Raw genomic sequence first — 72089 nt, forward strand, 5'->3', positions numbered from 1 at the left:
TCCATTTACTTGTACCAGGCTCCTAATTATCATTTATCCTATTCGGCCTCTCTTGGTCAACTCTTGTTCTTTTCCGATCCCGACGGGTTATCTTCCCGAGGCCTAGGGAATCTTTCATTTTCACGCCGTTCGTGCCCCTTGTTTTTCTTTGGCTGATATCTTCATTTTTCGAAGTGTCAGACCCCATCCATTTTTCCCTCTGCTCCCTCTGATTAGTGTTAGTAGAGTATGGTTGCCAAGTTGCACTTCCACTTAAAACAATAATCACCACCATCACCACCACCACCACCACCACCCGTAATCTTCCGTTTTGAGATATTGGGTGGTAAGTTCACATGTTCAGAACACGTGGTATCTTACGACTCTTTTCCAATGCAGGTATTATTAGCGTGCCTAGAATTTATTAAAGCACGCACACGCTGCTTGCACATCTTTTAAAAAGCTTTTCGTGCTCGTGGCATGATTTAATAAACACAATCAAATACAATGAGAAGTTATTAAAAAAGAGCAAGCAAATACAAGTAAACAGACTTTTTGAGCAAGGATTACGATTGTCTATTGTTTCCAAGGAGAGTATTGAACAGTTGCAGATGATGTTTCCGAAGTAAGTTTGCTTGAAGAAATTTCTCAGAAACTCTAATTTTGTAACTAATACTGAAGAGTCCCTTTGCCAAGTGGACGTGCCAAAATGAACACGTTGGCATTACTTATTTTACTGCATTTAGGATGCGATTTGGATTAGAAACTTCAAAAAAGTATTGGCAATTATTTGTAATAATGAACAAAAAATAAATCGGAAAATGTAATTTTCGGGCAATTTCGTTTACGTGCCCGCACAATACTCCCCACTTTAACAATAAGTAATGGTTGTATATTACGGCACCAATCTTGACGAGTGATTACCTCTGCATCTGAACGTTAAATTCATGTGTAAATCAGTGGTAAAGTGTCGATCAGTGGTAAAGTGTCGACCACTGTATCCAAAGGTCGCACAGCTTCAACCTAGCAGAATGTCGTGTTTTTTAAGAATGGAAAATAAACGCTTTGCAGACGACACTTCAACTTTTATTACGGTAACATGCTACTTTGTCGACATTTCTTCATCCACTACAATTTCGTCAAAATATTATAGAGACTACAATATATTAGTCCACTATTTTGTAAGTCCACATTTGATTCTTCAACATATTGTACTCCACAAAATATCTTGAGGATCTAGAATAAATTTTTGCAAATCTCCCGGAAGAGAGTTACAATGATTTTTTGGACATATAACACATGTGTAAGCTGTCACCAAGTTCGTGAAGGAAGACGCTGAATGCTGCCTCACTTCGAACCTAAATTGCGGAAGGCCAGTGCTAAACAAATTACAAGGAACAGAATGAAACGGCGTATGACCTTTACTGCCGGGAGTGTCCGAGGATATGTTCGGTTCGCCAGGTGCAGGTATTTCGATTTGACTCCCTTAGGTGACCTGCGCGTCATGATGAGGATGGAATGATGATGAAGAAGACACATGCACCCATCCCCCGTGCCAGAGAAATTAACCAATGATGGATAAAATTGCAGACCAAGCCGGGAATCGAACGCGGGACCCCTGTGACTAAAGGCCAGCACGCTGTAACCGTCCAGGCTTCTCCAGCCCTACTAATTTAATATAATATCATTTTACGCGATATCATTTGATATCAAGTTTTTCCGCCATCGGCAATTATTTGTAATAACATATTTATTCAACGTCAATCATTTGTAATCAAGGCATTTTGGAATCATATTGTATATATGATAACATAGTTTTATTATTTAAATTATTATATTATGTAGGATAAGAATTCATTATGTTGTAAATACGGTCAATATGTTGAGACATAGTTGTTTTCATTTCATCTCATGTTTGTGTATACGGAGGGTTATTCTTGAAGCTTGGGATTTTGCGTGAGTCATGGGTTTATTTTATGACCAAGGCTAGTAAACAGCGACCCGTGCGCGAGGCTTGTAAGCTGGTCAGCTATATCATCGCCACGCCTTCTGGACTTGTCGAGGAAGAAGAGAGAGGGAGTTGATGCTTCGATCTATCGAATCAGATACTTCGTTGTATATGAGTTTTGAGATTGAACTGTTACCAAGAGTGGGGGTGAGCCCGGATATATACTGATTCTCAAAACGAGAACAGGACCTTACGACCTTACAACCTTACAACTACGGGAACTCCATCACTACTACTTCGACTATGAACATCTATTTTGAACGACGTGATTTTATTTTTGAAACAGTGTGTGGTCGCTCCGCGGCATAGTTACTTTTGTACAATGTGTTGTCGCTTCGGTTATGTTCTCGGATCTACGTGAAACGAAACAAGCTTATGGCTTGTGTGATATTCAGTAAATATTGTGGACGAAGAACTATGTTTAGTTCAAGTTTACGGAATTTTGGTACAAGTCTGTACCGTATAAATTGTATAGATCAGTTGGATTGATTTTTCTACTAATATGGAAAAATTCATATCTCTGAATTTTCTCCGCATACGATCAACGCTGATCAGTTTTTACAAGTATAGGGCCAATGTCTAATTTAAAGACTAGGCAAGTAGGGAGTGTTAGTCCAGATAGCCCGTACCATATCAGAGAAGGAAGGAAGGATGTCCATGGAGCAAATTCTACATCGAGAAGGAGAGAACGAGTAACCACGGAAACCAGATGACTTCAACGGAAGCTGCAATTGGTGAGCTTCAATGAGATAAAGCAAGCAATAGTAAATTCAGTAAATTATAAATTCCTCCACGCTTTAAGGAAACTTTTCCGATTCATCTCATTTTTTTGGTATAATAAATTCATTTGTATTGTATATTGCGTTAATTTTCTTTCTTAAGCGATACTTAATGGTTAATTATTTAAAATCCTACCCCTGTGATTTAAGTATAAGTCTCTATGCTAGTAAATATAAATTTTGGTGCACAGTTTTATTTAAAACTGTAACCATGGAGCCCAAACATTACATAGAGAAATGGGGAACCATGGAATGTTAATTGTTTCTATTTGCGTGGCAATTTGCGGGCAAGCCACAAATAGTTTATTTAATATTCATGTGTCCCAAGATAATAACTTTCATCTCCCCATGTGTTATGACGAGAGGGAACAGTTACAACGCTAACCATTTAGCTATGGAGGTGGACACAGAAAACAAATATAGTTGTAGACGGTTGGCACTCGAAAATTCAGGATTAATAAATTGCCATCATTCGTCACTGTGGATATCTTTAGACTGCGTACAAAAGGATCAGCGTCAGAACGAAATCCTAATAATTCAGAGCATGAAGTTGAAAGAAGCATATAAGAGGAAGCTACTAGATATTATCATTCAAAATCAAGTTGGATGAATTGTTTCAAATTATACCAGTTATAGAAACAACAATGGAATGCACCAGTATTTTTTGGCAATACGTTATAAATTAAATACAGTGAAAAAAGTGATCTATATGAAGAAAATAATCATCAATAAAGTGGCATGTAATAGCTTCAGTGGTGCAGGAGCATATATAAATCTATACTTGGGGAAGTAGTATTCTGCTTATATAAGCTTGTATATGAATAATACATAAATGGGTTGCAAAAATAATTTCAAAATTGTCCTGTATATTCTATATACCATGGTAAAGAAAATGAACACAGAGTGGTGGGCAGTAACTAAGTGGGTACGAGCATAATGGACATGCAAACGTCGGAAGAAACGTCAATAGACACGATAGTGATGGACCACTGAACATGAAGACGATGGAGGGAAAACGTGAGAACAAGAACCTCATATGGAACAAACTGTGATACGGACATTATAGTAATTAGACATATCATTTCCTAATTGTAAAAAAAAACATTCTGTACCATGACGTAGTACGACGGCATGTAGAAGACACCAGGTGATGCATTCGGTATTTACCCGGCACTTTTAATTAGAGCTAATCATTAGCTCACTGAAAAGAATTACATTTTATCTTCCATCTGCTAGATTGAAACGTTGAAATTTATACGCATGCACCCTAAATTGCATCAAATCATAATGGCTGCACACGGCAACTGCAGCAACACGATCGTAGCTATTTGTTCAGAGGGGGTTAATATTTTACTAAGCTGCATGATGAACAATGTTTAAGACAAAAAATGATGCAGTGAGGAAGGTTGCTTGTTTCTTGGATTAGAACAACATTCCAAACAGCATTCCAAACAACATGAAACATCTGCTGTAGAAATGTCAACTTCCTAATCCCCGCTCCAGATATTTACCGAAAAGCTCCTTGTATACAATATGATGAATGGCTCTACTTTCTGCCTCGTGCTTATAATGAGAAATGACAAGTTTGTAGGTCCATTAGCCGTGAAAGGTTTGTTGTTTATTAGTGAATGGCTAGTTGAAATAAGTATTAGAACATACTTGATGCACCGGTATGGTGCGAACGGAATGCATACCGGTAATGCAAGATTAGGATTTATCAGTGTTCGAATACATCGAATTAGGTCTGATGATGATGATGATGATGGTGCTTGTTGTTTAAAGGGGCCTAACATCTAGGTCATCGTCCCCTAATGGCACGAAATGAGACGAAATGTAAGGATAAAAACCCATAAACCTCTACAGACCAGAATTCAAAACGTGAGGATGGATATGAAGTTTAAAAAATCTGTGGATCCGACCCGTAATGCCCCCACTAGCGTTAAACAATAGTATTACTGACCAAGGGACTGCTTCTAAAGCACAATACTCAATCGATGATGCTTGTAGTCTAAACGGGTCCAAAATCCAGGTAATCGGCCCCTCATAATGGTACTTATCGCTAGGAAAGTAGATCCATGGTATTTGTCATGTTGCGGTACTAAACAAAAGTAACCTAGGCTCGCGGCATTCCACACATTATGGTACTACACCCAGGTAATGTAATGCGCACATGTAACACAGACCTACGGTGTTTCGCACATTGTGTCGCTATTTACAGGCAATGCAAAGCTATACAAGCAACGCAAACTTATGGTGTTCTTCACATAAGTGGACAAATCACAGCGACTCGCACTATCCCGTCGTGTTCGTCACATAGTGGTTACTAATCATAGGCAGGGCAGGGCAGAACCATGGTGTAGCTAACCTATGGTGTCGCTCTTATAGTGGTACGAATCACAGGTACTATAAAATGCATCCTGAACACACAATGTCGCTACTAATCACAAACCTGTTGTGTACCCAGCAAAGTGGCACTATGTGCAAGTAAATGCGACCCATGGTGTTCCCTGTATGGTGGTACTAATTACAAGTACCGTAGTATCATGGTTCTAACCTGATATCCCAAGGTCGCCCCTTTTAGTCGCCTCTTACAACAGGCAAGGTATACCATGGGTGTATTCTTCATCTGCGTCCCCCACCCACAGGGGGTTGTGTGTTTGGTCCGCAAGAGGTATTTTATATCTCTCAAGTCCGCCAACAAGCCGGTTAGGACCCCTCTATCCGCCACCTCTCCCCCTGCTACGCCAGCTTAGTAGGTTCGTGGCGAATTAGGTTTAGTCAACACTAGTACCTTAAAGGACGTCACATATGGAGCCAGAAAATTTGAAGTCGATATTCATAATCGTCGGTACCTTATTTTGTACAGTTCATATGCACTGCTCTTTGTAGAAAGTGAAACACCAAGACCGAGAGCTGTGATCACTATCCAATTTATTCAACATATTAGGGACATGGTAAGACACAAATGATTACAATTACAGAACTGTACATGCACGCTGACCGTGGAAATTCAGTACGGCGTATCGCCACCACGCGCTGCAATCAGAGCCGCTAGACGTCGTAGCATAGAATCAAAGAGCGCCTGAATATGCTGCTGGGGAATACTCTGCCACGCGGTTTGTAGGCGCGTCCATAAATCATCAACAGTGGCTGCAGGAGGACCTGAACGAACAAGGTGACGGCCGACCATATCCCAGACATGTTCAATGGGTGATATACCCGGCGAATGGGCAGGCCAGGGAAGCAGTGGTATCCGTCGTTCTTCGAAGAAGGTTTGCACATTCCTCGCCACGTGCGGCCGGGCATTGTCCTGCTGGAATATGGCGTGTGGAACAGCCTGCAGGAGGGGCAGTGTCTCGGGCTGTAAACCCTCCCTGATGTAGCGGTAGCTGTTCAGATTGCCCTCAAGACGTAGGAGGCGAGATCGCATGCTATAGGCAATTGCGCCCCAAACCATCACACTTGGCGTTTGCCCGATGGCGTTCACCACGGCGGCGTCTAACGCGTATGCGGCCATCACAGTAGGAAAAGTTGAAGCGCGACTCGTCCGAAAACACTACATTTTGCCACTCAGCACGCCAGTGTCGGTGTTCACGTGCCCATTGCAGTCTACGGCGTTGGTGGTTGCTGGTCAATGGAAGCCGGCGCAATGGCATGCATGCCACCAGTCCGGCCCTCAGAAGACGGCTTCGAACCGTCGATGCAGACATCTCCACACCCGTTGCAGTGCTCCAACGTCGAGCCAACACCATGGACGAAGCTGTTCTGTCCGTTACAGCCATGTGGATAAGATGGCGGTCATCTCGCGCTGTGGTCACATTGTGTCGTCCAGTACCCTGTCGGCGCTGTGTACTGCCCTCTACTCTCTGCTGGTTCCACATACGCTTCACTGTTGAAGCAGCGTACCCTGTACGAGCAGCAATGTTACGGAACGAAAGACCCGTCTCCCAGAGCCCTTTCATTCTGCCCCGTTCGAACGCACTCCAATGCTTATATTCTCTCCTGTAATGTCGGCGAGGCATAGTGGCACTTAGGTCCACTTCGTATGACGGCTCCGCACTGACCGCGTGTTGCATAACACTGTCCTGGCCGGCCACACACAGAAGGGCACTGCTGGGTCTACGTGCGCGCCATCTCTCTGCAATTTAAAACACTTACTATGGTTCCACTGTTCTACACGTCCTCTGATTTTGGCGTGTTTCAGACCATTGCTTCTGAGTGTTTCACTTTCTACAAATAGCAGTGTATAATAAATGTTGCCATTGATGCTTTCACAGCCCATACTTATAGACATGATACTGTATAGGCTTTTCGGCTTATGCAGTGTCAAGAAAATAAGGTGACATTATTTACGTCGAGATTTCGTCTGATGACACAGAGCACAGTTCTCTGCGAAACGTAAAGAATTTCACCTTATTTTCTTGACACGGCATAAGTCCAAAAGCCTATACAGTATCATGTCTATATAAATGTATTTCCATACATCGTGGGTTTGCTTGCATTACGTGCCAGTGTCGCTGTCTGCTTCACACAGTTTATCTCTACCTAGTGCACTATTTTCTCCTTTCGCAACTAATGGATGTATTTGTATTCCATTAGGTATTGAATCCCGCTTGCTGTACGTAGTTTGAACTAGTAACTGAGCAAACAAACAGCGGACGAATCAATAGTAAGAAGTACAACAAGAGTTATATTTAAACAAACGTGCTCTGCAAACAACAGACCAGTAAATGGTAACATAAAGCTGATTACATATTCCATGTGATGAATAATCAGGGCTATTGTGAGCTCTTTCATCTACATTCATGTGTTACAGAGGCTATACTATATTCTGACCTCTACTATGTGAAATATTTTATCATACTTTTCCTTGTCACGATGGTGGCCGCAGTTAGAATTCTAGCCAAAAAGAGTGAACCTTTTAAATGGACATGCATTACAGTGGGGTTCGTATTACATGTAGATTTTAAGGTCACATGGCCATGATCACACCACCATTGGCTGCGTAAAACCATAATCGAAATTTCATCTGATACGAACGAAACAAACAAACAAACTGATTTCTACAAGACTGAGATAACATATCTAAGAGCTAAGACACGGAAATATCAGCTGCGGCTAACTATTCTTCCTAAACAAATCACATAATGTATTTTTGATATTAGTTTGAAAAACTTTAGAGCAGCAAATTCCTATAGTGCATTTCTCTGATTCCACAATGAAATTAGAATCTTTACTGGAATTCAAAAGGGCTCTTAGACTGTGACGCCGTCTCTCAGGCCGGAATGTTACGGTAAAGGAGATGTGTGGAGGTGAGGGGGTTTGCGGTCGTGGCCTGTACTAGGAACTGTCCCGGTATTCGGCTTAGTGCAGGAGAATGGAAACCCACGGAAAACCATTCTCAGGATAGCCGACGGTGGGGATAAAGCCCTCTCCGTCTTCCGAATACATAGGCTAGAGCTACGGTAGGACCGTGGTCACCCCACCTCTCCTCGGTTGGCCGGTCGGAGTGCAGAGCTGTCGGACCACGGACCAGCCGTGGCCACTTCTGTGCCGAGACCCACTCTGCATCCACCGACCCTCTTCCCTCCTCCTCCTACTACTAAAACGTTTTCATTCTTCCCCTGAAGGGCGAGGCGGGCCTCCTAGACGGTGATGCCGTCTCTCAGGCCAGGAGATTTGTTACGGTGACGGAGATGGGTGGAGAAGGTGAGAGGGTTGGTGGTCGTGACCTATACTAGGAACTGTCTCGGCATTCGCCTTGTTGCAGGAGAGTGGAAATCCACGGAAAACCATTCTCAGGACAGCCGACGGTAGAGCCGTGGCCACCCCTCCTCTGCTCGATTGGTCGGTTGGAGTGCAGAGCCGTCGGACCAGCCGAAGCCCACTCTGCTACCGCCGACTGACCCCTCCAAAAAAGTTTCCTTACAAGTATCAAATCAGTAGGATAAGAAACGAGAAATATGTAAGAAACACCTATTCAGAAACTAGTTAGGCGGGGTTTCGAGGAATCAACGAAGGATTTGGAAAATGAAATAGAATTCAAGAGAAAAAAACGAATCTAATTGTACATACAGATTTTACGACTGAATAATACAGCAAGTAGGTTTTCAATTATTAAGTCACAGCATGTGACTAGCACACTCTACAGGTGTGCTGGCAATAGTCCCAGACCTTTGACAAAGAATCCGGCCAATAGAGGAGAAATAGCAAGGCCACCGTTGCGAATCTGGTAGAGCATCGGCAGCTAATTCTGAAGACTGTGAATTTGCTTCCCAATTGTGTTTTGTCCATTTCTTATCTCTTTGTTCTACTTCTCAGTGGCGTGCACTGTACTATATATATTCGACACGATCTAATGGTAGGAAGACTGTCTGGTGTAAGAGACCTAATACTTATTTGCAAACAATATTCCACATTGCAGCGCGCGATCAATGAAGGGTCTCCAGCTAATTTATGGAGAGGAATGGGAGAGAATACCAATTTCCCATCTCCTGTGCACTCTATTAAATGAATATTACACCGTAGAGTGGTTGTCAGCTATGCTATTACAGAATAAGATGAACCGATGGTGAAGTTAGTGAACTGAGACATGTTTCAAAATAGATTTTAAATATCAAGATTGGCCTTCTGTAGAATCACACTACACACAGCCTGAAAATGAGAGATTTTTATATACAGGCGAGACGAGAAGAATAGTTGCACAGCGCAGGTTCGTTATTAAAATACCTAAAACAGAAATACATCTATGCCCTGTAAATTTGAAAGTACTGTACAAAGCTACAAAATTCATGTGACTGCTCTTAAATTAGGAGAACATACAGGTAGGAATCTCCCACGAGTCCTTTCTTTTGCTGAGACGAATTTGCAAAGACAGTGTTGAAAATGGAGCAACAACATGACTCTGCAAATATCTTAAATTGCGATTTGTCTCGTGCTGTGATCAAGACTATCAAATCAATCGAGTTTGTAATTTTACACCTTGCTTTGAATGGTCTCTTACAAGAGAAAGAAGACCAAACTTAGCCCAAATGTCACCGAAGTTAAATGAAACACGACATGGACATTTTGCAGGTGAGATCCGCTGGTGTATTCTAAGAAGGTAGGCAGCGATGTTGGATTAATAATCATCGCAACTGTAAGACGTTCGTGCACGTATACGTGCAATATAACTTTCAAGTTTTCTTTCTAGTCTGTCGAAACACGAAATGTAACATTTGGAACACTACAATATTCCTGCAAAAAAGAAGCTGTTAGTAACAGAAGGAGACATGTTTCGTTCTACAAGAACATCCTCAGATTCTATCAAATCTCTTTTAATAATGCGTATATATGTACAATATTCTTTACATTGCGATTGTGAATTGGTGATATTATGAACTATATGAATACCTGAATGAATGAAAAAGTCCGTTATAGTTCTCCGAAGGCTGAAAGTCGATTATATTGAATTTGAACAAGTTTTCTGTGCTTATCTGAAAACCGGCTTAGCCTAACATCCGTCCGTTACCTTCAGCGATACCACCTGGACTGATTTCAGTTCACTGGCCTCAACTGTGGATTTCTAATGCAGGTGGCGGGGGGGGGGGGCAGAGGGGGTAACGCGGAGTGGGGGCAACTTTGTTCAGTGGACACAGAGATATAAGTGATACGTGGCTATAGAATTTCGTACAGATAGATGAAAAAATGTATGAATTGTTGTTTTACCGAAATATACATTAATTTAGTAACACGGAGGGGGTGGGGGTGGTATTTGTCAAATATGTGTGATATTTGAGGTTGGTTTGATTGCATTTTTTACTGTATTTATTTCTATTCCCAACGTTATGTGAGCAATTTCTTCACATCTTCTATTTTCTCTTCATTTATCTTTCTTTAACAGGTCTGTTAGCTGCAGAGAGTACCCTTTGTCCCCGTTTTCCAAATGTTGCAAATGATGTAGAAGGATCATCCAATTAATAATGAAACTTTGTTTTAAATTTTACATCCTGATCACTGACTCCATTCAATTTTGACTTTTTCAACATTGTCCTTTCTACTCACTGATACCATGTAAACTGTCATTGGTGGACATTATAAGTTCAGATTCAGTCACCCGCGTGAACAATAAGGATTTATTTTAACCGCTCACTTTCAAGATATAATTTTAACGTTACAATAAACAGATGGATAAAATCGGAATGCGGGAACATGTGGAGCACGAAAGATACTCCCTGAAACTGCATCAAACTCAAATATATCCAGAGGCGGACATTATATGTTTCGATTAGTCGCTCTTCAAATGCACTAGAGGTTCGTACCCCACTGTCAGCAGCCCTGAAGATGGTTTTCCGTGGTTTGCCATTTTCACACAAGGCAAATGCTAGGGCTGTATCTTAATTAAGGCCACGTCCGCTTCCTTCCCACTCCTAGGCCTTTCCTGTCCCATTGACGTCATAAGACCTATCTGTGTCGGTGCGACGTAAAGCAAATAGCAAAAGAAAAAATGTACTAGAACAGATAAAATCATGAGCAAATCAGAAGGAAATTAAATTTATTTTCAAGGAATGTAAAGACAGAATGTCACATCATCAACAGATGCAGGAAACAAAATAAAAAATAAAATACAACTTTCAGCATTGGGAGAAGGAAGACTTTGGTCCACCGTCAAAGAGATGGGACCGTTCAAAATGAAGAGCTTTGATGACGTTATATTTCAATATGCTTGCCTTATTCTCTCACATCGTTGGCATATGATTCTGTTGGGGGTTGTTCTTGTTTCCACGAAGATCATGAAGACTTATTATCTCTAACTAATGTGCTTTAGTTTCCCTTTGCCGTCATTTATTACGTTTTATTGATATATACCTTTTATGGTACTTACTATAAGCAAAATTTTAAGTTATTACTTGCTTGTTGTTTGATGGATCGCCTTCAATCATCCATTATGAAGTTGCCTTTAATGCTGCCGTTCTGTCCTGCTGCTTACACTTGTCTGTCTCGCCCGTTTGTTCGGCAAATATGTCTTCTCCTGCTTTGATTTTCTGAAATTTCTTATTGGTTGACTCTAACCACGTCACATCGTAACGTCAACGGCAACTTCGTTTACTATTGGTACTGGATAGGCCGTGTATCTTTCCGCCTTTCCTATTTAATAATATTTAATATTTTCTTTACTTGTTGATGCCTATTTATCTAAATCTTAAACAAATATTATCTTAAGGCCTACGTTTATATTTCTCTTGATATTTAAGTCCATTCTTACTTCTCCTGGGTTTTCAGTCACCATTAAGCACTATTTTAATACGTTTTTCGCCCTGCCTCCTTCTAATAAAAGGAGCTGACTTCCTGTAGAAACTTCGTCGGTAGATGCAGAGTGGGTCGGCCCACAAGTGGCCACGGCTGGTCCGTGGTCCAAGAGCTGTACACTCTGACCGGCCGACTGAGCAGAGGAGGGGTGTCCACGGCCCTATCGTGGCTCTATGCCTCTGCATTCGGGAGACGGGACAGGGCTGGACCTCACGGCTGGCCCCAACCGTCGGCTGTCCTTAGAATGGTTTTCCGTGGTTTTCCACTCTCTTGCACTAATGCTAATGACGGGACATTTCCTAGTATAAGCCACAGCCGCCAACTCTCTCACCTTCTCCGAGCATCTCCTTCGCCGTAACAAATCTCCCGACCTGAGAGACGGCGTCACCGTCTAAGGGGCCCGACTCCCCCTTCAGAGGAGGAATGAAAACATTCTAGTAGTAGTAGTATAGAAACTTCTGTCAAGCACCTGTCAAGGACCTGAGAGGGACTGAAGAGGGACTGTGGAGGCTACATAAACCACACTTCGCCGCAATCATTATTCAGCGCTTACCTGTACTCTGCAACTCGACTAACGCATTTTACCTTTCGACCGGTTCAAGGCCATGACACCACAGCGGATCTTCTAGACTGGGATCTTTGTTCCTGTCCCAGCCATGAGCAGATAAGGCGAACATAATATTCAAGAAAAGGATTGATCTGTCAAGGACTGAATAAGAAGAAACGGGTTTGATAAGTATTAATTACTCTTCAGAGACTTTCCTTTTAAAAGCCAAACTACTGCTACCAGTTGTATAACTATAAAGTTTTTAACGCCTTACTTACTTATCATTCGGGTTAAGGATTTTTTTTCTCTTCAAGCTATTGTGGCACTTGCCCTATTCCTTCCCTTGTTGGGAAACTTAGAAGGCTTCGCCTTTTCAATTTTGTCAAGTATTTTTCAAGCAACCTGGAGTTGCACTGATTGTCTTTGCAACTTGAAAGTTGCCTTATAACATAAGACTTCGGACTTTTCTTTTGTTACTCCTTATTCTCAACTCATGGCTTTTCTTATTGTTTATCAATTAGCAACATAGTGTTGCCTTTTAATGTCAGACTTCCGTCCTTTCCTTTGTAACTATTTATTGCCTACGTATTGTTCGCTGTCGGGTACAGCATGGTTTCTGTTAAATTTGGATTCATTAATGTGCAACATAGTGTTGCTTTAGAAGCCCGCCTGGTGGCCATGATCGTTAAGGCGTTGACACCGAGGTTAGCCGTTTCGAGTCCCGTTGAACAAAAAATTTGTCACCATCACAATATTGGCCAGCAGGGTAGGGGAGGTGGTGGTATACAATTTCTAATCCCTAGATTGCGTGCCAAAAGCCTGGATTAAATTCCAAAAACCTATCCGCAGTGCTCATATGGAATGAGGGCATATGACGCTGTTGATGGTGATTCGTCCGTCAGACAGAGACGTTAAGCCTTGAGCAGACCGCTTGGTGCTATTCGAGAGGAGCAGGCTATGTGCCGACACAGGGTTTCAACCTCTCCCTTCCCAATATCATATATATTCGCCATTCATTTAATTTCATTAACTCCTCTGATGAGGTTGACGTCAGGAAGAGCATCCGGTCATAAAAACACGCCACGACAGATTCATCTCACCTCATATCCGACCCCGTAGAGAAACGGTACAAGGGTTGGACAACGGGACAAGTGTAGGACAAATAGTGTTGCTTTAGAATTCCAGACTTCGGTCTTTTCCCTTGCAACTACTTATTGCCATCTTTCAGCCTTCACTTAATGTACATTTAATCTTCAACTAAATGTTGTTTCACAGTTTCAGACTCCGGTCTTATATTTCTTGTTATTTAATCGCTTTACTGTGGCTCTTGTTCAAGTTCCAGAGTATAAGCAATGGTTGAATTCCCAGTTTTTTCTGGCTAATGAACAATAGAGTTCTTCTTAAAAGACGTCTGTGTTAACAAAATATTAATAAATTATCTACCTCTGTGGTTCCAACCTTCCTAATTTTGCCATCCGTTACATCGTTACTAAACAATGGTCGTCCATTGTATTCCCGAAGGGTTTCTGGGTGTTCCTAAACCCCTTCAGTCGTGATTCATCCATTGAAAAGGGGCGTTAATCCTTGAGCAGGCCCCTTGGTGCTACTAGACAGGAGTTGCCTATGTGCCGGCACTGGGATTCACCTTCTCCCTACTATCATATATCACGTCATTCATCTCGTTTTATTAACTCCTCTGATGAAGTTGACGTCAGGAAAGACATCCGGTTGTTAAAACTCACTTCGAAGTTTCATCTCACATCATACTCGAGCCCGTAGAACAGCCCTGTCCAATGCGGCGCCCTTCGCAATTAATTTTCAAATTAAATTTTACTTAACATTTGAAAACAATACCTTTGCATTTCAATAATTCTTACTTTTCTCTTAAAAATACCGTCCTCAAAGTCAGGAAATTTGTTATATCCGTACCTCCAAATACAAAAAGAGCTCTGAGTAAGCCATAAATGTGATCTAGGCCTAACTGACTCGTGTCCGCAAATTAGTGAAGAGATAGAAGAAAGGTTCAGAAAGAGAGCTATTCGACATGTAAGTAGTTGCGACAAAGGGAAATCCTCCACAAACCTCTCACTGTGGTGGATCTAGCGCCAGATGTAAGGCCCTCTCTACTCACGGAGCCAAACATAGCCGCATATTTATTCTGCCAAACAGAACCGCTTTCTTATGATTCACTTGCTTGCAATGCCATAAACTACCTACCATGACAGAGTTTCACCAGGACGACAATGGGACACCTAGTTTGCCCACAAAGTAACTTTAATCCCAACAAAGCTGTATCGTAAACAATGAACAAACGATTTATGAAAGTCTTGCAGTTGGAATGTTCCCAGTTCCTAGCTTTCAGGCGAACATTCACTATTACTTGTGAGGAGCTTATGCAGGGCTTATGGAATACGTTTTGAGTGCCTTGTGTTGTGATACGTTGTACATTCAACATGTTTCGTGTGCTTTTCTTCATTAATATTTAAACTTTAAATTATCCAGTTTATAATCAGTTATATTTCATTAAACATAACTCTTCGTAACATGGCTAAAAGGCAAAGAAATTATAACTTTAACAGTGAATGGTAGAATCAGTATTGCTTTATTGAAAACAAAGGAAAGTATGTGTGTTTATTGTGTAATGCTAGCGTGTCTGTTCCTAAAAGAAGTAATGTACAGCGACATTTTTTGACTAATTACAAAAAATTTCACAGTGAATTTCCTGTTAATTCTGAACTAAGAAAACACAAAGTGAAAGACCTAAAATCTAAATTAGCATTGCAACAATGTGCGTTTAAGAAGCCAGTTCAGCAAACGCGTAACGTGACAATAGCTTCTTACAAAGTTTGTTACGTCCTAGCTAAAAGGAAAAAAGCTTTCATTGATGGGGAAGTAGTGAAAGAAGCTATGCTAAATGCCGCTGAATCTCTGTTCGAATCTCACAAAGATAAATCTGAATTGATATCTTCAATCAAAGGACTTCAGTTGTCTCACCAAACTGTTGCTAGGCGGGTTGAACAGATTTCTAATAATATGGAATCTCAATTACATCAGGATTTGAAATCGTGTGAACATTTTTCACTCCAGTTTGATGAAAGTGCTGATATGTCTGACACTGCTGAGTTGTGTTTATTTGCTAGAATGGTTTTTAATGATTTTACAGTAAAGGAAGGATTTGTCAAACTATTGCCACTTCATGGACGTAATAGGGGAGAAGACATATTTAATGCTTTCGTTAAATTCACCAAAGAGAGTAACTTATCACTGTCAAAGCTTGTCGCTATAACAACAGATGGGGCACCGTCTATGACTGGTAGAAATAATGGATTGCTTTCTCTTTGCGCTAAGGATGAATCATTTCCAAAATTTCTTTCTTATCATTGTATTATTCACCAATAAGCTTTATGCGCAAGGGTTTTAAAGTTTGATCATGTCATGAAAATTGTAACTCATGTCGTGAATTATAAAAGATCGTCATCTACTCGTCATCGATTGTTCAGAAATATTTTTAGTATGTCAGATTCGGAGTATGGTGACGTCATCCTTCATGCAGTCGTAAGGTGGCTTAATAGGGGGAAAACACTCGAACGGTTTCGCTGCCTGTTGCATGAGATACGAGACTTTATGAAATCATCTCCTGGGAAATATTATCACGAACTTGATGATATATCTTAGCTAACCGAACTAACATTCTTGGCAGACATCACCTCAAAATTAAATGAGTTAAATCTCGAATTGCAAGGAAAAGATCATAATATTTCAGGTATGATAATTATTGTCAATGCATTTGAAAAGAAACCTAAGTTATGGATTGTCCATTTAAATAGAAATTCCCTTTCACATTTTCCAAATTTGAAATCTATGGCAGATACAGTAAACGGCGGCAAGCGTGATTTTTCATCTCTTGAAACTCTTGGGTCCGAATTTGGTATCAGATTTAGCCAGTTTTCAATGCTTGAACCAGTGATCATGTTTGTTAATAATCCCTTCGTTTCTGTTGACGTTTTTGAGCTTGGAGGGAGGGTGTGTGAAATATTCGAAAATTATAATCCTGAAGAATTAGAAATGGAAATGTTAAGCCTTCAGTCAGACATTTCTTTGAAATCCTCCTACGCAACATAATAAAAAACAAATATCGATCCTGCCTAACAGACTCACACCTGAATGACGCGTTATATGTTTTATTATTATTATTGTTATTATTATTATTATTATATGCTAGAATAATTGTGAATGATGAAACAATAAATATAATTCAGATTATTTATTTAGAATGAATCAATCTTTTTGATTGGCAGCCTGTTCCAGTTACACACCAGACTTTCCTCAACTTGCAGCGAGCATGCAGTGCCAGATATCACATTAATTATGTGAGTAAATATATTTTCATATATTTTTTAATTCTAGATTTATTATTACTATTATTATTATTAACGATAACAGTAGTCGAATTAGTGGAATCGTACCTGGCGCCCGCATACCCTTAGTTATCATGTGAATGTGCTCGCGTAGAAATGAACGTTGGACAGCCCTGCCGTAGAGAAACGGGACAAGAGCTGGATACATAGTCTCTCACATCGGTCCATATGTGAGTATAGATATGTAAATTGTTTCAGAGGAGAAGTTAACTGGCTACGCTGCGGTACCAAGTCACAGAATAATCACACTGAAAGGGTGAGTCGGATGGAACCTGGAAGTTAAATATACACATCGGGCAGTGACGTTAAAACTCATTTTAAATGAACATGGCCCTGTTTGCTCTATGACAACACAGTCCGCTCTGTATAGGGGTTCTCCAGGTTTATTAAAAATTATTCCTAGTCACCCATGCTCATGTTTGTTTTAAAGACCAACTCGCTGGAGCATTATCTCTGCTGTGGATTACAATATTGAACAATGAGATGAGTGGAATGTAAAACGAAAATCACGAAATTTAAGAAACACCACCAGTTATTATTGATTTTCACGTGTATAAATTGAGAAGAGAGATTTACAATGTGGCTATTAAACCATTCAACAATGTAAAGGAGCAACAATAGAAACAACAGACGTTATATTTATATGAAACTGTCGACTAGACTGACTAAAGGAAACCAACCCTATATCAATTTCAGGAGGATTTTTATTCATCGCTACATTCGTAAAGTGGTGGTGGATAGAGGTTGTGATTATTGTTTTAGGAGGAAGTACAACAAGGCAACCATTCTCTCTTAACTTTCGAGAAATGAAGTTATTGGCAAAAGAAAATGAGGAGCCACAAAGGGCGTGAAAATGCAAGAAAACTAAAGCATCGAAAACCTAATAACGTCGGGTTCGAAAAGGAACAAGAGTTGACCAAAAAGGTCGGATAGGAAAGATGAAGACGAGGATCAGACAATGACTATTCCTTTGGGGGGGGGAAGCACGTGAAGAATACACCCACGGTAAGTAGAAGCAATGCCAGACTCAGCTATATGACCTGTGATTACCAATCCACAATCTCTGATTGAGAGTCCCTGGGATTTCCCTTTTAGTCGCCTCTTAGGATAGGCTGGGGATACCATAGGTGTATTTTTACGTCTGTACCAGCTGGGGGCTACATTTACATCTGTAGTTTCCAGAATTAAGAGGTTCATACTGAGACTGATGTCTCGAAAGTCCAGCGATCGATTATAGTTTCTGCTAAGAATCCAGATACTGGTCTAATTGTTGAACTGGTTTCCAGTACCCGCATGAAGATGGCAGGGGAGGGATGACTTTGAATCCTAAGAAGTGTTCTTTCCGTGCCAATTAGTTGAATGGTCCCTACCTTAATGATGATATCGCTTTAGTACCGAGCCTGATTCTAATTAGGTACAAAATCAAAACCCACCACAGACAGCAGACTAGTACAGCCTTAACACACTAACTGGTACGCACACAGAAACTACCCAAAGACCATGGATTATGGTGACTCAAATCGAAAATTGATCAACAAGAACAATAACAACATTTAATTACCGAAAGAGTGCGTGAGAAGGTTCTGTGCGTTTAAGTCGTTTACCTAACAAATAGGTGGTGGGTGGTGGTGGTGGTGGCGATTTTCTTAAAGATAGTGTTTGAGCAGCCATTCCCTCTTAACACTGTTCCTGTGGGTGCGGGACGCAGATGAAAAATACACCCACGGTATCCCCTGTCTGTCGTAAGAGGGGATTAAAAGGGGCGACCAAAGGATGACGGAATTAGAACCATAAGGTTACTTGTGATTAGTACCATAACGTGAGGAACACCATGGGTAGACGTTACTTGCGATTAGTGTCACCACGTGAGGAGCACCATGGGTGTACGTTACCTAGAAGCAGTACCATTATGTGAGTACCACCGCGGGCCCGGGCGTTACATGCGATTAGTACCATCGTGTGCATTCCACCGAGGCGGGGAAGCGGGCGCTCGGCTGCAAAGACTAGGGTCTAGCGGGAATAGGTGCCGAGCGCTGCGTGCGAATGGGTTGATTCCACTCTGTTCAGAATGGGTCTGCGTTACCTATGAGTAGTACCATTACGTGAGGAACACGATGGATCTGTGTTGTCTGTGGGTGGTACCATAATATATGATAAACCTTGGGTCTACATTATCTATGATTAGTACCACTACATGAGCAACGCCATAAGTATAAGCAGCCTGTGATTAGTACCACTATGTGAAGAACACCACGTATTTAGGCGGCTTCCGTGATTTGTCCCACTATGTCAGCAACACCATGGGTCTGCGTTGCTTATGAGCCGTACCCTTATGTGAGGAACACCTTGGGTTTGTGTTACCTGTGAGTGGTGCCACTATATGAGGTATACTATGGGTCTGTTTTACCAGTGATGAGTATTATTATGAGGGACCAGTGACCTGAATTTTGAACCCCGTTGGAATACAAGCATCATCCCAGAAAATAAGGCATTGTGAATTGGATTTACTGATTGTTTTGGATTCACGGTCATTTTTCATCTTCTTAGATTCCAATCAGTGGATACATTTTGAAATTTAAATTATCGTTACATTTCGTTGCATCTCGTACCATTAGGGGCTGATGACCTAGCTGTTCGTCCCCTAAAACAAAAAGATCATCATCATCTCTTAGCACTTATCCAGGAAAAATTAGAAATGGTTCGACCTTTTGAAGATTAAAAGCATTGTTGAAAGAAAGAGTAGGGCCGCGGAGGGCGTGAAAAAGAACGACACCCTACGTCCCACAAACTTAATATTGTCGGGGTCGTAGGGGAACAAGAGTTGACCAAAGGAGGTACAATGGCATAGATAAAAGTGAGGAGCCTGGCACAAGTAAGTAGAAGCAATGCCAGGACTCAGCTAATAGCCTTGTGATGGCCAATAGAAACTCCCAAGCCAAGAGCCCCTGGGGATTATATTCTGCCACCCCCTCTCACAGGGGTATCTAGTAAACATAGGACACACAGTATTGGTCAAGAGGGTATTAATATTTCACGTAATAGTCACTCGAAGAGACATGTTAGCCGAGTTACATCTTCAATGCTTCTTACCAAGACGGTCATGTGAGAGTTTTCAAATTAAAATCAATTCCCTATGATTCAGAGCCTACGTAAATGTAAAACAAGGTACCCGGAGGTACCGTAAGATCCCTAGAAAAATTGAAAACTCCTAAAAATGCTCGAGGGGACTTAATTGACGCTCCAACCATGCTAATACTACTTTTTGTTAAAATCTACAATATTATTTTTTATATTTTTTACGATTTTCCAACTGTTCCTCTTAGAATAACACCAAATGTATTTTTACTTTTCTAATAGGTAATAAACATACAGTAGGTCCTACATGTAGCGTAAATAATTCTGTACTCCTTTCAATATGACAGTTTTGTTTCTTGAGTTGTCACTAATGGCTAATGACAAGCCCTATTCTTTTTTTTTCTTTTGCGGTGTCCCCTTCCCCTTCCTCTAAAGAGGAAAGGGCCTTGTCTGAGATCTACTAGCAAAAGATAAACGAGAACTATGAAAATTTGACCAGCTAGTTCGCTACCGTCAAAGTGAGACGGAAACTGTTATCATAGGTGAAACTTTTCTCATCTTTAAAATTTATCAGATTGTTAATACTTTAGTTTTGTATAGTTGTAAATATTACTTGTCTTATGTAATATATTCTGTAGTTATTTCACGCACTTAGCAGGTTTTTAAAAGCACAGAAATATTAGTCTTTTACAATTTCTTTTACGTCGCACCCACACAGATAGGTCTTATGGCGACGATGCGTTAGGAAAGGCCTAGAAGTGGGAAGGAAGCGGCTGTGGCCTTAATTAAGGTAAACCCCAACATTTGCCTGGTGTAAAGTTGGGAAACCAATGGAAACCATCTTCACGTCTTCCGACAGCTGGATTCGAACCCCCTATGTCCCGGATGCAAGCCCACAGCCGCGTCCCCCAAACCGCACGGCCAACTCGCCCGGTACAGAAATGTTAAATCCGCCACTGAACATGCAAACATGTCTGCACGAAAACTCGCGACACGAGAGGCACGTGTGAAGTTAGTGTTTTATTTCACGTTATCATAGATCTGTTTGTTCTCGTGATCATGCTGAAGGCAGCAGGCTGAGTAAAACCAGGTCACAATTTATCATAATCCCCGTAGTATTTCACTTCACTAAAAACTACCAGAACATTATTTTAGGAACAGAAATGGATTTGCGTGAATTGACATCAAGGGAGACTAAGTAGTAGTACTATTTTTAAATGATAAATTAATGTTCACCGGAGACGGAATCTACGAAATACCTGTCACCGGTTGGTAGAAATTCCCATTTGTCAGATGGAGTGATATGCGTAGCGTAGTTACTGAAAGTCAGTGACTGAGGTGGTGATTTTTGTTTGTTGTTGGTTATTAGACAACTGGGAAACCATCTTCTCTTAACAATAATCACAGGAATCTTTGAAGAATAAGGGTATCTGAAAAAGAAAGTGAATTGCCAAGAAGGGTGAGAATATGAAAATTGCCACCAACCTAATACCATCGGTTTGGAAGAGAATACGAGTTGACCAAGGGAGGTCAGACGGGAAAGTTAAAAGTGATGGCCCCAGCATAAGCAAGTGGAAGAAATGTCAGAGAGCTTGGGGACCTGCGATGCTCCCATATTGCCGTGGGGTTTACCATTACCCATTTTAGTCACCATTTACCACATGGATATATAACACCGCCCTCAAACAAAGGGACTTATTTATCGTGGCATAAAGCTTTACTTTACAATTGGTACACTTGCTGCTATGAAATGCTCGGTTACAAAATGATGTACGGTACGTCTTGACATCCGGAGAAAAGTGCGTCAGCCAGAAGGTTATCAAATTAACACTGAAATTATCGGCAGAGTAACATTACATGAAATGTTTGGCACATGTTACACAGCACGGTGAAGGATACACAAATTTGCCTCTGACAAGTTCAAACTTTCCTCTGAGGTACAAGTTGCGGCACGCCGTCACGTATCAGAGGACATGCACCGACACATCATTACAGCTTAGGGCATGATTTCTGTAGATATTTAATGTCATGATAACGATCAATGCAGCATTATTTAAGTAAGTTTTGTAAGGAATGGTCGTCACTCTGAGCATGCAGTCTTAAGCTAAAATATAAGGAAAATATTTTAATTTATTCTCCTTCTACTTGTCCTCCTGTCTTGAATTTCAAAGCATTGGCTCCTGATTTTATCTATATTGCCAACTCCCATATCCGATATTCCTTTACATATTTTCCTTAAGGTCTGTTTGATATTTCGTAAATACAGCATATAAACCTGCATCAGATTCTCTCTAGCCTTACTCCATGCATCTGTTTTATTTTCCTTTCCCCATCCACTCTTATAACATATCCAAAATCTGCCTCTTACTGTTCTTCTACCGATGATGTGGTAGTGATTAAGGTAATCCCCACCCCATCATTCTTAGAACTTATCGGAAGATTAAACGTCGAATAAGAAGGATGGAAGCGGGGAGTTTGGCACAAGTAAATTGAAGCAATTCCAGATTTACTTCTATCTTTCCTGTCCGTTCTGCATTGGTCAACACTTGTTCAGTTTCTACATTTCTATTTTTTCTCATTTATAATCTTATCTCCTATTATTTCTCTTTAGTCTTTAAGCAATAATTTCCTACTATACAAATGCATGAACTAGAGATTCTTAGATGATAATTGGTTCGGGCTTCTTGTTAGAAGAACTGTGGTAATTTGCCAAGATGCAATATAGCGCACATAATCGAATAATCCTTTCGAAAATATCATTGATAGTTGCTATTTCAGAGCATCGGGTATTCCCTTGTTTCACACATGATTTTATGTGACAGATAAATGCATGAACTGCAAAATTCTTCTCACTTTCTGTACCTTGGCCATCAAATGAAAATTGCAATTACTGTGTACGCTACTGTTGTAGCACAATGTAGCAAACTCTAGTACTGTATTCATTCAAATATTACTATTTCATTTGAAATAATCGAGTATACATTTGATAAACTTTTTGTTGCCATTGTTGATGTACTTCGTTGAAGAGTTCATAAACTCGAATTTTACGAGCCCCTCTCCACATTGTCTTTGAGTGAAAAGAGTTTCTTAATTATGTTCTTGTTGCTCAAATAGATTTAACATGAGATGTCTCATGTAGTATGTATGGATGTATGTATTGAATACTAGTTTATGAATCCATGCTTCGCTGCGGGATTCTCAGAAAGGCTGTCTTTGTAGTTTTCCTAACTCCAGATAACTTAGGCAATTGCAAAAACGTCAGTAAGAATGTAGGGATTAAAAGCAATGTTATAATATACTCGATCAAATGAAAAACCGCACATTTTCTCACCTTTAACGAACAGTGCTACGGTACCGATCTAACAGTCCAAAGTTCCAGTGCTGGAATGACCAGGCCGCAGACAGCCGTAAACACTCCTCAACCATTATTCCGTTAAATATGCACACTGCTCATTCCAATGAGTGCCTCAGAGTAGGGATTGAATAGCTCGACTGCTATGATGAACCAGTGCGTTACGTACCAGAAGTATCAGAAAACTTATGAGCCAGAGGAATAGCATGGTAAAGAAGAAAGTTACCTAACTCCCCAGCTACTTCCCGCCAATATTCAGGCAGGCTGTTATACTCGGTACGACCGGCCGAGTTGGCCGTGCGTTTAGGGGCACGTAGCTGTGATCTTGCATCCGGGAATTAGTGGGTTCGAAACCAACTGTTGACAGCCCTGCAGATGGTTTCCCGTGATCTCCCATTTTCACACCAGGCAAATGCTGGGGCTGTACCGTAATTAACGCCAGGGCCGCTTATTTTCCACTCCTAGCCCTTTCCTATCACATCGTTGCCATAATACATATCTGTGTCGGTGCGACGTAAAGCAACTTTTAAAAAAACTCAGTAAACAGCAGTAATCCCATCTATTGGACACTGGACTGGCAACAGAAGACACAAAGCACATCACAACAAACAATGGTCAATGTAATGTTATTGTTGTTGAATGTTATGACCGTTCTGTATTGTAGGCCTTCACATTTCGTTTTCTTTCGACTCTGTGATGTTAGGGCGTCTAACGAATTATTTATAGCTTAAACTCTATTTCCTTATTCCCCGACTTAACATACTGATTTTTATTAAATTCTGTTTACCCATTTTCTCGTGACTTGGCGCTGATATGGACTTAGCAACAAAAATCCAAATTCATAAATATATCTTATCATAGCCGGTACGGTAAAAATTTATAAGACATAAATGACTGGAAATTTAATACTATATATTTTTAGCAATGTAGTATTTGTCGATAGAAACACTAATAACAAATATTTGAGAATAAAATTTTAGGCCTTCCCCTAAACTACCATTTCCTTCAGCGTGAATAAGATTATGTATGGCCTAGAATGTAGCGACTTATTTCCCGACTTTGAATACCGATTTTCATTAAGATAGGACCACTAATAACATATATATTTGAGAATTAAATTTTAGGCCTTCCCCAAGCTACCATTTCTCTCAGCATGAATAAGATTATTTATGGCCTAGATTGTAGCAACTTATTCCCGGACTTTGCATACCGATTTTTCATTGAATTCTCTTCAGCCGTTTTCTCGTGATGTGTGTACAGACAGACAGACAGACAGACAGACAGACAGACAGATAGACAGACAGACAAACAGACAGACAGACAGACAGACAGACAGACATTACGGAAAATTAAAAAGTGCATTTCCTTGCTACTATGGACACGACCGATACAGAAATACCATCCTTTTTTAATTCTGAGGAATGTACAGACAAAACTCTTGTTTTATATATATAGATATGTGTGTGTTTGCATGTTCATATGTGCGTATAGGAAGCAGTTATCATAATGTAAATGTAGTCCGGCTCCATGGCTAAGTGGTTAGCGTGCTGGTCTTTGGACACAGGGGTCTCGGGTTCGATTCCTGGCAGGGTCGGGAATTTTAGCCATCACTGGTTAATTTCTCTGTCACGGGGGCTGGGTGTATGTGTCGCCTTTATCATCATTTCATCCTCATCACGACGCGCGGGTCGCCTACGGGAGTCAAATCAAAAGACCTGTACCTGGCGAGCCGAACATGTCTTCCGACACTTCCGGCACTAAAAGACATACGCCATTTAATTTCATTTCATGTAAATGTAGCCACAGATAGCAAGAAATACTATAGGAATTATATGGTACCGCTATTCAAAATGTTGTTTGAGTGGTACATACCTCCTACTTTCAATTATTATTATTATTATTATTATTATTATTATTATTATTATTATTATTATTATTATTATGTCCGACTCGTTGGCTGAATGGTCAGCGTACCGGCCTTCCGTTCAGAGGGTCCCGGGTTCGAATCCTGGCCGGGTCGGGGATTTTAACCTTCATTGGTTAATTCCAATGGCCCGGGGGCTGGGTGTTTGTGTTGTCCCCAACATCCCTGCAACTCACATACAACACATATAACACTATCCTCCACCACAATAACACGCAGTTACCTACACATGGCAGATGCCGCCCAACCTCATTTGAGGGTCTGCCTTATAAGGGCTGCAGTCGGCTAGAAATAGCCACACGAAATTAAAATTAGATTATTATTATTATTATTATTATTATTATTATTATTATTATTATTATTATTATTATTATTATTATTATTATTATTATTATTGTTATTGTTCGGGGTATCTGTGGAACGCAGAGGTGAAAGAAGGTGCCGGGATGAATGGGTCTAACTACAAGGTCAAAGTTAATTTAAAAATTTTAACAAAGGTTATATTTTCAGAAGAAACAACAAAATTATAACAACGTTTTACTGAGTGAAATAACAATTTGGAAACAAGACTTAGAAGGATCCAAGATTCCAGAACTTTAACATTCTTGGGCTCCAAGCCCCTAGTATTAAAATCTTTGAGTACCCAGCTAAAATTTTACATACGAGCACAAATTGTTCAAAGGGCAGAAAGCCCCTAATCCCTGCAGCACTTGCTCCCAACTTCAAATATCAAGCCTCCCAGAAGCACAGTTACCACACTAGAAAAGAGCTGGCACGCTCTCAGTTTTTCAAGCCTATTCAAGACAATACCAGAAACTTACAATTACTTGCCCTCAAGGCTCAACTTACGTAAATGGAACAGGGGTATTTTGTACCCAACCTACTGGGCCTTAGCAGAAAAAGAACAGGTTAAGTAAACGGCCCGAAACACCAAATAGAATGGAGGCGTGTACTTGCACTCCTAAATACTCATCCTTAAAACCTAAAAGGCACTACGCCGATGAAACAGGGGCTATTCGCAAACTACGGAGGTGACCCGTATAAGAAAGAAATTTAAAACATTAAGGAAGAGAAAAAAAAATCAGTTACCAAAACGTAGTCACCTCAAACCAAAATGAAGGAGAGCTCCAGAGGGTGCATCACTCTCTATCCCCGAATTACGGTTACAGATTTTATGAAGTTTTTGCATAAGCCGGCAGAAAATTACATTTTCAGAAAAGTACGTTACATGGTAAAAGTTTCGGACCTTTCCCGCGGGTTAAACTGCTGAGCTAGGAAGAAATAAAGATGTTAAACGGACATTACCTTGCTGAAGAACTGCTGCCTGATGAAAGAGGCACCTCCCGCCTCCAGCTTCACATACACACACTTAGTTGGATGTTGATCAAATGGCCAAGAGACTTGAAAATCCGCAGTTTATAAACCCTTGGGGAAAGTTCGAGACCTTTCATGAATAATTTAGCCACACCCTCTCAATTTTATTGGCTAGCTTAAAGTTACACACCAAATCGAAGAAGAAGCCTGTGATAGGCCGAAAATAAACTACAGAAATTAGGGATTGGCTGAATTCAAACCTGGTGGAAAGAAAATATCAATATTGCCTTCCCACAAATGAACGAACGAATATAATTTAGTAAAGAACAAACTCAAGAATAAAAAGTTTCTTCAAAAAGGGTTCCTTCACTTCGCACCAGGGTGCATGATCATAGTTTTTTGTAGTGTAATCTATTGCAGAAAGTCCAAACTTCTGATAAATGATAAACAAAACGCGTAGAATTTTATACAGTACTGGAAACTTCACAATCACAAAATTAAGGAGGTGACATCTTCTGAGGAGAACTTTAAGTAGAACTAGTTCCAAGTTCTGTGTTTCTCCTGTAGAGGAGTCCTAATTGGTGCAAGATTTAAATGTGCGGCGTAGAGGTGTACCGCCCGGTACAATTATTATTATTATTATTATTATTATTATTATTATTATTATTATTATTATTATTATTATTATTATTATTATTTATAATCGTCTGGTGGCCATGATCATTAAGGTGACAAGTCTAGAGGCCCTATCGTTTGACAAGGTGGCAAGCCGGTTCGAGTCACTTTGGTCGAAATATGGTTCACCATTAGAATATGTTGGCCAGCAGAGTAGGAGAGGCGATGGATACAACTTGTAGAATTCGTGCCAAAAGCGTGGATTCAATTACAAACCTCCCCGCAGTGGAGAGTGAAGGTATATGACGCTGTTGATGGTGCTATTCGACGGGAGTAGGCTATGTACCGGCCACTGGCCAAGAAAAAAGTGAATTTTTCAGTGTGGAATCACATATCTGGAGAAATATCGAGCGGACTCACACTAATTAGGTCATGGGATTGGTTTGCTTGTCATGAGATGCGATTAGGACAGGTGGCGTTTTGGGCATCATTAGCTGAAATGATGTCCTTAAAATTATTCAATTATTAAATTTACGATGGCAACAATTTTCGGAATATCATGAGCATAATTCTAGTATAAAATTCAGCAGGTGAGGAAAATGCCAACCATGGCGTGATTTTGCAGCATAATTCTGATTGTACGTAAGAGCCGTTGAGGTAATCAGTCATCATTTATTCTGGCGAGCGACTGGTGTTTTCACGTCGCTTTGTATCCGATTCGGTCTACCAGGGAACACCTTCGTTTTCTCATGTAACAGTGTGTGAACTCTAAAATTTTCTGTACAATTGGAGTTCGAGTACATCGAAAATCTCACGTCGTTTTCTACTGAACCCTTTGGGCCAAAGAGAAACTGCCCTTGGGCAACCTATACTTCATTTCTCTGCATGCGAGAGTAAGGACTTTTAACTATATTTGAGTTTGGAACTCTAAATGGGCCGATAACCTTAGACGTTAGGCCCCATTAAACAAAAAGCATCATCAGGAACTCTAAATATTTGCATGTCATTATCAAAACTTACATTTTTCATCCTAGTGGAAACATAATTAATTCAGTCGAGCTACAAGACAAAAGCGATACTTCACTACAGACAGGACTGCTACTTAAATATCGCTGCATTTATCTTGTACGGTTTATACCTTCCCCGAGCGCTTCACCGGCCGCCTGTTCACGAGCAACACCGGGCGTGGTCAAAATATGGATGGGTGACCATCCAAATTTGCCCTTGCCGCTGGCTCAAAGACAAATTTAGACATTTTATTTAACATCCAGCCATGGCACGCAAAGAATAAGGTTGAATTTCACCATAATACCACACAACCGCATCCACTTTACAGTAAAACTTCCACCATTTTATTATTATTATTATTATTATTATTATTATTATTATTATTATCACCCAAATATATTTTATTCTTTTTATACTTATTTTCTACAACAGGCCAGGTGAGGAGCGCGGCATAGCGCACCGGTATTGGCACCGCAACCGGCCCCCCTAAGGGGTGTCCAAACTGAAAATATGGGAAATCTGCGGTCTCTCATTTCCGCACCAGCTGCTCGGCCGTCCATACGCTCCAGCCCAGCCCAGCCAAGAGCCTGCTAGCCCACAGGGCCTGGGTCATACGAAAGAGCAACATTGTCAGTCCGAAAGAGCTGTTTTTGTCTTGCGCTCGGTACGTGCCTGCTCGCGACTTGTCCCGGCGCGACCCGGTTAACAACTACACCTGGCGCGACTGGCACCTCCCGAGTGTACCCAGCCCTGGTCCTCCAAGGAGTTTCACCGCTAGTGCTAGCTCCTGTCTCTACTCCTGCCTCCTTCCTTCTCTAAACTCTTTCTACCTTCCTGTCACTTTCTTCTATCAGTATGGACATCCCCGGTGGACCGAGTAGCTGGGGCCCATACTCCGACTTCGATCTTCCCTTTGCAATCAAATTCAACCCCACCCCCACCAGGCCTTCTGAAAAACACTTAGTCATCCCTCCCCCTTTTGACATCTCACCTGCCCGACTCAAAATCCATCGTCTAACCATTGCCTCAGCCTTGTGCACTTCCATCACGATGATCCAGCTTGTCGAGGAAGAGGAGACAAGTCATCAGATTTTCATTTTCCCTACTGAAAGCAAAGCCGTATCGATACTCTCATTCCGTCTAGCATCCAGAGGCATCTCCTCATCTATCCTACTTAACTCATCGCTACCAACAGAAGAGTCTCCAACCGCAGTGGAAATGGACAGCAAAAATTCAGAACCAAGAAAAGAAGAAGAAGAAGAAGACGAAGTCTCCTCCGCCAAGGAAGAAAACTGCCCACAACGTCCTCTCCACTACATCAATGGAAATTCCTCTCTCCACTCTCTCTCCCAAAACAGTTTCCTTATCATCCCCACTGCCAGTCAAGATTCCATTCGGAAGTCCGTCCTCAATGCCATAGAACCAATAACTACCCAGCACATCGCCTCAATAGAAGAAACTCAGTTCAATCACCTAATTATCACTCCTCTCCGAACCAGTTCGATTCCCGTCATTCTAAATTGTTTCAGTTTTGCCAACATCCCCCCCCCCCCATTCAGATCAATCCAACTGCTAACCATGATATCAGCCAAGACGAACCTAACCCTCCCCCCTCTCCTCTCAAGCCATCATCGCTGCTCAGCCATCAAACCCCGGACCCCATCGCCAAACCAAATCTACCCTCACAAAATTACGTCGACAAGGCCTCCCAGACACGAAGAATCTGCCGAAAGCCTGCGCCCAAGCCCTCCTTGCGCCCCAAACCAACTACCCCCCCACCTCAATCCAAAGCCAGTACCCGCTCCTCCCTGGTCATCCAGTGTTACAACTGCCTACAACTGCACCACACCTCTGCGTCGTGCAAAAATTCTACCAGATGCAACAGGTGTGGCGGCCCTCACCGCCACACAGACTGTAAGGTACCTTTTGACCAGGCAAAGTGCGCAAACTGCGAGGGACATCATGCTGCTTCGTTTCCTGGGTGCCCCTTCATCAAGAAAGCCATCCGGGCCCACTATAGGCACGCCAGACACCTGTCCCCGCAAACTCATCCAGTACCACATCTCAACTCCCCCTTTGCTCCGAACCAGACCAACCAAGCCACGTCCCCTATTATACAGCTCCTCCTTAGCCTGCTTTCCCCTCACCTGACCCCAACGCCCCCACCAAGCACTCCCGACTGCCAACAGCTGTCAGCCAAGTAACCCCCCCCCCCCCCCTGCCAAGACATCGCCTGCTCTTTTTCCTCCTCAAGCTTGCCTTCTTCTGACACCGAACTTGCACTTTCTTCTTGTCTCCGACAAACCTATACCAATGCCACCACCTTGCCCACTAGCACTAGCCTATTTGATAACTAACAGTTCAGCGAAGAGGAGGTTTCAGCTCTGACATGGCGGACTTGTTCCGTCATCGACAGATAGTTTTTCCTCCACTATGTGTACGTGCTGGCACTGATGCGAGTTTTTCGTACTTCCATGCAACCGACGCTCTCGAGTAATAGATCACAAAAAAAAAAAAAAAAAAAAAAAAAAAAATTGTACGGTTTATGAAATGTTGAAGTAGCATGGCGCCAGGTAGATGGGACAGGCAAGCTTACATATTGATGGTCAGCTGCAATCCCCAGGTGAACGTGGAACTCTGCATTAAGAGGATCACCGGTTCATAAAACTGGCCATTGTCTTCAGCGATAGACATAGCTTGTTTCTTACTGTGAGATACTCCAGTTTCTCTACTGCGTGAATGTGAGTCGGATCTCGTAAGAACCAGTGTCTATAAGATGGAAAAACCACCCAGTGTAATTTCTCTTCCAGATTTTTAAATAAGTTGTGAATAAATCACGGAGCTGTATAATATATATATATATATATATAATGGTATCCTTGTCTAATGTGGAGTAAAAATCCTCAAAGCAAGCCGGTGGATTGGAATAATGTAAAATTAATAACTGTGGATTTTTACATTTTCTCTCCTTATAACATGTGCTTTGTCGTGTTAACGTTCTTTCAAGGCAGAGTTTCTCCGTATTTTGTTTCATGCAAAAATATCCATCTGCAAGTTAAAAATGTAGTGTGTGTTGTTCTACAAATATCGTTTGTCTTATTGGGAGTATTAGGTAAATGTCGCTATGTTCAAATGTAAATTTTGTCATACTTTGTCGTGTTAGAAAGCCTTAAAGTATTATTATTATTAAAATGTCCGTATTACTACGTTGGAAAGTGTAAAATGTTTATTGCTGCCAAATTATCTTTCTTGTCGTATTAAAAAGTGTTAAATTATCATTTATCTAAATTATCGTCTATGTCATTACAGAGAGTGTAAAATTGTCACAATTGCTAATTTTGGCTCAATGACAGCTCTAAATGAATATTATATATTTTTACGATATTTTGGAAGTATATAGAACCAAACATACATATATATATATACAATAAAGCAAATGACAAAGCGGAAATAGTACTGGACTATCTGCTAGGGGAAGGGCTCACATTAGTGAACGACAAAAAGGCACTCACATACATATGCCACAATGGAGGAAGCGCCATAGACCTCACACTCATTAGAAGTTTCGATGCATTGGAGCATAACGTCCTAATAAGAAATGAGGCAGCGTTAATCAGGAAACATATACCAGTAAGAACAACACTCAAGACAAACACACACATGAATAAACAAATAAAAACACAAAGGATACAAAGAAGGTTGGACCAACATATGCTCCAGGAGAACACTGGTAAGATACCACGCATACTGCAAGATATCAGAGAGGGAAATCTGGACGAGGCCATAGCGGAAATAACGGAATTCATCGAAGAAGGAAATGTAGCAAGGGAGGACACCAGGAAAGCGAAAAAATGGTTCGACAAGGAGTGTTACATTGAAAGTCGAATTACACTAGAAAAGTTGCACATAGCTAGGAGAACGAAAGACAAAAGAGACCTGGAATGCTACCAGACAGCGAGGAAGAAATTCAAGGCGCTACTAAAGCTGAAAAAACGGGAATTTAGGGCAAAGGAAGACGAAAAGCTTGTAAAGGATGCTAAGAAGAACCCTTATAAGGCACTCAGACCACGGCAGCCGCGATTTCCAGCAGACATACCCATGGAGACCTGGGAGAATCATATGAGAGGAGTGTTAGCCCTTAAGGACACCAGACCGAAGTTAGAGGAGAGGAAAGTGATAGAAAGAAGTACAGTTTTCACAAGTGAGGAAGTGAGAAAGGCCATCTCAACAAGCAAAGTAAACAAGGCACCGGGAATAGACGGACTTTGCGCAGAGCATCTAAAAGCTACATTACCCTACCTAGAACCAGTGTGGACAATGCTAATGAACAAATGCGTGGAATCTGGTAACATACCTAATGCATGGCGAAAGGCAGTCCTAAAGATGCTATATAAAGGACAAGGGGACACAAGCAAACCAGAATCTTACAGAGGGATAGCCCTGGAGTCGGTGGCATTTAAAATACTCACCAAACTATTAGCACAAAAAATAAGTAACCTGATGGAACCACTGTTACCTGATGAACAATTTGGATTCCGGAAAGCGAGATCCACCCTGATAGCGGCGAGCTGTCTGCTAAAGGATATACAAGAGAGAACACAAGCCCACGGGAAGAAGTATGTAATCTTCATTGATTACACCAAAGCATTTGACACTGTCAATAGAAGGAAATTAATCGAGAAACTGGAAAGCCTCGTCGGACGATCGGATGTGACGAATTTAATAGCTAATATACTAGTGGCAAACTAAGTGCAAATCACTGATGGGGTATCCCAATCAGACTGGATAGATCAGACCATCGGAGTGCTACAAGGCGACCCCTTGAGCCCTTTATTGTTCAATGCGCTGACCCAGGATATCCCTACAAAAATCAAAGAGGGAGCACAAAATGTAAGCATATACATATATGCGGATGATATGGCACTAGCCGCTGATAACATAAAAGATTTGCAAAACGGAATGGAGCTTGTCACGCAATGGGCGGATGACAACGAGCTAAGGATGAATCTAAAGAAGACAGAATTAATGGTATTCAGGAGAGGAGGACACTTATCGAAAGGTGACTACATTGTATGTGGGGGACACACATTAACCCCGAAAAACCAGTTCACGTATCTAGGGATAACACTACAAGTCTCCGGGACGACCTTCTCAGTACACATAAAGAAGAGATTAGCTGCTGCACTTAGAAGCATAAGTGAAATCAAACATCTGCAAAGAATGTCGCTGGAGACGGCCATGAAACTTTTCCAAGTCAAAGTGCTACCAACGCTCACATACGGATTAGAAGTAATATGGGAGTACCTTTCATGTAAACAGCTACGAGAACTGGAAAGCATGAAACCGAGATACCTTAAGAGGGTCCTAGGGGTATCTAAATTCACCCAATCCCGGTACGTATATGTTTTAGCACGGGAAACCTTCTTGATAGAGGATTTAAGACTACAAATGCCTCTACAGCAAACTCCGGCATACGAATAGCTGTTACAAGAACTACGAGAGAAAAGGGACTCGATCGAGGAAAGCTTTTACAGTACAGACGCACTGATAAATAAGGATTGGATGAAAGAGGAATATGAGTTGAGACATTTGGTGACACGCTTTGCAATACACGGCTTCCATCACCGTATTTGTGCCAAGAAGTTCTACCACCGGGCCAGCCAGGAGTGTGTATGTATACTGTGCAAAGAACAGTGTGATGAAGTGCAAGAAGAGAACAGTCTCTCTGAAGCAATTTTGCTCTGAACAAAGTGCTCCTTGAGTGAATTGTAATTTACTTGATGTAATATGTAAATTTTGCACATTGTGCGTAATAAAATTTATTATTATTATTATAAAATAACTTGTCCTGACTGACTGACTGACTGACTGACTGACTGACTGACTGACTGATTGATTCATCATCGCCGAGCCTAAACTACTGGACATAAAGAAATGAAATTTTGAACATAGATTCATATTAAGATGTAGGTGCTCGCTCAGAGAGGATTTTTGGATATTCCTTCGCTAAGGGGGTGAAAAGGGGGTTGAAATTTTAAAATGAGTGTATCAATATCTCAAAACTTTAAAAGTTTACAGATGTAAAAATTGGTGTTTAGAATCTTCTTTAAAAATAAGGAAACACGTATTTTTGTGTTTTCAGAAAATCCCAATAGGAGGGAGGGCTGAAAAACAGTGAAAAAGGGGTTGAATGCCTTCAATCGGGATACCGGTACCTATATCTCAGAAACTGAAGATATTACAGACCTGAAAATTGGTACTTTTGATCTCTTTTAAAAATAAAGAAACGCGTATTTTTTGTTTTTGGAAAATCCAATTAATGAGAGGGTGAAAAGGGGGGTGAATTTTTAAAATGAGTGCATTTATATCTCAAAACTTGGAAAGTTTACAGATGTAAAAATTGGTATTTAGAATCTCCTTTAAAAATAAAGAAACACGTATTCTTTTGTTTTCGGAAAATCCCAATAGGAGGGGTCAAAAGGGGTGAAAAATGGGTTGAATGCCTTTAATGAGGTTACTTATATCTCAGAAACTGAAGATATTACAGACCTGAAAATTAGTACTTTTGATCTCCTTTAAAAATAAAGAAACATGTATTTATTTGTTTTCTGAAATCCAATTAATGGGAGGGTGAAAAGGGGGTTGAATTTTTAAGTATGAGTGCATCTATATCTCAAAACCTTTTAAGTTTACAGATGTGAAAATTGGTATTTAGAATCTTCATTAAAAATAAAGAAACACGTAAATTTTTTGTTTTCGGAAAATCCCAATACGAGGGGTGAAAAATGGGTTGAATGCCTTTAATCAGGATACTTATATCTCAGAAACTGAAGGTATTACAGACCTGAAAATTGGTACGTTTAATCTCTTTAAAAAATAAAGAAACACGTATTTTTTGTTTTTGGAAAATCCAATCAATGGGGGGGGGGTGAAAGGGGACCAATTTTAAAAATGAGTGTATCTATATCTCAAAACGTTTAAAGTTTATAGAAGTAAAAATTGGTATTTATAATCTCCTTTCAAAATAAAGAAACACATATTTTTTGTTTTCAGAAAATTCCAATAGGAAGGGTGGAAAAGGGTGAAAAATGGGCTGAATACCTTTAATGAGGCTACTTATATTTCAGAACCTGAAGATATTATATACCTGAAAATTCGTGTTTGGGATCTCCTTTAAAGATAAAGAAACATGTATTTTTTGTTTTTGTAAAATCCAATTAATGGGGGGAGGGGGTTAATTTTTAAAATGAGTGTATCTATATCTCAAAACTTCTAAAGTTTATAGATGTAAAAATTGGTATTTAGAATCTCCTTTAAAGATAAAGGAACACGCATTTTTGTTTTCTGTAAATCTTAATAGGAGGGGTGTAAAAGGGTTGAATGCCTTTAATGAGGATACATATATCTCAGAAACTGAAGATATTACAGAAGTGAAAATTTGTATATGGGATCTCCTTTAAAAATAAAAAAAACATGTATTTTTTGTTTATGGAAAGTCCAATTAATGGCGGTTAAACAGGAGTGACAAATTGGGGTGAATTTGTCGAAAGACTATATCTACAGAATATCTGAGAAACGTAAAATGTTACAGACGTAAAAAGTGGGTATTTGGAATTTCCTGTAAATGTAAAGAAACATAGGTAATTTGTTTTTGGAAACTCCCCTGAAGGGGTAATAAAAAGGGGTGAAATTTTAAAATGAGAATTTCTACAGTATATATCAAAAAACTTAACATGTTACAGAAGTGAAAAATGATATTTTTTATCTCTATTAAGAATAAAGAAACGTGTATTTTTAGTTTTCGGAAATACCACTTGGGTTGGGGGGGGGTTAAAGTGACTGAAAATGGTGCTGATTTCTTTTAATAAGGCTACTGATATCTCAAAAATGAAGATGTTACAGACGTGAAATTTGATATTTGGAATCGGCTTTAAGGTAAAGAAACACGTATTTTCGGAAAATCCAATGAGGGAGGGATTGAAAGAAATGAAAAATTATTTGAATTGTATGAGAATACATACATCTAATAAAACTAAAGTTGTTTGAGACGTGAAAATTGGTATTTGGATTTCCTTTAAAAAAAAAAGAAAAAGGCGTTTTGGAAAGGGGGGGGGGCATCTTGCGGGGCGGGAGTGAAAAGGAGTTGAATTTCTTTCACGAAGACACATAAATAAAAAACTGAAGAAGTTAGAGTCGTGATAATTGGTATTTAGAAGATCCTTTACTATCAAAGAAACAAATAATTTTTTGCCGGAAAATTCAGTAGGGGGGGGGGGGAGGAGTGTGAAAGGAAGTGAAAAAAGTGAATTATTTTTATGGGGATACTTATATCTCAAAACTGAAGGTAACAGACGTGAACATTTGTGTTTGGAATCTCCTTTAAACATAAAGAAACACGCCTTCTTTTAATTTTTTTGGGGGGAGGGGTAAATATACCTAACGGCGGTGGGGTGTAAAAGGAGGTAAGAGCAATAGATTTTACTGTTCATAATGTACTTATAAGGAGCCTCCGTTGCTCAGGCGGCAGCGTGCCGGCCTCTCGCAGCTGGGTTCCGTGGTTCAAATCCCGGTCACTCCATGTGGCATTCATGCTGGACAAAACGGAGGCGGGACAGGTTTTTCTCCCGATACTCCGGTTTTCCCTGTCACCATTTATTCCAGCAACGCTGTCCAGTATTTCATTTCATTTGTCATTCATCGATCATTGCCCCAGAGGAGTGCTTCGGCAGCCGGCACAATTCCTATTGTCGCCGCTAGATTGGCTAGATTCCTGACCCTGTCGAATGACTGGAAACAGGCTGTAGATTTTCGATGTACTTATTCTGATCATAAACCGATCATTTTTAATCTTTCCTGGGTTCGTTTTCAACAGCCATCGTTTCCTTCGGAGAACGTTCTTAGTTTACAGTAGTCTCTCCTGGCATATAAATAAAAATTTAAACACATTTGAAATAAACGATAGGAATGAGACTGACCGTCAAATTGTTCACCTCTATAATAAGGTCAATAATGCACGGAAGTATGTCATTCGTATCGCTAGAAATTCCGCACACTTGCCTACGCCCGACAATGGTGCTGGTCACATTGTCAAAAATGACAATGGCAGCAGATGTAATTTACCGCCAAGTAGCGGTCTTGCATCTTGCTGTGGGGTCCAGAACATCTAATAATAATAATAATAATAATAATAATAATAATAATAATAATAATAATAATAATAATAATGTTCTGGACCGTCGTCAAATTGTGCGGACCGCGCTGAAAACGGGTCCTGGTCTGGTAATGACTACGAATACAGTCCGGCCGCGAGTTCAGTACCACCAAGGCACCCAAGACGACACCACGCCGGATCTCCTTCAGGATTTGATGCATACTAAAAATGCTTATAGGAAAGATGGCAAAGATTTAGGGGCCCAACTGACCGCGTGGAATACCTAGACCTAGCCCGGGAAGTACGAAATCGATTGCTGGAAAGAAAGAGTGAAAAATGTGAGGAACTTTGCCGTAATCTCTCAGAAAACGAGTCAGATCGCGAATTTCGGAGGATTATATATAAAACGTTAAGCATTCAATTATAAATTTCAGTATAATACCGTAGCGAAGCACGGGTATCTTGCTAGTATATATATATATATATATATAAGCAGCAATTCGTAGAAGGTACCAATCCACACGACGTAATAACTATTTTAAAGATATATTTACAAGCTGTCCGATAAGAAACAGGCTGGGACCAATGAGAGGTCAGTGGAAGGAATAAGGAGAACAATAATAAAGTTTAATCAAGACTACATATTATTTCTACTTGAAAGGAAACCAAAACAAAATTCAACATTCCATAACATGGTACAGTAATAGAACAATCATTTTGAATAATGTATTTACAAGAAATCCCTAGACCGTTTACACAATGTTATATTAATTGAGGCAATTCAAAAGGACGTAGCAAACTGCAAGCCTCAGCGAAACGGGATAAATTAACACAGTTTCCAAATAAACAAGAAGAGAAGGAGGGCAATGGGGAGGGACGAGGACGGGATCGCAACAGTGGAAGTCGCCTAAACACTTTGAGTTACAGAGTACAAAGTCAGTTCATAATAAGGTTGTTGAGTCCAGGCCTCGTGTTCAATCATTCAAAACTCTTGAGTCTATTGATTAATAAAGCACTCTGTTGCTCACCCAAGGCAGTAGAAAATAAACAGAGTTTCCCAGCAGAATACTGGGAACCCGTTGGACGACCCTCAAACCTCACTCGGTATTAGCGCTTTACTGAAGACCGAGGGATCGGGGAACGAATTTATACCATCACAGAAAGTTCGTGAAGGAAGCGCACATGGCTTCAAAAAACATCAGATAGTGACGCAGCGAGTGACGTAATCCAGTGGTAGATCAGTATGCGGTGAGCTGTCCAGCAGGTCGGGCGCTAAGCGAGGCCGCAGCGAAAGTACAAGGCCGATTACATGAGTGTTGATAGCGGCGAGTAGAGCAAGACAAGTGGAGTTCGTGATGACGGCAGCCGTAATTAGGTGAATGGCCGTTACAATACCATTAATAATAAAATGTGTAGCTTGTCCCGTAAAAAAGTGAGTAATCCTGAAAGATTTGTATATGTGATGGTTAGGAGTTGAACGTGATAGTTGAAGTTATAACATCATTCTGGAGTAATATGTCGTTCCTAATCGTGGAATATTATGCAGGTGGAATTTTGTACCGTTGCTTTGTGTATTGCGTTTGTTTAGTACAAGTTTCGTTATGGTCGGGGAAATTGTGAGCCCCTGATGCACATATTTTGTGTGTAGTGTTCAAGGCTTGAGTATCCTGTGGGAAAAGGTTGATGTGTAAGATGTCGGGATTTGTATGTAAAATGCCTCATGAAATAAGTGATAACCTTATGGTTCAGATTCCACTTCAAATCGTTTGTCCATAATTTAAAGTTAGTTGGGTCTTCCAAAGTATCTAAGTGAAGTTTGTTGAGTATTGTATAACTCCTTAGTTCTCAAAGGATTGAATTTTGTAGTCATAAGGAAAGGACTAGTTTGGAATTTGTGTTTAAATTTTGTTCTGCATTTAACATATTAACGTTAAAGTGTTGGTGATGTTATTAGAGCGCCTTGTCTAGTCGTAGTGTTGTTAGCGGTGATAGAAGTTGTGGAAGATGGGGACATTTGAGATAACTAAGGCTAGTTGAAATTTAACCGCTGTGTAGGGTGATTATATCCTCGTTGTGATCATACTGCACATCATTACTGCAATGTAGATGGGTTAGATCCTCGTTTTTGTAATGTTTATTTTTTAGTCGTAATCGTGCACATTTCTTTCAGACCATATCATCGTAGACAACTGTGTTGTCTGAAACAAACATAACCCAACAAACAATTTTCAATGTTTACAGTTTTCGATGTTAAATGTTAACCGATTTCAACGCACTCCACCTCTGATATTAAAATATTACGTTTATTTGCCGTCCAGTGTTAATTTCAGACATTTGTTCAGTGTTATATTTTCATTAAGCTAAAATCGTACGCGATCATTTAAGCAAGTTCACGTGATGAACTTAGAAGTAACCTGAAATTAATTAGGTTATTCTAATAATTAGCTTTTTTGTTGTTGGAACACAGTCAGCTTTGAATTTTGAGCATTCTCAGTACTTAATATTTTCATGATGTCAGTTTATGACACAAGTTGTACAATAGTATTTTAATGACTTTTAGTCATTTGAATTGATCTTTGGAATGTTTCGTTTTGCCATAAGCACAGTTGATTTTTTTTTATGGGAGTGAATAGTTAGTGATCTGTCCAAAGTGAAACGGAGGTTACTTCGATTAAATTAAAAATCCAAATAACGAATTGTTAAGTATATTACTTTCCATATCAACTTTTTAGCATTAGGTCAGTCTTACTACCCCTGAGGAAAAAGTCATAAATCCCAGAAGTAGGGAGTTGCATGACCGTCTTAACGAACGAAATAATAGTCTCTCCGAGGGATCATAGCGGCTACAAATCATTTAGTTCAATCACTACTAGCTAATATGCTCGTTGTTGACGGTCTATTTCCTTTATAATTCCAGTACTAATGCCATCTAGGGAAGGGCCTATGACCTAGATGTTAGACCCATTTAAACAACAAGCATCGTCATCATCAACCATCTAGCGAAGTTGAATGGTAGGAGGGAAAACAGAGATGACTTCAGTGAACAACAGTGAATCATTGTAATGTTTAAAACGTGCCCTAACACCTTAAAGCGCAATTTAGTGGAAAACTATTAGAGATAAAGAAAATTTAGATGCCTTTTATTATTGAAAAAATGAACTGGCTGGGCTTACCCATTATTTCGGTTTTGAATGGATAAAATATACGTCAGTTCATTAAATATCTGCATTTTAATGACCGCCTTTGTGAATTGGTTAATTATTCTAAATATAAGATAGTCGTAGGTTTGAACTGAATATCTAAGACATATCTATACTATATTTCCGCTCAATTTATTACGTGATTTTGGCGTGATTAACCGAGAAATTGACGGGCATAATTTCATTTTGAACTATAATGCTATTGTCTGCAAATAACTTCACAAATAATATACCATCAGGTCACTGTTTTGAAATAAGACATAAGTTAGTCATGTGATCAATTCCTCTGAGAATGTTGTTTGTGCAAACGTTCATGGAATTATGTCCAGTGATTTAGATGCGATGTTATTTTAACGTTATACAGACAGACGTCATTTTTATACAGTAGAGTTTGTTCGCTTAATTTCAATTTGATTTAAATGAAGAAACGAAGAATGAGGGTATGTACTATTGAAAGTGGACGACTATAAATGGAGAAACTCTTCCTCACAAACGTATTGTTTTTGCTATGAAAAATTAAATAAGTATCAAATATAACTTGTATATAAAAGCAAAGATAATAATTTGGTACAAGTAAATGGAACTTATGCATGCAATCCTGTGAGAGCTCGCTTGTCAAGAAGTTATCAGTATTCAAGAAATTCTATCCTCATGCAGTTGGAAAGTAGACAGTGAGGTTAGTTTTCAGTTCTTCCAACTATATCTTGGCGGCAATTACAGCAGCATCATAACATACTGACTTTATTGTCGTTGATGTGTACGTTTGTTAAGAGATGGCTTGCTCATCAGCTACCCATAATCTTGCAAATCCCTTAAAAACAAAACCTCGTATTTGACAATGCTTTTCCTGTCCATTATTTTCCAAAAGACCTGTCACACCTTCCAACCATATGTGGATATGTATGTGTATGTTTGGTATTCAGCCCGAAGGCTGGTTTGATCCTCAACAGCTGTCATAAATAGCCTAGGCATCATTGAAGAGGCGTACTAGGGAAATGAGGAGTGAGGTATTTTCCCGTTGCTTTCCTCACCGAGCCAGCAGTTGCTATTACATATCAGTCTGCCAAGCCCACTGAAATGCATGCACCAACCGACCCTATGAGCGATATTTTCACACCATTCATAACAGGGACTGGCTGCATAAGGAATGGTATTACTGGACACACTCATACCTCATATATGGATATGCAGTCCATCAAAACAGTTTTCGTTTCTTTTTTCATTTTCCTGTGCTTTCGTGTAAAGAAAAATGAACCTTAAACGCATTCATTATACTGTAGGAGTTCGTAAATAATTCGTGCAAATATACATTCCCACAGTACGGTACGATAGGGTTCATTTTGCTTTACACTGTAGCATAGGAAAATGAAAACAACGAAAATTGTTCGGATGGACTGCATATCCGTATGTGACTGGGAGGCGCCACAAGTTCAGGGTACTACTGAATAGGAAGAGAATTGTGGGATACGAGGTTTTGTTTTGTAAACGACGAAATGTTGACGCTTTTTCACTTGGTTAACTGTCGTGTAGCGAGTATGACTTTAAACATCTGCAGTCTTAGAGCTCCGTTCATATGCACGTTACTGTTATTGTTCCATTTACACCAATGAAGATACGTGATTGAATGTCGTTGGACACCTCATGTTTTTCTTGGGTGAATTTGTATTTAATTGATGCTGAAGGCTGGGAAAGATAGCGACAAAAAAATCATGTTACTACCGCTCATGTTTCAACATTTAGTGATTAAATAAATTCATTTCAGAGGTAGACGGTAAAGTGCCCATAATGGGGATGGATGTACGTGCATTAAACATTGTACGATCCTCTAATAGGAAAAGGTCATCTCACATTATTTTGTATTGTGTGTCTTTAGTCATATTTTCGTATTAGTTGATGTACCTGAGCTTCGCTACGGAATTCTATATTGTATACATAATTCTAGGTTAGGTATTGTACATGTTGTGAGTAAGATTGTAATAAATTGCATAGCTCTTAACGTTACCCTTAGAAACGCGACGGGGAAGTCACCAAACATCTCTTTTTGTGCGAAGGCTGGGTTAGAGAATGTTCATTGCAATGGTAGACCCCCTTGCCTACCATCAGTCACAATCAAGTTGGGGAATTTTCATTATAATGGCAGACTCTCACCCTCCATCTGCCTTTTCACATCCTCAGAAAGGTTGCCTTAGTGGTTTTCCCAACTGAAATCAACGTAGGTCATTACAATGACGCCAGTAGGAATGTCGCGATTAAAAGCAATGCAATCATGTAAAATACTCTACCCTATAAAACAACACATTTTCTCACTTTTAACGAACAGTAGTACAATGTCGATCTAACTGTCCAAAATTCCAGAGCTGGAATGACCAGGTCGCAGATAGCCGTGAGCTTACTCTCTGTTTCCAAGGAGTACCCGACGAGTTGGAAAATCTCAATTCACTACACTGGCGGCGGGGGGGGGGGGGAGGAATCTATCTGAGTTGGAGGCAATTTTTTTAACCAAGCCAGAGGAGAAACCCCCTCTTGGCTGCTAATTTGGAATAAAATGAACGTAGAATTTAATAAAAGTGAAGAGGAAGAAGATTTTCTTAAGAAACGGCTCATTTCAGGGTTGAGTGATGGTGATGGTGGTGATTATTGTTTTAAGAGGAAGTACAACTAGGCAACCATCCTCTACATAACACTAATCAGAGGGAAAAAAAGGAAGGGATCCGACACTTCGAAGAATGAAGATATCGGTCAGGTGGTGGTGGTGATTATTGTTTTAAGAGGAAGTACAACTAGGCAACCATCCTCTATTTAACACTAATCAGAGAGAAGAAATGGAAGGGATCCGACACTTCAAAAAATGAAGATATCGGCCAAAGGAAGACAAGGGCCACGAAGGGCGTGAAAAAGAAAGACTCCCTAGCCCTCGCAAACCTAATAGCGTCGGGGTCGGAAAAGAACAAGAGTTGACCAAGGACGGTCGGTTAGGAGAGATGAAAGTGAGGAGTCTGGCACAAGTAAGTGGAAGCAATGCCAGGTCTCAGCTGAGGGCCCCGTGGTCGCCAACCCACGCTCCCAAGTTCAGAGGCCCTGGGGCCCCTTTTAGTCGCCTCTTACGACAGGCAGGGGATACCGTGGGTGTTATTCTACCGCCCCCACCCACAGGGGGAAGATATCGGTCAAAGAAAGACAAGAGCCACGAACGGCGTGAAAATGAAAGACTCCCTAGCCCTCGCAAACCTAATAGCGTCGGGGTCGGAAAAGAACGAGAGTTGACCAAGAGAGGTCAGACTGAATAGATGAAAGTGAGGAGCCTGGCACAAGTGAATGGAAGAAATGCCAGGACTCAGCTGAGGACCCCGTGGTCGCCAACCCACGCTCCAAAGTTCAGAGCCCTTGAGGCCCCTTTTAGTCGCCTCTTACGAGAGGCAGGGGATACCGTGGGTGTTATTCTACCACCCCCTCTCACAGGGGGATTTCAGGGTTGAATTTTGAGTTATTTAGCGAATTGTGATGCTATAATTTGGAATAGGCCGAAATTGTAATTCTAGACCAGGTCATAGGTGAACCTCTGCCATTATTCTGTTAATTGTGCACACTGATCAATCCAATCAGCGCGTCAGAGTAGGGATCGAATAGCTGGAATACTATGATGAACCAGCGTGTTACGTACCAGCAGTATCAGAAATTGTATGGACCAGAGGAATGGTATGCTAGAGAAGAGACTTATCTTTTTTTCTATTTGTTTTACGTTGCACCGACACAGATAGGTCTTATGGCAACGATGGGACAGAAAAACCTAGGAATGGGAAGGAAGCGGCCGTGGCCTAAATTCAGGTAGAGCCTCAGCATTTACCTGGTGTGAAAATGGGAAACCACGGAAAACCATCTTCAGGGCTGCCTACAGTGGGATTCGACCCCACTATATCCCGGATGCGAGCTCACAGCTGCACGCTCCTAACCGCACGGCCAACTCGCCCGGTAACGGAAGTTATCTAAATCCCCTACTATTTCCCGCCAAAATTCAGGCGGGCTGTTATACTCGGTACGCAGCAGTAACCCCATCTATCAGAGAATAGTGGCAGCATTAGAGACAACGAACATCACAACAACAAACAATGGTCAATGTAATGTTATTGTTGATCAATTTTATGTGCTTTCGATATTGTAGGCCTTCATATTTAGTTTTCTTCCGACTCTCAAATACCAGTCTTATAGTCGGTGCGGTAGAACAGTATAAAACATAAATGATCGGAAATTATATTCTTTATAAATTTTGTTATGTAGTAGCCTACTTTTCGACAGGACCAATGACATAGGTATTTAAGAATTACATTTTGGCACCTTCGCCTAAACTACCTTTTCATCCAGGGTGAATACAATTGTTTATAGCTTAGACTGTTGTTCCTTTTTCCCTGATACTATATACCGATTTTCATTAAATTCTGTTTACCCATTTTCTCATGGCTCGGCGTTGATATGGACTTAGCAACAAAAATACAAATTCATTAATATCTCTGTTATCATAGCCGGTAAGGTAAAAATGTTCAAGACATAAATGATCGGAAATTTAATTCTATATAACTTTAGTTGTGCAGTATTTATCAATAGGACCACTAATAACATAAATATTTGAGAATTAAATTTTAGGTCTTCCCCTAAACTACCATTTCGCGTAGATTGTAGTTGCTCATTCCCGACTTTACATACCGATTTTCATTAAATTCTCTTCAGCCACTTTCTCGTGGTGCGTGTCCATACATACACGCATGCATACATACATACATACATACATACACACAGACAGACAGACAGACAGACAGACAGACAGACAGACAGACAGACAGACAAACAGACAGACAGAAATTACGGAAAAGGAAAACCGTGCTTTTCCTTGTTACTATGGACACGACCGATACAAAAATACCATTCTTTTTTAAAATTCTGAGCAATGTACAAACAAAACTCGTGTATTTCATATATATAGATACTCTAGCTCCTTACAATATTATGAGAAGAGTTGCTTGTTTTTAATTTCGTGTTGACTGCTCCTGGAAATTCGGAAGATTGTTTTCAGTTCCGCCAACAATAACAATCATGGCGGCAGTTACAACTGCTTCATAAAGTTTCACAACGTTCATTCATTCATCGGTAGTTTCATAACGGTACTTCCATTCATTACGTCTCACTTTTCCGGTCTTCTTTGAAAGTGCTCAGATACGTCAGCGTCGCGTAGGTAGATTTAATGCATACAAAAATATTGTGGGACAAAATTCCGGCACATCGGCGTCTCTGAAAATCGTGACAATTTGTAGGACATAAAAACAATAACATTATTACTATTACCGTATTGTCACCAGAAACGTAACTGAGTTGAATTTAAGTGTAGATTTGTCGATTACATCTATTAGTCAGAGAAGTGAACATTCAGAGCTCATTAAATTGATTCGCCAACTGGAAAATATATGATGGTGATTGTTATTATTTTGGGAGTTAATACGACTGACCAACCATATTGGATAAATACATTTTGTGATAAGAAGTAACATATTAAGTCAGATAATTTACGTGAAATCAGGAAATTAAGTTTGAATCTAAGTTTTCTCTAAATAATAGGCATATTTCTGCGGAAACATTTTATACAAATCTGTAAATTTGCGGATTTAATGCACAAGTGTGCGTTAAAATTATGAATTAATTCTATATTCTTGAGGGCTTGAGAAATTTACATAAATAAAATCTCAGTTTTATCTGTACACTTATGATTGTTGCCACATATTTAATTTTGATATCATATTAGCTATTAAAATGTCGACATTTGGTTCAGTTCAATTTTGTCTATCTATATGGATGTTTGTCTGAATATCAGAGGAAAACGGCTGGGCAGAATTTCTTGAAGCTCGTTATTTAATTTCAGAGATATGCAGAAAATGTTTTAGACTATATATTATTTGATTCGTATGGAGTCGCGTAGCAACATGAACGGGAACAAAACGGGATATGTCCACTTTTCCTTTAATATTAACTGCATCGAAAAATATTACATTATAAAGATTGTGTAAAATATAATTTTCAATCTTTTATACTTATTTATAAACTGTTTTCCTTACGACAATGTCTTGTGACAATGATCGTTAAGGCATTCACTCTTTATGGTCTGACTACCTGGTTAGCCGACTTCAGTCCGGTTGGGAAAAACTTGTCACCAACAGAATATTGACCGACAGAGTAGGAGAGGTGGTGGTATACAATTTATAATCACCAGATTGCGTGCCAAAGGCCTGGATTAAAATCCAAACTTCTCCAAATTGTTCATATACAGTGAGATGACGCTGTTGATGGCGATTCGTCCGTCGGATGGAGACGTACGTGTTATTCGATAGGACTAGACTATACTATGTGCCGTTTCACCCTCTCCCTTAGTCATGATCTTATCATCACCAACTCACAACCAGATGCGGAGGTCGCCCATGGGAGTCAGATAGAAAGACCTGCACGAGGTGAGCCACAGCCATTGGAGAGCCGAACATGACCTCGGACACTCGCGCCGCGAACAACCATAAGTTAATTAATAAATAGTCCGACTTGTTGGCTGAACGGTCAGCGTACTGGCCTTCGGTTCAGATGGTCCCGGGTTCGATTCCCGGCCGGGTCGGGGATTTTAACCTTAATTGGTTAATTCCTACGGCACGGGGGCTGGGTGTATGTGTTGTCTTCATCATCATTTTATCCTCATCACGACGCGCAGGTCGCCTAGGGGAGTCAAGTAGAAAGACCTGCACCTGGCGAGCCGAACCCGTCCTGGGATATCCCGGCACAAAAAGCCTTACGACATTTGATTTCATTAATAAATAACCTTGCAAATAACTATAACGGAGCTATTCACGATTATTACATTTTGCACCAACTTCCAAACATCTCCGGTAATATTTATTCGATAACAGTAAATTTTTAGTTCAAAGTCCTTCAACGCCAAACATCGCTGCTCTACAATGGCCAAAGCCCTCACAACAGATCAACAACATTGCACTTACTGTTGTTAATTGAGATTTTCTCTTTGGCTACCCCGTCACCTCCGCTAGATGACATTACAACTACAGCTGCAAAACTCGGCATGGTAAGTTCGGGCAGTAGACTAAGAATGGGTAAAGCTGGTGAATATATCACTTTATTAGTGTACAGAGGCGTAGTAATATTACGAGGGCCAGAACTGTACGTGTCAAATTTCTCCGTCAATATTACTGTAGCTGCATAGAAAACTGAACAAATATTTTAGGTTTCACGCTCTTTTACCGTAAGAGAAGTAATAATGGAGATATTTGGGATTATTCAATTGTTCACTGTTACAGTAAGGATGCAGAGGAGAGAGCGTGTAAATCACTTTTTCTTGCTACTTGCTTTACGTCGCACCGACACAGATAGGTCTTATGGCGACGATGGGATAGGAAAGGCTTAGGATTTGGAAGGAAGCGACCGTAGCTTTAATTAAGGTACAGCCCCAGCATTTGCCTGGTGTGAAAATGGGAAAACACGGAAAACCATCTTCAGGGCTGCCGATAGTGGGATTCGAACCCACTACCACCCGGATGCAAGCTCATAGCTGCGCGCCTCTAACCGCACGGCCAACTCGCCCGATTGTGTGTGTGTAAGTCACTGGCAAGATCGCAGTTTGAGTATGGTTCCAGTGTATGGTACCCTAACCACGAATACCAGATTCGAGAAATGGAAATCCAGAGGAAAGCAGCACAGAAAGGAGACGAGCTGTTCGAATAAGTGGAATGAGAGATGGCTTGGAATGACATTGTATGTGTTGTTTGAGTCATCAGTCTAGAGACTGGTTTAATACAGCCCTCCATAACACCCTATCCTGAGCTAACCTTTTCATTTCTATATAACTACTACATCTGCTCTAACCTGCTTGTCATATTCGTACCTTGGTCTACCCCTACCGTTCTTACCACCTACACTTTCCTAAAAAACCAGCTGTACAAGTCTTGGGTGTCTTAAGATGTGTCCTATCATTCTCTCTCTTCTTCTGGTCAAATTTAGCCAAATCGATCTTCTCTCACCAATTCGATTCAGAATCTCTTCATTCGTGATTCGTTCTACCCATCTTACCTTCAGCATTCTTCTGTAACACCACATTTCAGAAGATATTACTCTCTTCCTTTATGAGCTAGTTTTTGTCCATGTTTCACTTTCATACAATGCCACGCTCCAGACGAAAGTCTTCAAAAACATCTTTCTAAATCCTATATCAATGTTCGAGGTGAACAAATTTCTTTACTTAAGAAAGGCCTTCCTTGCTTGTGCTAGTCTGAATTTTATGTCCACCTTATTTCTACCATCATTAGCTATGTTTTACCACCCAAGTAACAATACTCATCTACTTCCTTTATGGCTTCATTTCTTAATCTAATATTTCATGCATCGCCTGACGTTATTCGACCGCACTCCATTACTTTTGTTTTGGACTTATTTATTTTCATCTTGTATTCTTTCTCCAAGATTCTGTCCATACCATTCAGAAATTTCTCAAGATATTTTTGCAGAGTCAGATAAAATAATATCATCTCAGGGTTTTGATTTTCTCTCTTTGGACACTTATTCGCTTTCCAAATTCCTCCTTAATGTCCTTTATCGTATGTTCTATGTAAACATTGAAAAGGAGAGGGGACAAACTGCAGCCTTGCCTCACTCCTTTCTGGATTGCTGCCCCTTTTTCAAAGCCCTCGATTCTTATCACTGCAGACTGAATTTTGTACAGCTTGTAGACAATTCTCTTTTCTGATCCCGATCATCTTCAGAATCTGAAATAGCTTGTTCAAATCAACATTAATGAATAACTTTTCTATACTTACGAACGCCATGTACGTGGGCTTGTCTTCCTTGATTCGGTCCTTTAAGATCAGACGTAAAGTTAGGTTTGGTTCATGTGTTCCCACATTTCTTCTAAAGCCAAATTGATCTTCTCCCAACTCAGTTTCAACTTGTCGTTCCATTCATCTGTAAATAATACGTCTTAAAATTTTGCAGGCGTGAGATACTAAACTGATGGTGTGGTAGATTTCAGACTTGTTAGCACTGGCTTTCTTGGGAATGGGTATAAAAACATTCTGCCGAAAATCCGATGGCACTTGTCCTGTATCATACATCTTTCACACTAAACGGAATAACCTCGCCATGCTGGTTTCTCCTAAGGCAGTCAATAATTCTGAGGGTACGTCATTAATTCTCGGCACCTTGTTCCTACTTAGATCTCTCAAAGCTCTGTCAAATTCTGACCTCAAAACTGAGTCTTTCATGTCATCAGCAACAGCCACTTTTTGTTCCAGAACCCTATCATCTAATTCTGTACCTCGATACAACTGTAGGATATGTTCCTGTCATCTTTCTGATTTGTCTTCTTTCCCTAGAAGTGCTTTTCCACCTGAGCTCTTAATATTCACACACCTAGTTTTCCTCTCTCCAAATTTTTCCTTGATTTTCATGTATGCAGCATCTTCCTTTCCTAGGCCCACAAAAATGTCAACTTCCTTGCACTTCTCTTTCATCCATTCTTCCTTAGTTATCCTGAACTATCTATCTACTTCATTCTTTATTCGCTTGTATTCTTTTCTACCCTTCTTATCTTTTGCAATCCTGTACGTTCGTCGTTCGTCAATGAGGTCCAGTATCTCGTGAGCTACCCATTGGTTCTTAGCTGATCTTTCTTTTCTTCCTAACATTCTTCAGCAGCTTTAGATCTCATTCTTCACGACTGTCCATTCTTCCACTATGTTTCCTTCAGCCTATTTATTTAGTCCTTGTGTTACATGTTCCTTGAAACAATCTCGTACAGTCTTTTCTTTCAACTTGTCTAGATTCCATTTCCTCGCATTCCTTTCTTTCTTAAATTTCTTCAACTTCAGGCGGAATTTCTTTACCAACAGGTTGTGATCAGAGTCACGTCTGCTCCTGGGAAAGTCTTGCAATCCATCACCTGGTTTCTGAATCTCTGCCTAATCATTACGAAGTCTATTTGATACCTTCCAGTGTCTCCAGTTCTTAACCATGTATACAGCCGTCGTTTGTGGTGTTTGAACCAAGTGTTAGCAAGGACTAGATTATGATCGGTGCAGAATTCAACCAGTCGGCTTCCTCTTTCATTCCTTTGACCCAATCCGAATTCTCCTACTGCATTACCTTCTCTTCCTTGGCCTGCCACTGCATTAGACACTCCCATTACAATTAGATGACGGATGTGTGGGATCTGATAAATGTAGCATGGGTAAAGTTTAAGGAACCGGAGGTTGTTATCAGTGGAATACTGTGTAGCAGGGATATTTACTGGAAAGTGATTAGGGATTGAAATGAGACTATGGAGTGGGAATGTAGATGGGACCTACCTTAAGGCCAGGGACCGCTTCCTTCTTTCTTCCTTACCTATCCATTCCAATCTTCCCATCCCCGGGGCGGTAGAATAAAACACATGTTATCCCCTGCCTATCGTAAGAGGCGACTAAAAGGGACCCCAGGGGCTCTGAACTTTGGACCGTTGGTTGGCGACTGCAGCGTCTTGGCCTTGCTTCCACTTAATTGTGCCAGGCTCGTCACTTTCAACTATCCTATGCCACCTCCCTTGGTCTTTTCCGACCCCGACGGTACTAGGTACCGAGGCCTAGAGATTCTTTCATTTTTACGCGCTTCGTGGCCCTTGTCTTTCTTTGACCGATATCTTCATTTTTCCAAGTGTCCGATTCCCCCCATTTTTCTCTCTGATAAGTGTTATATAGAGGATGATTGCCCAGTTGTACTTCCTCTTAAAACAATAATCACCACCGCCACCACCACTGCCTTCCCTTCTCCCACAAGACCCCTGTTCATCATAGCAGGTTAGGCCACTTAAGCAAAGTACTTGTCATCCTACCCAATTGTATCCCCGACCAAATGTCTCACGTTCCAGGACACTGTCCTTGAGGCGGTAGAGATAGGATCCCTCGTCGAGTCCGAGGGTAAAACCAACCCTGGGCGGTAAACGGACTAAGAAAGGAGGAAAGAAAAACCAAATATATTTTACCCACAGAGAATGTATGACATATAGTGTCGAATAGACTTTTAGAAATTTAGAAATGTAGAAATTTACCAAATTTTGTGTGTGTGTGATACATTTAGCTCCACAAATAACTGTGTTTAGTATTTATTTGTAGTTTACACTGAGTAGTTCCGTAGGCGTTCGCTAGATTACAACCGGTAATTTAGGTCTGCGTGAAAGAAGAAGTATATCTTTCTTTTTTAATAGTATTATTAAAATATCAATAGGTTTGTAGATAAAATACGGTACTTACAAAGACGGGATATTAAAAAGAGTCGTAACTTCGGCAGCGGTTATATCTATTAGTGCAGGCATTTGACAGGGTATTTCAAATAGCAGTTCAACGGTCCCACCTATCACGAAGGCAATAACTTCTTTTGATAACGCGATACTGTTGTAAATTTTGTTTAAAGAAAGGATTTCAACAGAATAGACAGTATTTCACTGGCGAAATAGTTAACAGTCGTAATTGTTATTGATTATTGTCGCTCTTCTTATTCAAACATTGACATTGTTGGCTACAGTCTGTGAACAAAGGGTGTAGTGTATCAAGAAAATAGAAATAAAAATCAGCTGATCCTTATATTCCGATAATTTGTAGTTCTGAGTAGATAGTTAAAGTATCCGTACCGTAATTTATATTTCACACCTTCGACATTTCAGTATTTATGAGCGATTAGCTAATAATCAAGTTCCTACATACTTTTGAGAAATTATTGTAAACAACCTCATATTTTTCAGCATTTAACCCTCCGTTAAACGCGCGCTCTGTTGTAACACCACTACACGCGCGCGGACTGACAGTCCGCGATTGTTTGTAAGCTTCCATTTCTTTCATTTAAATTATTTTTCCAAGAATTCCTTATTCCTATCTTTTTTCAATATGTCTTACATCATAATTACTTTATTTTGATTTTATTTATACTGATAAATTTATATATAATCTGCATTTACAAGAACATTTCAGTCCTTTAAGATAAATTAGAAATTATCAACTGCAAATCACAGGACTTCGCAAAACTAATTGCAAATTAACAATAATTTGTTATTAATTGACTTCTTGGAATAAAATTTTAATCGTTACATTCTATTAATTGATGTATATCACACGGAAGATGTCACAACGTCGTGATGTTCTTGCCATGGAGTAAGTGCATTTCATTTCATCCACCTATTCAACGCCCGACTTCATGTCATTATAGAAGGTAATCATTGAGGGTTTTGATCCATCTGAATCGTCATCAATAGTATGGTCTTCATGGAAAGTAGATAGAACTTTGTCTTTTCTTGACTTGTATGACAAGGATATATATAGCGATTTGTGCATGTTACGATTTCTTGTAGCATTTCGTCGGTAAAGAACAATTGCAGAGCTTCAACTGGTCTCTCAGTATTCTTGGCAACTCCAACTACTTCAGGCAAGTGCTTTATAATATTATGTTCAGGTTGCCTAACCCCTCTATTACAGGCCGATGCTGCTCACTTTCAGTCACGTCCTCTTCACACATTGACTGTTTGCTCCAAGAATTATGATCACTATCGGTTACGACGTCCCAATCACTATCATCACTTGCACTAACTTCATCGTCGTCCAACCACTGCTCGATTTGATCCATAACTCTCGGAATAAATCGCACTAACTCCTTGGAAAGAGGGCGCAAAATAATTATTCATAGCTCATTTTGTAATATTGTATTTATCCCACCTTAAATAATCGCACGTACATAATATATCAAAATGAGCCCACTGTTACAGTTGTAGGTAATAAAGGTAATAAAAGTGTATAATTTTATGATAAATAGTAACGGAAGAATGGACGACTTACTAAAAGAGTGAGTGAGAATAACAACTCACCAATACACGCCTGCGGACTCAGACTCCGCAAGTCTGCAGTTGACAATATAAACTTCTGTAATCAACAGCTCACCGATTACTCGGACATTCTCACGCCGTCACGGCCTTTGTATTGTTGCAGAAGGAAGCTACAAGAAGGCAGCCCGTTCTGCCTTGCATTTTCGGCCTATGATACCAAAGAATAATGAAGTGCGGACTCTCACTCCGCGGCGCGTGTAACGGAGGGTTAAGGACACTTTTATTCTCCGTCCCGCGGAGTAGGGAAAATAATAATCCACCATCTCTAAAGATCACATAACCGCATTTCAGTTGAGAATTTTAATGTAGATACGGTATATTAGATGGTATCTTCCCTGTTATATTCGCGTGTATGTTTGTGCAAACGGCAGGTTACATTTCTATTACAGCATAGTAGGACAAAGTAGTACTAATATCTGTATACGTGTTTAACTTTGTTGGTAATCTTTGAGTACCTACCGGTAGTTCTTGCGAATATCTACATTTAGGCCTAATTGGAATTTTCATTTCTATTTGTGCTTAGTAAGAACCTAGGATACGTCTGAACGTAGTTTTAACATTATTGTAGTGTAGTATAGTAACTTATTAGAAATTAGAGTGCCTATTCTATAATTTTGAGTAGTTTTGCGAATTTCTAACTTTAATGGTATTTTTCTTTTCTGTTTTTGCTTGGTAATAACCTGTTGTAATTAGAATACGTCTGAACGTAGTTTAAAATCATTGTAGTGTATTGTAGTATCTGTACTTAGTCTGAACGTAGTTTAAAATTATTGTAGTGTATTATAGCATCTTATTAGAAAGTAGTGTTTTTATTCTATTACTGTGAAATATTTGTATAGTATAGTACCGTTTCTGTGGTATCTGTAGTAACTCTCTTACGAAAAATTCTGTTGTTGTAATTAGGGTAGACTTAACTGCAGTTAGGAATTGTTTAATTCTTGTGCATTATTCTCTGTTTCCAGTAATTAACAGCAATTTTCATCGTGTTAGCGTGTTGTAGGAATAAAAATAGTACAATTAAGTAGTATTGTAGTGTAGTAGTAGCCTATATTAAATAAGTTACTGTCGTGTGATCTTTGTGAACTAACCTAGACAATATTTCTTTCCTTTCACTTTTATTTTGCACAGAATAAGTTATCTCATTTTTCCTTTTCTTTTCATTATTCAATAAAAATGGCTAATCAGTGCGAGTGTAGGAACTGTGAGTGTGGCCAGGCATTAAGGAGTATGAGGGAGGAGTTGGAGAGCTTGAGGGAGATAATTATGATTCTTTCAGAGGACAGGAAGGAAAGTAGGCCTCCAAATAATGTACAGAATACAGTAGGTGTAATAGAGGGATTGGAAGGAAAGGGGGAAATTGTGGAAGACAGGTGGTCTAATGTTTTAAGGGGAAGGAGATTGCAGGCTAAGGGCTCCATTCAGGATCAAAATTCAGGACAGGTGTCGGTGAGAAATCGGTATGAGTCACTGCAGGTAGAACAACCGAGGGAAGATGAGGAACAGGCACTTGTTGCCGAGAAGTTTGAAAGTAGAAGAAAGGGAAGAGGTAGGAAAGGGAAATATGGAGTAGTGGATAGGAAAAGATAGGTGGAACAGGGTCATGGGATGGAGAAAAGGGAGGAGGAAGTAGCTTCTGCAGCTATCAGGAAAGATAGGACTGACCGGGAGGGGAGGGGATCAAATGAGGTGGGTAGGGTTGAGGCTCTGGTCATGGGGGATTCTATCGTTAGACAGTGTGTGGAGGAAAGGGTACCAGAGTAGAGTGTTATCCACGAATTAGGTTAAGGCAGATGTTGAGCAAAGTAGAAGAGAAGGAGGAGGGAAAGAGAAGGTGGTAGTGTTTCACGTTGGTACTAACAACGTAAGACAAGCAGGTATAAGTACCAACATAGTTGGGGATGTGTGGGATCTGGTAAATGCAGCATGGATGTTTAAGGAAGCGAAGATTTTTATCAGTGGAATACTGTGTAGTAGGGATACTGGCTTAAAGGTGATTGGGAATTTAAATGAGACTATGGAGTGGGTATGTGGTAAACTGGGAGTGAGATTTATAGATCCTAATGGGTGGGTAGGAGATAGAAATCTGCGTTCAGATGGCCTTCACTTAAAACGCAGTGGTACATATAAGTTAGGAAATTTGTTAAGAAGGGTTATAGGAGGGTAGATTCAGGGAACTGGGGAGGCCTGGGTAGCGGTGATTAGGGTATTGAGAACTGGAAGTCAAGTAAGGATGTCATACAAAAGTCTGTGTTGAATTGTAGAAGTATTTTAAAGAAAGGAATAGAATGAAGTAATTTAATAGATATATACTTACCAGATATTGTAATAGGAGTTGAATCATGGCTGAGAAATTATATAATGGATGCAGAAATGTTCTCACGGAACTGGAGTATGTATCATAGAGATAGGATAAGAATGGTAGAAGGGAGAGTATTCATTCTGGTGAAAGAAGAATGTGTAAGCTACGAAAATATTAAAGATGACAAACATGAAATTCTAGGTATAAGGCTCATCTCTAAATATAATAGGCAACTTGATGTATTAGGAGTGTACAGACCGGGAAATGGTAGCGTTGACGCTGATTCAGAATTTTTTTTATAAGATAATCAGCTACGTGGGAAACGATAAAGAAAGGAACGTGACCGTAGCGGGTGATCTCAATTTACCAAATGTCAATTGTGAAGGCAATGGGAACGACATGAAGCATGACCAATAAATGGCAAATAAGTTAATATGGGAAGGTCACCTGATTCAGAAAGTGATTGAACCAACTAGAGGGAATAATATTCTGGATGTGGTGCTGGAAAAACCAGATGAGCTCTGTAGAGACACCAAAGTAATAGATGGTATTAGTGATCACGAAGTTTTTTGTCGTAGTAAAAAATAAATGTGAATTAACATGAGAGGCATCACTCTATTCTCACAGAAGGAAGTCTCTGACACTATACTTAAACTAAGAGATGGAAAAGCACCGGGTCCTGATGGCATTTTCAGTGAACACATTAAAGCTTCAGCAAATGTATTACTACCATTCATAACGAATCTTATGAAGCTATGCTTGTTACTAGGAGACATGCTGAAAGCGTAGAAAACCTCCACATTGAAGGTTATATACAAAGGAAAGGGTAACTTTCTTGATCCATATTCCTATAGAGGGATTGCTCTGGAGAATAATTTGTTAAAGATACTCACCAAGTAAATAACCACTCGACTGACGGAAGAAATTTAAACCAAACTTCCTGAAGAGCAATTTGGATTTAGAAGAGCAAGAAGTACTCTGCACGCAATACGAAACCTACTGGACGATATGCATACCATCTTACGACTTCCAAGGGGTAAGTTTCACACAGTTTTCATAGATTTTTCCAAGGCCTTTGATAATCTTAAAAGAAACGTATCGTCGGAGCTTGATTGTCTTGTTGAGGACAAGGCTCTCACTATTCTGATCCATAACATGTTAAGAAACATTACTGTCATCATTTCAGACAATATAACTTCATCGAGGGAGATCAAGCAGACAAATGGCGTTCTACAGGGCGACCCTCTCAGTCCTTTATCGTTTAATGTAGCTATCTATGGTGTGATCTAAGAGGTGTCAAACGAAGTAACAATGTATTTATATGCTGATGAGATGGTTCTAGGATCACACGATGTTAAAGAGCTACAACAAGCACTGGATGCACTGGAGAAGTGAACAGATACAAATGAATTGCAAGTGAACATTGAAAAGGCTGTCTACATGATTTTCAGGAAGGGAGGACGAACATCCTCAAGCGACAAAGTGACTTATAAAGCGAAAACATTAAACAACGTAAACAGTTTTAAATATCTGGGCTTGACGATGCAGACTACAGTAAACTCCTTTAGACTTCATATTAGGCTACGTGCTGCGGCAGCTATGAAATCAATATTTGACATCAATATTTTAAATAGATTATCTCTTAAGACGGCCATGATATTATTTGACGCAAAAATAATCCCTATTTTAACATATGGACTGGAAATCATTTGGGATAAGCTAACAACGAATAACCTACACACTCTAGAAAAAAATAAAATCCCGATTTTTAAAGACAACCCTTTGTGTGTTCAGATTTAATAGATCAAGACTGGTTTATGAACTTGCAAAGGAGACTTTTTAATTGAAGATTTGAGATTCAAGCTCGCTCTACCTTATACAGACCATTGGAAGAAACTATTGGATGAAAGATTGGCCAAAAGGAATGACACTTCTACTGAATTCTATTCGCCTGAAGCAATGACGAATAGAACTTGGACCAGTATAAACCAGGATCACCGACATTTTGTCAATTCTATGGCAATTCATGGATACCACTATAAACTCTGCAAAACTAGGATCTTTCATGAACCTGATGATAGTTGTGTGTGTATGTGCACTGTGCGATTTGACTTGTCCTCGTTACCATGTTGTGGAATGCTCTAAGAGAAATAGGCCTATAATAGACTTATGCTTAAATGACATGTAATCGCTTTATATACACAAATTGTGTGCTCTATTAAATTAATTAAAAATAAATGCGAACGAAAGGAACGTATTAAAATTAGGACTGTTGGACAGTAACATGTGGCTGATAAAACAGGCATGATGGACTTTTTAAAAAATAATCAAGATCGGTGGAAAACGGCAAATAAAAATGTAAACAGACTCTGGGATGGGTTTAAAGTAATTGTTCAGGAATGTGAAAATAGTTGTGTACCTCTAAAGGTGGTAAGTAATGATAAATATCCACTATATTATAACAGAGAAATAAAGAGACTAAGAAGGAGGTGCAGGTTGGAAAGAAATAGAGTTAGAAATGGCTCTGGAAGTAAAGAGAAATTGAAGGAACTTACTAAGAAATTGAATATAGCAGAGAAGTCAGCTAAGGACAAGATGATGGAAAGCATAATTGGCGGTCATACAAATTTTAGTGAAAAATTGAAGAGTACGTATAGGTAATTTAAGGCAGAAGCAGGTTCCAAGAAGGACATTCCAGCAATCAGTAATGAACAAGGGGAGTGTGTATGCGAGGATCTTCAAAAGGTAGAAGTATTCAGTCTGCAGTATGTAAAGATGGTTGATTACAAGGATAATGTCCAGACAGAGGAGGTGACTAATATTAAAGAAGTATCAAAATTTACCTTGATGACAATGACAGTTACAGCAAGATACAGAAGTTGAAAATTAGAAAAGCGGCTGGAATTGATAAGATTTCGGGGGATATACTACCATATAGTACTTATTTGATTATTGTTTGCATGAAGGAGCTGTACCTAATGAATGGATAGTTGCTATAGCAGCCCCTGTATACAAAAAAATGGGTGATAGGCATAAAGCTGAAAATTACAGGCCGGTCAATTTGACATGCATTGCATGTAAGCTTTGGGGAAGCAGTATTTCTGATTATTCAAACTTGTTTGCTAAATTAGTAATTGGTTTGATAAAAGGCAGTTTGGTTTTAGGAAAGATTATTCCAATGAACCTCAACTTGTAGGATTCCAGCAAGATATAGCAGATAACCTGGATTCAGGAGGCCAAACGGACTGTATCGCTATTGACCTATCTAAGGCATTTGATACGGAAGATCATGGGAGACTGCATGAAAAAATGAGTGCAATTGGACTAGACAAAAGAGTGATTGGATGGGTGGCTACATTTCTAGAAAATAGAACTCAGAGAATTAGAGCAGGCGAACATTTATCTTATATACATATATCAATGATATTCGAAAAGAAGTGGAATCAGAGATATGGCTTTTTGCAGATTATGTTATTCTGTACAGAGTAACACAGCAACTGCAAAATGAGCTCGATAATGTTGTGAGGTGGGCAGTAGGCAATGGTAGGATGATGAACGGGGTTAAAAGTCAGGTTGTGAGTTTCACTAATAGGAAAATTCCTCTCAGTTTTAATTACTGCATTGATGGTATGAAAGTTCCTTCTGGCGATCATTGTAAGTACCTAGGTGTTAGTATAAGGAAAGATCTTCATTGGGGTTATCTAATAAATATGATTATGAATAAATGGTACAGATCTCTGTTCATTGATATGAAGGTATTTAGGGGTTGTAGTCAGTATGTAAACGAAACGTCATATAATATTCTGATTAAGATCACAACTAGAGTATGGTTCTACCGTATGGGACCCTCACCAGGATTATTTGATGGAAGAACTGGAAAAAATCCGAAGAAAAGCACCTCGATATGTTCTGGGTGATTTCCGACAAAAGAGTAGCGTTACAAAAATGTTGCAAAGTTGGGGCTAGGAAGACTTGGGAGAAACGAGACGAACTGCTCGACTAAGTGGTATGTTCCGACCTGTCAGTGAAGAGATGGCGTGAAATTACATCGGTATACGAATAAGTTTGAGTGGTGTCTTTAAAAATAGGAAAGATCACAATATGAAGATAAATCTAGAATTCAAGAGGACAAATCGGGACAAACATTCGTTTATAGGAAGGGGAGTTGCCGTCTCTGTGGTGTAGTGGTTAGTGTAATTAGCTGCATCCTCTGGAGGCCTGGGTTCGATTCTCGGCTCTGTCACGAAATTTTGAAAAGTGGTACAAGGGCTGGAACGTGGTGCAATCAGCTTCAGGAGGTCAGCTGAGTAGAGGTGGGTTGGAATCCCACCTCAGCTCTCCTGGAAGTGGTATTTCGTGGTTTCCCACTTCTCCTCCAGGCAAATACCGGGATGGAACCTAACTTAAGGCCACGGCCGCATCGTTCCCTCTTCCTTGTCTATCCTTTCCAATCTTCCCATTCCCCGCAAGGCCCCTGTTCCGCACAGCAGGGGAGGCCACCTGGACAAGGTACTGGTCATCCTCCCACTTGTATCCCCTGACCCAGAGTCTGAAGCTCCAGGACACTGCCCTTGAAGCGGTAGAGGCGGGATCCCTCGCTGAGTCCGAGGGGAAAAACAGAGCCTGGAGATAAAGAAGAACAAGAGTTAGGAATTGGAATAACGAAGGGAGATGTTCAATAAATTACCAATTTCTTTGCACTCATTTAAGAAATGGCTGGAAAAACAACAGATAGGGAATCTGCCACCTGGGCGACTGCCCTAAATGCAGATCAATATTGATTGATTGATTGATTGATTGATTGATTGATTGATTGATTGATTGGTTGATTAATTGATTGATTGATTGATTGATTGATTGATTGATTGATTGATTGATTGATTGATTGATTGATTGATTGATTGATTGATTACTCTGTTAATATCGACCACGGTTCGATCCCCTAGATGAGCGATTCATTAATGGTATTACTATAGAGTATAGTTTGAGAATATATTACTTTTTTATAGGGTGAAAAACATTTGACCGGGTCGCGAAGTACATTTGTTCAGAATTCGGTTGCCAACTACATGCGGCTTGATTCTCGCGTTGTGAGATTAATTTTGTGCTCCGGTTCGGTTAGTAGTATTACTGGTACGGTAGATATTCGCTGTATTTTAAACATTCTATTTATTACTCTCAATTTTTCCTATTATATTATTATTGTTATAATGAAAATTTTATAATAATGGACGCTAGGTGACACTTATAACCTTGTCCTTTAAGAGACGAATATCAATAAAAACTTGAAATCGAGAATATATCCACTACATAATCTCATAAGGTAAATGGTTGAAGGTGGCCGTTCCTGCAAATTTCTTTATGTACATGTTTTAGATAAAACAGGTATTATTGAAGTGGATACCGGTATTTAGAAATTTCTGAGGAATATAACAATCTGGAATATCTTGTTTTTCCTTGCACAATAAAATCGCACGAAAAGTGACAAATCGAATATTGTAAGCTAAACAAGTTTCGGTATAGATATATTTTCGATACGGCTAATATTAACGGTGAAAGTTGGTGTTTAATGCTTTGACCCTCTTAAAATTATTCTACTTTGAGAGCTGAAAACAAGCAATTATCCCATTTCATTACCGAACATTTTAGGATCTGCTTGTGCATCCGGACATCCTAGCAAAGGATAGGAAAGCAACAGATCGGAAATCTGCCACCTGGACGACTGCCCTAGGCGGCTGCGGCTGAGACGTTTTCATTCCCCGCCCAAAGGGCGGGGCTGGCCCCCTAGATCGTTACGCGATCTCTCGGGCCGGGAGAAGTGAAGAGAACTGGAAGGTGTGAGAAATAAAGAAGCTGGGTAATGCGAATTGATATTAGGTGGAGAAGTGATGAGGGCCTCTTGGCTGAGGAGATGTGGGTTAGGGAGTAGTGAAGGTTCAAACTGGAGTTCCGATGTGCGAGATAAGGAGGTGAAGCGTAGCTGAGATGTTACATAGGGAGGTGGTGAGAAGTCGGAGTAGGTCAGCTGTTAGAGGTAATGGGATGAAGGAGGACGTTGAAGGAAGTGGTGGACTGACTTGTGGTGGAGGTCGATATGGGGGGGGGGGGGCAGTTCGGGGTCGATGACGTGAGGTGTGTGAGGGTCTGGGAGGGGAGCGGGAAGGTTTCACGGTGAGGTGTCGACCACAGAGGCGTGCGCCGCTGGTGATGAGGCGTTGGACTTCCTCTTCAGTTTGCAGGTGAAAACGGACTAAGTATGTTGGTCTCGACGTATTCCAGATTCGGAAGGCTCGCCGGACAGGGATACCTTTGTGGTTGAGCTCGTGGATGACGTCTCTATCAGAAATGAGGGGATCCACGCCGCGAAGGACACAACTATACATGATGTTGCGGGCTGGTTGTAGCTGTGGCGATGGTGATTGTTGCGGTATCTCCTTGAGGCGGTGGCTGCGTTGCTGGTGGCGTCGTAGAGCTTTCTCGGCGGTGGTTGGCGAGTGGTTAAAGTAGCGGGGAGGGATGTAAAGAAAACTGGGTGGATCAGGGTATGTTGGCTGAAGAAATATCGAAGTAACTATCGTTGAAGGGTGGGAGTTCGTAGCAGTTGTGATAGGAATGGGAAGGAAGGTAAAAGCGGAGGTCGTGGTTCCGGCGGGGGTCGTGGTGGTGGTGGTCATGATGGGGAGACTAACTTCCAGTGCGGAGTCGGCCTATATGCTTTATTAGGTCGGCGGGGAGCTGACAGTAGAGATGAATAGCCACCCAGCAGATCAAAAGGGAAGAAGTGTTGCGTCGGAGGTCAGAGACGTCCAGTTGCTAAGAGATAATCAAGATCACGCTCGGGAGGCCCGACTGCCCTAAATGCTGATCAGTATTGATTGATTGATTGATTGATTGATTGATTGATTGATTGATCACCTTTTAAATATTGTATTAAATATTGTATCTCTTGGCATATGCTTTCGATTTCTTCATCATCCGCTGGACTAGTAGGCATATAGACCTGCACTATTGTGGTGGGCATTGGCTTAGTATCTATCCTGACAACAATAATTCGTTCACTCTGCTGGTCATAGTAGCTTAACCGCTGCCCTATTCTTTTTTTGTTCATTACTAAACCTACTCCTGCATTTCTCCTCTTTGATTTTGTGTTGTTAATTCTGTAGTCTCCTGGCAGAGCCTCCGTGGCTCAGGCAGCAGCACGCCGGCCTCTCACCGCTGGATACCGTGGTTCAAATCCCGGTCACTCCATGTGAGATTTGTGCTGGAGAAAGCGGAGGCGGGACAGGTTTTTCTCCGGGTACTTCGGGTTTCCCTGTCATCTTTCATTCCAGCAACATTCTCCAATATAATTTCAATTGGTCTGTCAGTCATTCATCATTGCCCCAGAGGAGTGCGACAGGCCTCGGCAGCTGGCACATTTTTCCTGTCCTCGCCGCAAGATTGGGGCTTCATTCATTTCATCCCTGACCCGGTCACTGCCTGGAAAACAAGTTGTAGGTTTTCATTTTCAATTCTATAGTCTCCGGACCAAAAATCTTCAGTAAATCATTCCTACAGAGAGAGCTGCATGTTCTCGTGAGTTAATTACGGCTGTAGTTTCCCGTTGCTTTCAGCCGTGTAGCTATATGGACACAGCTAAGCCATGTTAAGTATTATTACAAGTCCATATCAGTCAATCATCTATACTGCCGAAAGGCTGCTACCCCCCTTTCGACAAACTATTCGTTAGTCTGATCTCTCGACAGATACTCATCCGATATGGTTGCAGCTACGGCTGGGCTACCTGCTTCATTGGGACACGCAAGCCTCCCCACCGTGGCAAGGTCACATGACACATGGGAGGTGGCATAATATAGTTGACGAATAAGTCTGAGTAGAGTTTTTAAAGGTAGGAAGGATCATAATATGAAGATGAATTTGGAATTGAATAGGACAGAATTGTTAAAAAATACTTGTTTATGGGAAGAGAAGTTACGGATTTGAATAATTTACCACGAGAGATGTTTGTTAAATTTTCAACTCCTTTGATATCATTTAAGAAAAGACCAGGTAAACAAACGATGGGGAATCTGCTCCGTGGACGGCAGCTCTCAAGGCAGATCAGTGGTTATGAAGCGGAAGCCGAACTTCCAAATATCTTCGAAAAAGTGATATCTATCAGTAAATGCAACAATGATAGAAAATGTATTTTTCAATCTTTCATGTTTGATACTTTTCTGCCGTGCAGGCTCACTACAGACGATCATAGCTGACGTGGAAATATTATTCACTCAAGGGTACAAACCTGCTGACGATGATAGTAATTATGATTTTATAAACAGAAACCAGCTTACCCATCAGACCTTATTGATTAGGTAGATAACAAAGATGACTATCGAAAAAAGTTGGAGATCGTGAAGGAACGGTCACTCGATGACTGATGCTAAACTTAATTATAGAAGAGGAGATTGGAAGACTATTGTCCTCGAATGCTGTAATTCGTGATCGACTGCGGTGCCCTGACTCCAGAAAGGTTATCAACAAATACTGTAAGTTATATTACACTGACTGGCTATTGTTGTTCTGTTGCCAGTCATTTCCGCTACCTGCTTCCATTATCCAAAAAGTAACCTATCAACGACGGGTATGACTACTAATTAGTTCATATGAATAGATACGTTAAACATCTTCCTTTGTTTCCTTGCAAAATGTAAGTAGGAATATATTTGTATGGGAAATATTAGCAGTGAATGTTGTAACCCTACCTTTCTCAAACTCTCATCTCTGTACTCGTTCCCGGCTAATTAGAAGTGGAAATAATGGGATGCTCTTTTCCATTCACTTAAAGTGTCATTTATTTGTAGTACGAATTCTAGTGAAGGCGGTGGCTTTGTGCTCATTGCCATTCAAGAAAGTGAAATTTCCTACAGTCTTTCCAGCGTATATCGTTATGTACATTTCCTATTCAGATTGGAACTCGCTGTTCAGTAAATGTCCTCCTATTAGAATGGCTACACACAGAACTGCCGACTTTATTTAGATAGTATTAAACAAAGGTTGTTGAATAGATTTCTTTTTCTACACAGCAGCATTCATGAAACCAGGACGTGACATTCATTTCAAACCTGCATCTGTACTTTCCGTCTAGTCCCAAGGTTTCATGACTTGACAATAAATCTAGACTTCTAACTTGTTCTCTGAGCTGAATATTGGCTATTAAACGTAGACTACATCTTTTTTCGGAGAACCTACTTGGTCAATAGCGACGCACTCTGTCATGGTCATAGTTACCATGAACCAGAAATTCCATAGTGTGAGTGGTAGTGGTGGTGGTGGTGATTACTCTTTTAAGAGGAAGTACAACTAGGCAACCATACTCTATATAACACTAATCAGAGAGAAAAAATCGAAGGGATCCTACATTTCGAAAAATGAAGTTATCGGCCAAAGAAAGACAAGGGTCACGAAGGGCGTGAACATGAAAGACTCCCTAACCCTTGGAAACCTAGTAGAGTCGGGGTCGGAAAAGAACAATAGTTCACCAAGGGAGGTGTGATAGGGTAGTTGAATGTGAGGAGCATGGCACATGTAAGTGGAAACAATGCAAGGACTCAGCTAAGGGCCCCGTGGTTGCGACGCACGCTCCCAAGTTGCGAGTCCCTGTGGCCCCGATTAGTCGCCTCTTACGACAGACAGGGATACCGTGGGTGTTATTTTTCCGTCCACATCCAGAGGGGGTTTCAGTGTGTGACAAATAAGCCAATTTTGCTTTTTCGTTTATCCATTTCTGCGTTTTAAACATAATAGTAATTAAAAACAAACTGATGTAGTTACGTAATATTAACCGAAGTCATCGTCTGGTTGACATTTCTTGACATTCAGTTCTGATTATCGCTACTCCTCACCTGTGTGTAGTACACACAAGAAGGTTTAACACCTCTTCTTCACATCTCATTAACATGTGTCCATTTTGTATATTTTCCGTACTACTTTTAATTATTTGTGTAAAGTTTGTTAAGAAAGAAACCGTAAATTCCAGTGTCGACTTCGTTAGTGTAACGTAAAAGCTTTTTAAGTCTGTCAAACACATAAGTTAAAAATATAACATATAACACTATGACATACCTGTAAAAAATACACACTATTAAACGAAGACTAACATGTTTCTTTCTATGTTATATTTTAAACTTGTGTGTTCGACAGACTGAAAAGCTCTTAAGTTACATTTATGTGATTAAGCCAACGGCCGTAGCCGTGTTGAAACCGGATCCCGTGAGATCTCCGAAGTTAAGCAATATTGGGCGTGGTCGAGATTTGGATGGTTTGCCACGCGCTGTCCCTGGAGGGCGAGGGAATGGAGGAGCGGAAAGGAATTGTCCACCCTGCCGCACGTAAACTCCGGCTCAGGCACACCTCTGCGGAGGTTCGGACCTGCCTTCGGGCAAATTACAACCGTACCTTACCCTTACGTAAGTAATTATTGGTTTGTATATTTAGTACTTTCATCATCATCAATCGGTTTACTCATTGCTGAGCGTCGTGACCTCATTTCTTCACTTCATTAGTAACTGCATCCTTAACGAGGTTTTTCCATCCTTGGCGGTCTTCAGCTCTTCTTAAATTATTGTGAAGAGGTAGACCGGTGATCTTCTTTGCTTGGTCTAACCATCTACTTGTTGTTCTGCCTTTTGGTCTGGTGCCTTCAGTTTTGCCTTGTAGAATGGTCTTTTCTAAATTGTCTCCTTCTCTCCTCAAAATGTGTCCCAGAAACTGGAGGTAACTTTCACTAACGAGGGAAGATAAACGTTTTGTGATGCTCAGTTCTTCTATAATGGAGGCATTTGTTCTTCCTTCTGCCCGTGGTATACGGAGCATTCTCCGCCAACACCACATCTCAAAGGCATCTATTCGGTTCTTGTCACTAGCCTTCACAGTCCAGGTCTCACAACCGTACAGGAAAACAGAGAACACCAGTGATTCCACCAATCTTATTTTCTCTGTTTTGGATAATGCCCGGTTCTGCCAGATTTGTGTGAGTTTAACCATTGCGGCACGACCTAGGACAATCCGTCATTTTATTTCTTTATCACAATTTCCCGTGTTACTGATTATGGAGCCCAGATATACACAATCATTCACCAACCCCAGATCTTTCAGGCATCCTTTTATTTGGATTGGGATTTGACTTTGTCGGTTGATAACCATTAGTTTGGTCTTTTTCATGTTAATTTCTAGGCCAAAATCCGAATTAATGATTGTCACTCTACAGAGCAATTCATCAAGTTCTTGTCCACTTCCTGCAATGAGTGTAGTATCATCAACGAAGCGTAATTTTTTAATTTTCCTACCACCGATTGAAATTCCACTATACCAGCCATCCAGTGCTCTTCTCGTTACATACTCTGCGTAGATATTGTAGAGTTGGGGGTGACAGTATGCAACCTTGTCTGACTCCATTTGTCACATTGAAAAATTCTGAGCATTCACCATCCACCCTTATGGTTGCATTGTGACTATTACAAAGACCTTTCAATAATGACGTTAAGTGTTTTTGGAGCGCTTCCCACAAGTTGTCCCACTAGACACAGTCAAAGGCCTTTTTTAATGGAAGAAACAAATATAGGTAGGGACACAGAACTCGCGGCATTTCTCAATTATCTGCCTCATGTTTGTTATTGACTCTCATGTACCTTTACCTGCCACAAAACCTGCTTGTTCAGCAGAAATGTGAGATTGCAAGAAAGTTTTTAGTCGTCGATTCATTATGTATAGCTGGACTTTGCTAGCATGTGAAATTAATGCTATGGTGCGGTAATTAGAACAGTCCCTAATTGACCCCTTTTTATTGAAGGGGGATGAGAACAGAGGTAGTCCAGTCTTTAGGCCATTCTCCAGTTTTCCACACTTTATTACATATTGAATGTAAAGCATGGAGGCCTTCTTCTCCCATTACTTTCAGCATTTCTCCAGTAATACCGTCTATGCCAGGGGCTTTGTTGTTTTTCAAATGTTTGATGGCGTTCTCAATTTCTCTAAATAGGATAGCAGGCTCTATGTCACATTCCATGCAATTGTTATCTTATGCTATTACCTTTGCAGTATAAGGTTTCGCAGTGTTCTTTCCACCTGGATAATGCTTCTTTCTTTTAATCAATTACATTTCCCTGTGTTTTCAATCACCCATGTACGTGGTTGAACTCTCGGGTGATGCTATTTATCTTCTTGTAAAGGTCACGTGTTTCATTTAACTTGTGATGGTGGTCTATTTCATTACAGATATTGGTAAGATATTGTGTTTTGTCAATTCTACAATAACGCTGTAATTTTCGGCAAAGTTTTTTATATGTTTCCTCATCTTTTGCAGTTTGTATACCACGTTTCTTCAATGTGCTTCTTTCTTCAATCAATAGTAGTGTAGATGTTGAAATCCAGGGATGTTTTGCTTGAGGGGTCTTAGGAACTTGTTCGGGAAGGGATGAATTGATGATTTCCTTCATCTTATCCCACGTTTGAGAAGAAGTTCCTTCCTAATCTACTTGCTGGAATTTTGTTCTTATTCTTTCACCAAACTCATGGAGAATATGTTTGTCAGTAATGAGTACCTGTTTTACTCTCACATTCTTCAATGATTTCAATTTTATCCGCATTTTCATAGACAGCAGTATATGATCACTACCACAGTCTGCTCCAGGGTAGGTCTTACAATCCAGGATTGAAGTCTGCCAACGTTGCCTCACCAAAATGAAATCAGTTTGATTCCTAACCTTATCCCCAGGAGAAATCCACGTGTAGCGACGCCTTCGATGATGTTGGAAGGGGTCTTACAGATAGATAAGTTGTTATTCACACAAAATTCTAATAAACGCTCTCCGCGTTCATTTCTCGCCCCCAGACCGAACAGTCCAACCATAGGTCTTATGTGTCTATCATCTATAGTCTTACCTATCTTAAAATCCCCTTGTATGTCTAATATTTCCTTTTTATGTATCCTACTGGTGGTATTTAGATTTTCATAAAATTCTTCCATTTCTTCTTCTAGTGAAACTGAAGTGGGGGCGTAAACCTGAATGATGTTGATATTACAAGGAGAAGCTTTCATCTTAATACAGATGATTCTATCTCAGATGGGCTCATAACCCATAACAGCATTGTTAAGATTCTTTGGAATTATTACAGCGGCACCATTACGACTCATATCCTCACTTCCAGAAAAATATACTGTATTATTTGTTTGAGTCATAAAATGGAAACAGCCTCTCCAATGTGTCGCACTAAGTCCAAGTATATCCAGACCATGAAGTTTCATTCCTCTTTCAATGATGTGAAGTTTTCCCGTCTGCAAGAGACCTCGTACATTCCACGTTGCTATTCTTCTGACGACTCGTAAGGACTGTTTAGATAAATCTTCGTATGCCGAAGCTCCTCTCAACCCTCCCCCCCCCCCCCCCGAGATCCGACTAGGGGACTTACTCCGGAATCTAATTTGAGATTGAGTAAAGCCATGAGGTTGTCTTGGGAAAATAACAGTGGTGGTTTCCCGTTGCCTTCCACTGACCCACCATTCCTGTCTGCTCACCGACCCAGTTTCCCGCTGGGATTGGTTACCCAACCTTCCACTGGGTTGCTCGGCTTAACGGGGTTACCGCGTGTAGGTAGAAATGGAAGAATTGAGGTGTGAGAGGCTGAGAGAACTCTCCTGGTGAGTTCTTATAATCGCATCACACCCCCATTTAGCCAGAGTCTCAAGGTGATCGCACAGACTCTCCCTAGGTCGCTTTAAACGATGATATTTGAGTGATTGTAATTTTAATAAATATAATTATTATGTGATTGTATATTTAGTTATTTAGTATTTTTCATTGTAAATAACTGAGTGCATGTAATGTACCTTCTTGCCATATGAAAAAACTTATATCTATCTTGGTTAATTTCACTGGCACGGGGGCTGGGTGTATGTGTCGTCTTCATTATCATTTCATCCTCATCATGACGCGCAGGTCGCCTACGGGAGTCAATTCAAAGACCTGCACCTGGCGAACCGAAGTCCTAGGACATATCCCGGCACTAAAAGCAATACGCCATTTCATTTTATCAGTGTACTAGAATCTAGTCCTGTCTAATCAGATCAGTAGTGATTGATTGATTGATTGATTGATTGATTGATTGATTGATTGATTGATTGATTGATTGATTGATTGATTGATTGATTGATTGATTGATTGATTGATTGATTGATTGATTGATTGATTGATTCCTGTAAGTTCCTCAGCCAAGAGTGTTTCCTTCGACCGCGAACCCTACAACCATCAATTTTCCTCTGCAGGATCATTTTAAGTAGGTTGTACTTTTCATTCCTCATAATTTGTCCAAGGTAGGTTGACTTTCTTTTCTTGATTGCACACATCAACTCGTACCATCTTCACGCATTTGAGTACGGCAGCATTGGAGACTGCTGTGTGTGTCCTCCGCATCGCAAGCTCTGCGCCTACAAGCTCCGCAACCCGCCGTAGCACCGAAGTCTCTAGCAGCTACGAGGTGTCTTTACTACGCCTGGCACGTTCACTGATGACGTCAGCCAGCGATATATAAGGAGCTTCGTTCCGAGCCTCTCCAGGACTACCCCAATGTTCGAGGACCAGACCATACCGCAAGTCAGACACGGAGGCATTCCTCTTAAAAACGTGTTTTGAACAGGTGGACAAATTGCTGGCCGTGAGGTTTCACCTCTGAACATTGCCTCATTATCCCGATCCCCGTAGCCACGTCGAGCCCTGAGTATAGCATTCTGCTACTTCCTTTAGTCCTCACCAGTGCTCAGACGTCCGCCTTAGCATTCTGCTATTTGAATGAATTAATGCAAGTTCCTTGCAAGTATAAACCTAGTACCAGCATTCTGCCTCTCTCTACAAGTTACGCTTGTAATTTCACCGAAGATAGTTTTCGACTATCAGGACAGTTTATTAGTGAAACAGATTATCTCCTCAAGATAGAACTAAGTGTATATAGAACTCTCGTATTGTATAATTGTACATATGCAAGAGACATTCAATTTAAGATTTAATTTCAACATTAACTGCGTGCATTCAAACAAGTTTCAAGAAGAATTCAGTTTTATTTCTTATATATATTGTATCAAATCATTGAAACAATACACTTTATGTTGTGTCACTGTACACCAAGTTCCTTGTATACAACAGAGACGGGGCCAGTCCACGAGATCCGTAACATCCTTCGAAACACCCACACCTAGAAGGCATTCTCTTAATAGTGTTACATTTCAGAAGTCCATGTTTCAGCGCCGTACAGAAAACTGATGAAAATCCACAGCCTGTTTCCAGTCATTTTACCGGGTTAGGAATGGTATGAATGAAGCCCCATCTACCAGTGAGGATAGGAATTGTTCCGGATGCCGAAGCCCGTCGCTCTTCTCTGGGGCAATGATTAAAGACTGACAGATAAAATTAAATTGATATTGGACAGTGTTGTTGGAATAAAAGGAGACAGGAAAAATCGGAGTACACGGAGAAAAACCTGTTCCGTCTATGCTTTGTACAGCACAAAACTCACATGGAGTGACGGGGATATGAACCACGGAACCCAGAGGTGAGAGGCAGCTGCACTGCCGCCTGAGCCAGAGAAGCACCTAGTGCCGCACATAAGCACTGAGTATACATAGCATTTTGCAAAGTTATGAAGTGTCTCCAAGCTGAGGCTTCTGTCATACAGTAGATTCCTCATTTTCAGAAAGCTAGTTCGAGTTATTTCTGTTCGCACACAGATTTCTAAATCGAGGTCGAAGTCCCCAGTAATCCAGCTGCCAAGACACTTAAACTTCCACATTTGTTATACTGGTTCCCCATAAATGGTCATAAGAGTGTTGTCTGTACACTGTTCAGAATGTAACAAGAATGGTGTTACTTTATCGGCCGTGTCCACAGTAACAAGGAAATGCACTTTTTAATTTTCCGTCATGTATTTATAAAAAAAGAAAATATTGTGTAGTTATATTAATAACGGGCAAAAATGTCTCATCCTTTTTATCTGCCTTTCATATGACATTAAAAGTACGGTATTGTACTGTATCCTTTCCTAATTTCGGCCTCTCAGGGGTAGAAGCGCGTGTTGCGTCCAAATAGGGTCAATAGCAAATTTTAAAAAAAATGTCACTATAATACACCAAAGTATATGAACAGGTAATACGTACATAAATGTAGTGAAT

Source organism: Anabrus simplex, chromosome 1, assembly GCF_040414725.1.
Source record: "Anabrus simplex isolate iqAnaSimp1 chromosome 1, ASM4041472v1, whole genome shotgun sequence".
NCBI classification, from domain to species: Eukaryota; Metazoa; Arthropoda; class Insecta; order Orthoptera; family Tettigoniidae; genus Anabrus; species Anabrus simplex.